At 38.2% G+C, this 60,948-nt stretch overlaps 3 protein-coding genes across 3 annotated transcripts; 2 read left to right on the forward strand and 1 right to left on the reverse strand.

Annotated features, from left to right (window-relative positions):
• Nucleotides 1–6,193: 6,193 nt before the first annotated feature.
• Nucleotides 6,194–31,260, forward strand: MS3_00003916 (uncharacterized protein). The gene is made up of 7 exons (XM_012943727.2): nt 6,194–6,356; nt 6,396–14,619; nt 20,321–21,294; nt 22,212–22,236; nt 24,756–24,889; nt 25,902–26,035; nt 27,279–31,260. Exons 2-7 carry the CDS (start codon nt 14,547–14,549, stop codon nt 30,976–30,978), a joined length of 5,040 nt encoding a protein of 1,679 aa, XP_012799181.2. The 5' UTR covers nt 6,194–6,356; nt 6,396–14,546; the 3' UTR covers nt 30,979–31,260.
• A 10-nt stretch (nt 31,261–31,270) lies between these two features.
• Nucleotides 31,271–44,578, reverse strand: FITM2 (fat storage-inducing transmembrane protein 2). The gene is made up of 4 exons (XM_051211792.1): nt 44,408–44,578; nt 34,935–37,206; nt 33,172–33,590; nt 31,271–31,355 (listed from the first exon to the last, which is right to left on the reverse strand). Exon 2 carries the CDS (start codon nt 37,203–37,205, stop codon nt 36,204–36,206), a length of 1,002 nt encoding a protein of 333 aa, XP_051071891.1. The 5' UTR covers nt 37,206; nt 44,408–44,578; the 3' UTR covers nt 31,271–31,355; nt 33,172–33,590; nt 34,935–36,203.
• A 3,513-nt stretch (nt 44,579–48,091) lies between these two features.
• Nucleotides 48,092–51,611, forward strand: MS3_00001206 (uncharacterized protein). The gene has a single exon (XM_051208689.1). The coding sequence runs from the start codon at nt 50,685–50,687 to the stop codon at nt 51,558–51,560; it is 876 nt and encodes a 291-aa protein (XP_051071892.1). The 5' UTR covers nt 48,092–50,684; the 3' UTR covers nt 51,561–51,611.
• The last annotated feature ends 9,337 nt before the right edge of the window (nt 51,612–60,948 follow it).

Consider the following 60,948-nt stretch of genomic DNA (forward strand, 5'->3'; position numbering starts at 1 on the left):
ATGTCAAGACAGTTCTACTGTATGGGGCAGAAACCTGGAGAACTACGAAAGCCATCATCCAGAAAATACAAGTGTTTATTAACAATTGTCTACGCAAAATACTTCAGATCCATTGGCCGGACACTATTAGCAACAACGTACTGTGGGAGAGAACAAACCAGATCCCAGTGGAGGAAGAAATCAGGAAGAAGCGCTGGAAGTGGATAGGACACACATTGAGGAAAGCACCCAACTGCGTCACAAGACAAGCCCTCACATGGAATCCTCAAGGCCAAAGGAGAAGAGGAAGACCAAAGAACACATTACGCCGAGAAATGGAGATAGACATGAGAAAAATGAACAAGAATTGGATGGAACTAGAAAAGAAGGCCCAGGACAGAGTGAGTTGGAGAATGCTGGTCAGCGGCCTATGCTCCATTGGGAGTAACAGGCGTAAGTAAGTAAGTAAGTAAGTAAGTACCTTTAAGTCTGTGGAGAACTATCCCTTACCACCCAGAGTGGTTTGATGATCGTTTCGCTCCGAAATTTTACAATTTGGAAACACTTAAGAACGAGGTTTCTTTCACAATTTTGGCGGCGCTCGTTTATTTCCACTTCTGCAGCTCATCTCTTAATACGATCAACCAGGCTGAGATCCTCGAGGACGTGTATTCAAGATCCAATCAGTTTACGTGAGTTACCTAGAATCAGGTTCCTTTCTTCAAAAGTGGCAAATGCAACCTTCAAGAGGCCGCTTCTCTGAGTACATTCATAATCCACCTTTTGTCCTATTCTATAAATCTTACAGATGCTAACTCCTGAAACTGTTTCTGGGAGTAGCTTGCTTATTAAGGACTTCATATGACTGAGGTCGTGCTCAAATCTAGCCTTTGGTTACCTATTAGCAGATTCTCTTAACTTATGAAAAAGTACTGACCTCTCAGCGAGGTCCGTCTTAACACGCTGTTGATTTCTTGTTCCTGAAATCGTCTCTTCCTTGCAATCCGGTTCCGAGGTCACATTCTGTTTTTTACTCTTCTTTTCCTGGGGGTGACTGTGAGCCACTCATTTTCCTTATTTTGTCTCTTGATCACATTCTCTACACTGCACAGACTTGGCTCCCCCATAGTTTGTAATACATTGATATGTCAATCCGGAACTGAAACCGTAGATTCACATGGCCCAGTACTGTCTATTGATAGTTTATTATTTTCAGTGTGTTTTCCTCTTTTTCCCCGTGATAAGGTTTACACTCATATGCTTATCTGCTTCCCTAATGGGGTCCACCTATATGGTCTTATTTAAATCTAGAGCTGGGCTCATGACAACGCTCTCAAACTCATCGAAAGCGGAATTCTATTTACAAACTGCTGTCTATTTATCCGAGGGAAGTTTTCTAGCCATGTTCAACGGCTCAATCACCTGTAAAACGGACGAAGACTTTGTAGAACATCATTATTTGCAGCACCGTTTACATGCAGACAGTGTGAGTTTGGTACACTCATTGTGATACCACTTCTTGTAGCTATCATATGGCATCCCATCATCGATAAGGAAAAAACATACAGGTCGGCCACAACGATGTTTCGATTGCGCCATAAATTTGTTTCATGTTTATGTACAACCAGATGGGCCTGACAACAATATAAGCATCCGATTTCATTGGTTACAAAAAAGACCTTAACATCTATGGATACAAATAGTACGCAAAGATATACTCAACGATGAAGAATAAATACCAGTGCCTTTATTCCTTTTCTGTCTGTACTCGTAAAGGACAGGTGATAAACTTCTCTAAAGAAAAAACAATACTCTTGGGGATCACTTTAAGTGATATAAGTTTTAACTAAAGCAAAAACAGTAGTCTTGATGAGTAATTTAACGATCAATACCATGAAATATACTCAGAAGTGAAAAACCACTGTCCTTTTTTAATAGTGCGCGTCCATCTGACTGAGTTTCGGATTAATGAAGAGTTACAGATAATAGCGTTTTAAAGCACTGAATATCCATAGCATACTAAAAAATGAATAACACAGGCTTTCTGTCATCACTACACAAAAGTAACGCGCTCTATTCAAAAGGACAGTGGTATTGTTTCTCGTTGAGTTAATTAACTGTTTTGGTCGTAAATTACGCATCAAAACTAATGTTTACACTTTAATTGCATCTACCCCAGTTAAAGTGATATTGTATTGAGTGTTTCGATTTTACTTTTGTGTATTTATTGCATCGAAGCATACTTGGTCGACTTTTACTTGATTTATTTAGTTAAGGTTTGAGAATCCTTTTTACATATCCTATTTTTGTCACCGTTCTAGTTGATTTTCAAGATGGCTAGTTCTGCCCATAAAGGTGGACAACCATATTGCTTATTTCCTGTGGAGGAAAGGATGCAATGTGATGAGTGTAATAAGTGGTTCCATAAGATGTGCACCCGATTAGGCCCCACTGCATATAAAAGGTGCTCAAAGCCCAACTCTCATTGGCTTTGTAGTTTTTGTTGTTCGAGCAAAACATTACTCATCCAGGAAGCCGTTAGCCTCCTGATGTTGGCTAATAAGAAGGTTGATGAGGGCCGTACTGGTAACATTAGTACTGATGGCGAAGATGCGTTAGTGTCGTAAGTGCTGTCACGACGCAGACATCTACCTGTGCAACACGCACTTAAACGTTCTCCCCCGAAACGATCAGTGAGTGACACCTCATTAGACGTCGGTGGCCATATTGCTACAGCTGCGATTAGTGATCCAGATACGACAATTACTTTCCCGAGTTGTTCCAATGTAGACGTTTCGACCGATGGAAAATGGATGACGCGAAAACGCAGAAGAGTAGGAAAGGCAGCTAAAACTGACTGTTTACTTGATAAGTCTTTGGTGGACTCTCAGACCACTCCGCCAAAGTCCCATGGTAAAGCTTCGTATAACATTATTGTGAGTCACTCACTCGACTCCCAGGACTCTGTTACGATAAAAACTAATCGTAAGATACCAGTAGTTAAAATACAGGATCTAACGTCACGGTCGAAAGCTGTGAACACAGTTTCAAAAGAAGCTAAACCCCTCCCTAGTTTAATTATTTGGAATCTAGAGGAGTCGAAAGACAACGACCCTACTAAAAGACATGCACATGACCTGCAGTTAGTGGAGTCTGTGGTAAGAAATGTACTACCTGAAGAGGTTTCAGGGGTACATATTACAAAAGCAATACGACCTGGTAAATGGGTTGGGGGCGAGACCCAACCAAGAAGAATCCTGAAGCTGGTTCTCGAGAGTTTTAAAGAAAGATATATATTATTGAAAAGCGCACTAAAAACTCGTGACTTAAATATCCGTATTCGACCAGATTGGCCGCTTGAGGATCAAATCAAGTGGAAGAATGCTCTTACGGAGTTGGGGACTTGCAAATTAAATGGAGAAAATAACCTTACCATTAAGGGTTTTCGTGTAGTCAGGTCTTGGAAGCCAATGCTTCCGAGGCCTGTATGGGTAGAACGATTGATTGCCAAAACACCTTAAGTGTGTGCTACACGAACGCTCGTAGTCTTAGAAATAAAACGTCCGAGCTAAGTCTGATGGTGGAAGAATTATGTCCCGGTATAATTGTTGTTACAGAAACTTGGTTCACAGTAGATATAGACTGTTCTCCTTTCATTGCAGACTATGTCTGTATTAGAAGTGATAGAGTTTCAAGTCGCAAAGGGGGAGGTATAATATTATGCGTTAGGGATCACTTTCGTATACAATCAACCATATCGGAGGCTCATATCAGTGGCACATGTGAGGTGTATGTTGTAAGATTAAATCTAGAAATGTTTTAGTGACTATAGGCGGAATATACTGTAGTTCGTTTAGTCTTGCTGATGACTTTATCCTAAGACACATCTGTTCTTGGAGTATGGCAGAATGTTGTCTCATCATTGGGGACTTCAACGCACCGCATATCAACTAGATAGAGCTTACAGCTCCAGGTAGTGGTTTCGATAGCGACCTTTTATCTACCGTTATTCAGTGTGCACTTGTACAATGTATCACAAAACCGACACATATTGATTTCAATCATGATCTGTCACTGCTGGACGTCGCCCTCACCCACCACTGTGAGGATGTTTTTGAAATTCAGCACCTTCCCCCACTAGTGAACAGTGATCACGTTGTAATCCACTTTAAGTTTAGGACACATGGTATACAATTCGTATCTGCTCCACACCGTCCCAATATCTGGCGAGCCAATATTCCGGAAATCAGAAACTGTGCTATATTGACTGATTGGTCGGTCGACGCGGATGGATTGATCGAAGATGAATGGAATAAGTTTAAGGCTACATTCGAGTCCGTAACGTCGCCGTTTATCCCATGGTCAGCACGTAAGCTATCACATTGCCCTCCATGGATTAACAAGGAAACCTGGAAGCTGTTAAATCGTAGGAAACATTTCTGGGACTTATTCTTGTCGACAGGTCATGCACCATTTAAGCGTGAGTACCAAAAATTCTGTAATATCTGTAAGAAAACCATAGCCAAATCCCGTACCACTTACGAACGACAGTTATTATATGATAGACGTACTTGTCCGAAGCGATTGTTTTCGTATGTTAAACGGCGAATGAAACGCAGTGATGGTATTCCCACGTTACTGTTACACGAAAATTCAGAATTACCAGCTGAATCAGATCGAGCGAAAGCTGAGACTTTTTCGAACTATATTAGCGAAGTCTTCTCTACGTTTATTGTAACAAATACTTGTCCCACTCACACCGAGATACCAACCATTGAATCTGTACAGGTAACTGAGAAAATTGTTCTTCCATTGATAACTAACCTCAAACCTGGTAAGATACCGGGCCCTGACGGGCTACATCCACGGTTGCTGTCATTTCTTGCGGACATTATTTCAAAACCGCTCGCGACGCTCTTCAACATGTCCCTTTCACTCGCTCAACTCCCTAGAGATTGGAAGGATGCTATAGTCAGTCCTATATTTAAGGACATTCAGAGACAGAGACCGGCCTGTCAGTCTAACTAGCATAGTCGTTAAGTTACTTGAAAAGATAACTCAAGTTAGGTTGCTAAGCCACATAGATTTACACAATCTGTTAGCTCCTGGGCAACACGGATTTCGTAACAAGAGTTCATGCTTGACTAACTTGCTTATCGCGAGGGAGGATTGGAGAGCAGCCCTAGATAACGGTCTGTCTGTCGATGTGATATTCATAGATTTTAGCAAAGCATTCGACAAGGTTTCACACGTAGGTCTTATGCAGAAGCTCACGAGCTTCCGAATAATAGATACTGAACATGAGTGGATAGGAAATTTCTTATGTGACCTCAGACAGAGAGTGAGGGTCAATGGAACGCTATCCGATTGGAAGCCGGTCAAAAGTGGTGTGCCCCAAGGCACCATCTTAGGCCCTCTGCTCTTCCTTCTCTACGCTAATGAGTTGCCGCTGTTGCTTAGGTCGCGACATTATTGCTTGCGGATGGCGTAAAAATCTGCAGAACAATAAAAAAAGCGACTGATCATCTGGATCTTCAAGCTGACTTAGACGATTTAGTTAGATGGGCTCGAGAGTGGGGCTTAGAAATCAATGCTAGGAAGAGTGTGGTAATGCACATCGGGCACGGTAATAGTTACCGTTACACTATTGGGGGTAAACCTCTTCCATGCGTTCAAGAACATAGAGACTTAGGAGTAGTATTAAGTCATGATTTAAAAACAACTACGCATTGCAAAGCAGCCGCTGTCAAAGGTTTTCGTGCGTTATGGTCACTTCGCCGAGCGTTCAAATCTTTTGGCGAGGAAACGTTTCGAATTTTATATCCCACCTATGTAAGACCACACTTAGAGTACTGTATCCAAGCAGCTAGCCCGTGTCTGGTAAAGGATACTAACACCCTTGAGCGTGTCCAGCGTTTGGGAACGAAATTAGTGAAGGGTCTTTCTAGACTCCCTTACGATAAGCGTTTAAAACGCCTAAATCTTTTCCCCCTGTCGTATCGCAGGACACGAGGTGACCTTATACTGGCATTTCGTATCTTTAATTATGATTTGGGTGTTAATATGTCCTATCTTTTTGCTCCCTCCAACACTAATAATCTCCGAGTTCATAGCAAGAAGGTTCATAAACCACGATCTAATAAACGTAAAGTGAGGTCCCGTTTTTCTCATCGAGTAGTCAATCATTGGAACGCCTTAACCGAATAAGTGGTATCAGCCCCATCAGTGAACACTTTCAAGAAGAAGCTGGACCTTCACTGGAAAGCAATGTGTCAGGATTAATACAGGTTCACCAATCTACTATCCTTATTACTGAAGACTGAAATCACAGCGCGTCAATTGGTTGGTGCGTTATGATGTTGATAAGTGGCTGTTAAGTAGGGTGAATAACAGACTTATTCATAATTAACTCTGAGAATGTTTAACTTTTAGGTACAGGAGCAGTTTTTTAATCATGCATTTACGTGTTGCGTCATAATCACATTGGAGGAGTGATCACAGCAATTGTGTACGCATTCTCGATAGTATCGAAAAAATGGCTCAAAATCGTTTGCAATGGCGCAGGTGCATACATTCTTTGTGTTCTCCAAAATTCTAATCTCCTGATTCCTCCTTGTCTCTTTTTCTTTTCCCAAATTCATTTCACTGGATCATACTCTTTAAATAACATCTTCAAAACTTAATCTTCCCGATCACTGCTTATACTCTTACCCTTACCTCTACCACTACGGGATTTGAATTGACAACTGCATCTCGGTGCTAATGTGGTGCGACAACTAGACTGGTGTACGTACGTACGTACGCTTATCGTAAGGGAGTCTAGAAAGACCCTTCACTAATTTCGTTCCCAAACGCTGGACACGCTCAAGGGTGTTAGTATCCTTTACCAGACACGGGCTAACTGCTTGGATACAGTACTCTAAGTGTGGTCTTACATAGGTGGGATATGTGTATTGTACCGACATCTTTAGTAGACTAGTAATGCTGTCGGTAAGATACTGAATTGTTGTGAGAATCGATAGTAGAAAGCAGTAAAATTACAGTAGGGTAGTTGTTTTCTATGGTTAATCACACTTCTCATACTATATTATTCATTATGGAATAAGGTTAAATTTACACATTAAAAGTTTGAATAGAGTTGTATGTTGGGGTTGTTATTTCGTGGGATGCTTATCACGAACTATGGTGCTTTATCGTCCCTCTTTTTTCTAACCTAAAAACCTTGCCGCTAAGATTCAGGGTTTGAAGTAAAGAAATGGTAAGCCTCATAAGCACATTCAAATATGCAGAGAATAACATCAATTACTCTGTTACTCAGGCTGCATCAGGAGCAGATATTTCTTTTCATTCATTCACGTTTGTTGCATAGTTTACATTTTCGTCAATTTCAAACATTTTGCTGGCCAAATATTGGCAATTTTTATCTGATTGGTAAAATCATACAAGTTCTTGACTTTGAGCAGTAATGTATGGGGCTCTATCGTAATTTTGATCGTTTCAATCAACACCGTCGGTGTTGTGCTCTACTGTATGGTGTATTTTTGTGATCGTATGATTTTCTTGAGCACATGTACTCCTCATAAACTTGAGTGTCATGATGAATTGTCCCGGCACATTATCTCAAGCCAATAAAGGGAACGAGGATATCCAGAACTTTCAATAATAATGTTAAAGTTCAAAAAGCATTTATCTTTTTACGAAATAAGGAATGTGCAGACACCCGACCATTATCTCCTTTCGCTGGTTCCAACAGTTAGTTAAATGCTATGAATGGAACGTCTCTCCCACCGTATACATCAAATTAGCTGTGGCTAACATTGTATGATATGTTATAAATTATTGTAAGTTAAATCAGTACCACATTTTCACACTTGAGGCATCTTTGGTGCAACACCTGTGACGGCATGCTTTCTCTGACTAATGGCAGAACCTCAAGTGATGTATTAGGTATCGTTCCAAATCCGTATTATCGAGACCTTTCTTTGTTGATTTTTGGGTATGTGCATATGGTTTAATAATGTTCAGTCTTATTTTCTTGATAGTTGTACACATTCATGATAGATATTTACATTCTCATTACTTATGCTAGACTATTAAGAGTAAGTACGTTTGCAAAGTACTCCCTGTACATACTGCTGAATTGAACTCATTTCGATCAAGAATTTCACGTTTTCAATCCAGATAAAATCAATGTATTGAATGACAGTCTGAGATAAACTGGGAAGAACCAAAGGGGTACTTTTAAGTTCTAGTATAGTCAACTTTTAATGGTGAGTCGTTAATAAAACACTCTCCACAACCATTTGAAAATAAATAGTACTAAATTGAGGCAGTTGTCATCAGATCTTACTAGCACTTACGTGGAATTCTCGGTAGATAAAGCAACGTTAGATGATAGGCAGGTATCACTGGGAGGTAACTATCCTAAATTTAAGATAATTTGTTCCTCCATATAACGGCGCATGTCCTGTTAGCTTCAGTGGGTTACGTGAGAACAACCATTTCCATTTGATTTTTAAAGGGTTCAGTCTAATTGGTATTCTGTCTTATTGTTGCTGCTGTTACCTGTACTTTTTTGCTTTGGCCATTTCATATCTCATATATGTTTGTTGACTGGATTGTTTTGCTCTACGGTCTCCTACTCAGACTGCCTTTATCAAGACCAGAAGTCCTATTTTGAATTTTTCCTAAAAGTAAATGCTACCACGAAATATGGTTTATTTCCAAGTGTATTGTTTTGTCCTTCATGAGCCAATACTTATCTATACAATTTAAACGTGATACAGTTAGTTTGAAAGTAGTATTTCTTACGACTATGCTGCTATTGTATGCTAGAGTCAGTTTTCGGTGTACATAATAAAGATTTGGCTGGGTAACAACTTTAGTTGGCAATTTACTTCTGAGCACGCAGCGTTCCTACCAGGAGTTCTTCATCCGATTTCGAATCCGTCGCACATATTCGTATAAACCACAGTATGTCGAGGTAACGGTTGATTCCTACCAGTAAACTTTGGTAGTGACAACAAGAAAACCAAATTGATTTGAAAGTTGTCTCGTATACAATACTTTGAAGAGTCCTGATATGAACATTCATTTCAATGCCGCGGCAGTACCAAGCGATCAGTCAGCCAGCTACCATCCAGCGATAAACCAACGGAAAGCCAGTGAATTAAGAACTGCAGTTAGTAACTCTTACAGATCTCTTGTAAAATTGCCATCAAAAGAAGTGTACGTCTTGTCATTATCGTTACCTTGGCCTCAAACTATTATTATGATTATTTCATTTCGTATTTAAAAACGTCATACTCTCTCCTTACTTACGTCCCATATCCTCATGATTTTATCCGTAATTGTTTCTGGTGTTTAACTATTTTAACCAAGATATTTTGATCATCTTACTTCAATCCGTTGCTAAATTATTAATTTTACAATGCTTTCTATTTGGACAATCATTTATTGTTATTATTCATATTACATAATCTTCCTATGAAATCATCATGTTTATTCCTTCGTGTTTTTAGTCAATCAGAACGTTCACGTTCCATCTATTCGTACTGAAATCTGCTTTGTTGTTTCAACTTGAAATTATTCTTGCCACAACGGTCATTGATTAGGAACTATCCCTTTTTATTTAACTTTATCAAATACTTCATTAAACTGGTTCATTTGAATTACTATAATATATACAACCTAATATTTTATACAGCTACTAAGATTTCTTCGAATAATCGTTAATCATGAAGTTGGATAACATTCGACACACATATAGTCGGATAATATTGTCCTCATAAATAAATAGTATATTTGTAATATTAATTTTAATTTGGTTATTTATTCTCAGAAGAAGTGACTTGCATTAAGTCACGAAACGACAGAAAATCTAATTTTTCTACTCATTGGGATATTACAAATATACTATTTATTTATAACAATCTACCCAATGCTCAATGTATTCGAAATTATCAAGTCGAACCTTGGTAATGATACTTATAATATTGTTCTCAGTTGGATCATTATCTGGCTTCACTCTAATATACATGGATATTTATATGAAAATGCTAAACTAGTCAAGGTAATTCTCGGGTCAACGATCACAATGAAGTATATTGCATAACTAGGCATAATAGGTAATAAGTATAAATTGGTAGTAAGAAAACGGCTGTACCAGTAGGGATAAGAATAGTAAAAATTCTAGCCAATATTTTAAGACACATAGGACAAATTTAGATAAATAAACTAATGATCACGAAACACCACTCAGACCATGTAATGTTAGGTGTGTAAATAAAGACGTAGTGAATAATGTGAACGAAAGAGAATGAACAAATAGAGGTAATTAGCCAGTTTCCTAATAGCGTCTGCTACATGTAGGAAACGGGATCTTACCCCAATGGGGAGTGATGGTGTACTATAGATCGCACGGAGCGATTGGGTCTTTACTATCACTTGATCACTGTCAACAAGGTGTGACAAGATAAAGCTGTGGCTCTTTCCAAACCATTCTGGGAGATGTCCACATATTCGTTAGCTAAGTTGATTGGTAGTAAGCCCTATATGGACAAATCGAACTATCGACTTGTATATTTTACTTATCAAAAGTAGTTATGCAAATTATTTCATTATGATCATTGACTCAAGAATTGTCTGGGCTGGCTTAATATTTTCATATAAATACGTATATTAGAGTTAAACCCGATTATGATCTCACCGGAAACGTTGTCATTCGTTCACATGCGTTGTTATAATTTTCACTGGAAATATCTAAGCCTACATACAGTCCTCCGAAGATTTATCTAAAAGGTATTGTATCTAGGATTGTTTAGATTGATTTATCTCTGTAGCATGTAACCTATGTAATAAAATCTAAATTCACGTACCGAAGTCACTTTAAAGCATCTGACGAATGGCTCTTAGCATCGAAGTAAGAACCGTAATATCAAGTCACGGAAAAGTATCCAACTCCAGTTGAGCTCATTGATCACTTTGCATAATAACTATTTCACTCTTTCCCGTTGCTCTGAAAACCTATATTTCTCAGTAATGTCAAGAAAAAATAATGAGATGAGTAATGCATGACTTCATTGATTATTTTGTATACACAAATTATTACGAATTCTTATCTATGTACGCGTATGTGTTTGTGAGTGTCTTCACATTTACCTGATGACCTATCATTCAAGCTAGATCCTGCATTTTTGGTTCAGGTTTTTTTTCATACATATGTGTGATAATTCATATATACACTTTCGACTTTCATTTGGTTCTTACAAGTACTTATTCATTTCAATATCGTTTGTTCTGTCTGGGGAACAAGCCTGTTTGAAATAAATCGTACTTAATAACACTTTGTATCGTGACTCATTTACCGTCTCACTGGAGGTAACGTAATCGCAAAGTTATTTAAGTCAATTAACAGTACTAATTTAATACAGATAAGACGGCAGTAAAAAACCATCAGCTAAAAAAACCTAAACGTACATGTACTTTAGTTACTATTTAACTAACATTCGTATGTGTATGTTGTCAACAGTCTTAGGGGTTAGACGAAACACACAACTGTTTAATTCTATGCTTCCACTCAATTTAGTTTTATCGATGTAATAAACTACAAATTTTATTTTGAAGATAAAATATATTGACTGATTTGGAAATCACTTATTATCGAAGTGGTGAAGTTCGAACCGATATGCGCTAAGCCTGAATATAATTTTACGTTAAACGGAAAAATATCTTTGTGAAGACAATCAAATATATGTGGATGTTTCTTTCGATGATGATAAATGGTTTGTAAACAAACAAGCAAATTAATTGTGAATACAGTTTTCAAGGACCAGAATTCTGAGCAATTTCTGATCGCAATGAACAAATATCACTACCACCAAAAATGCGAAATAGCAGAAGCATATCGAATATATTGATCATACTATGCTTTCCATCATTAAAAGTAGAATATTAGACGCGAAATTATGGTCTCTAGTCTTTGCCTTACAAAATGTATATCACAGAGTATGGTTTTAGAATTCAAGCGCAACTAAATCCTGTGCGGAATTAAATATGAGATCTTACTGAAAATAACATGACTAGTATTTTCGAGCAACAAACTTCAATCTCATAAGACAGGTTACAGATTACCCATAAGAAAACAGGATGAAGCATTGAGGACAAAGACCTGGTCATTGTTTTGTGTTCATAATTAGGAAAATAATAACTATGTACTGTAGAGTAAACGAAACTGACGGTTGTATTTCTGACAGAACACAACGAGACAACGATTTCTAAGTAGGGTTTTTCTTATTTACACTTCGAAAATGTATAATAATACCCCAGTAAAACAACTAATGACTCCTCATTGAGATGTAAAAGAAATATATGTCAGTTTGTCTGATAGATGAAGGTAACATAGTGTAAAGAACTGTTCACTAAGAATCCACATAGGAAGGACAACGTAAATGCTACTTTTTTGGTAATATCGAAATCCAAAGCTACTACAAAGAATTGCTACTGCTACTTTTTAACAGCGGTTTGTTACACAAATGAGACTGACGACTTCAGACATACTGCTTTGTCCCATGATATTCTGTGACTAGTTTACTTTCTTCACATTAATAATCTGCAAGGAGATTTAAGTTTATGGGACGAATACCGTACTGCCTAAACAAATGTACTAGACGGATATCCAGACAATTGTTACCTTCACTTCATAATATTGATTTAAAGCCCTCCAAGAACAATTGACGAAGTGCTTTGAACACTTCGTTGTTTTTATCAATTGAATTTAAAGTGAATGTAGTTTAGTGCCGAACTCTCAGTTACGCCATCAAAGGATAACTCAAGATATATAATAATGAACGTATAAACAAGTGTTAACTCTTTGTGCATAGATATATAAGAATTCCATTTTAGTGTTTCTCATTAAACAAATAGAAATGTGATTCATTGCCTTCATATTAATAATAGACGTTTTCTATAAATTGGGCATTATTAACACGAAGCCAAAACTAGAAGTCCTCTAAGTTTATTTTTGTCATATTAGACATACAGATTTTTAATTTTCCTGTCATCTGCTAGACGTTGACGCGTACAGACAAATATCAAGAACTTGCAAGTTATTAAGCGAGTGACTTTGCTCTACATTGGTTGTCAGAACGAAGAAATTAATGAGACGCTGCTCGCATTTGCGATCCACATGTAATTTAGTGTGATATGGGCTAGTGTAGAGAAACGTCCACATTGTGTGGATCATGCACCAACTAGCAGCACTGACTGTATACAAAAACGTTTGGTTGCATGGTCTATGATTAAATATCAGTGGTTGTTTATCTGTTGACGATGCGCAAGCCAGATATTCAAAATGTTTGCGCAATAGGATATCTAACAAAGATATCGTTCAAATATGACAGGAATGATGAGAAAATTTAGTAACGCATGGTTTATGCCCTAAGGTATGCTGCTATCACGCACTTCATAAGATCCATATAGATAGAGGGCCATTGAAAATAAAGACGCACTAGAAATTTAACCATTAATGTGGATTTTCGGCATTATAGAAATCCACAATAAACAAGAAACTGTCCTTAATAAATTTTGTCATCCAACAGTATTGATTGAACAGTGTCTAGCAATTTATTTGAGTATAGGTTGCTGTGAATGTAACTATGCTAAACTTATTGGTTTTTAGGAGTTCTGAATCATTAAAAACATGAAAGTTTTTAAGAAGACGGGATGATTCACGAGAAACTAGTATACAAACGATTAAGCTGTTGTAAATTTTGCACTTCACTTATGATAAATATTATAGTTCTCATTAAAAACACAGCGCAATAATAATAGTTATCATTTCAATTTAAGCCCTATATGATACTGCCATATATAAAAATGACATTAAGATATATAAATAATAGGAGGTTGAGTACGTCCACTCCCTATTTGACTATTTCTTTCTAAGTGAAAAATATATCGAGCAACATTTCTCATATATAAGAGTATAGGAATAATTCTACGCTAACATTCAAATCGGTTCATGAAAACAAATCAGAATCGAGATAACACTGAATACTAAGAAACATATTTGATGTCATCTGGTTAATAATAAGGTACTTTTTGATACGTTAGATTTGATTTTAGATGACTGGGATAAAATTGACGAGTATATCTTAAGCAGCAAAGCAATTCTAAGTGCAATTTACAGAATGGAACAATATGAGTAACTTAATTAAGGCAATAACACCTACAACACATGGTCAAAAATATTTAGATCTATAACGTGTGATAAGCTACACAAATTCAGGGATCTTATCGGCTTGTGCGTACAAGTTATGAAAGGGACAGTTAGCGAGTTGATTATTCCCACAACAAACATAAGTACAGCTGAGATATTCTAAAGACTGTGTAAAACAACGCACAATTCGCCACACCCGCCAAATAAATCATGATGTCTAACTAGACTAAACAACTTTTAGGGAAAAACCCTACAGGACAATAACATTATTTACTAATAGCTATGGCATGAGGAGGCTACCATACTTGATTTTTGGTTGGCATATTATTGCCTCACATTCAATTTGAAAATGTCATCATCCGAACCAGGTCGCCCACGCAATCTTTTCGATACATTGCGAACATTAGTCAAATCTGAGAAAGGTTTGTTGTTGATACTTTTACTATATAGTCGCTCATCACACATTTTTGGTTTTGTGAAGGCGCTAGCAGAGCCACCATCGCATTTCGTTTTCATTGTCTTAAGTGTACACGATATTTGATAGATTGCTGTTATGCTTATCACATTACCTAAAAGGTGGCGCACATTTTGTTTATTTTTCGCTTACGTTAGCATTAAAGCACATTTGTGGTGCACACTTCAATTATTGTGTTGTTTTAGTGTGGATACCTTGATTTCTCAGATCTGAAAATACCAACCTGATACTTTGTATCAACAAACGAGTACATGACATTATCTTCCGAAACGCTTTATCTTAACTGCTCCTGAAAAAGTTTTGCAAACTTCCATAAAGCTATTCTATCTAGACATCTGTACAGCACTCTTATCGTGTAATATTTGGCACGACCTTATCACATTAATCGTTGTGTTTCTTAGTAGACTTATATCTGTTCATAAAAATTAGGGATTCTGCATTTCGAATGGGGAAAATATCGTTTCCTGATAGAATTAGGTATATCCCTACAGCCCTAGTTGCTCTTCATGTGTAAATGTGCAGATGTAGCGTAATTCTAATAAGTGATTGACATATATAGGCTTGAATACTTAGCTTCTTCCAGGTATGTTACGCACAAATGTAGAACCGCGTTTCTAACTATCGAATAAGAATACTAAACTTTCCTATGCATACAAAAATGTTGTTCCCAAAAAGAAGTGTTTAACCAATATTCTTATAATTAGCTACACTCCAAGTTTTCACTGAGGCTAGCTACAGCTTATCGACGTTCACCTATTGCCGTACAAATTGTTGAATGATTTATCATAAATATTTGGTTTGTAAAGGTTATCAGTTATGACGTGGTTCGTATGCATTCACTGCTTTGTCTCTCTAGATCTTCGTCCTCGGTCGCCTTCATACATACCTTTTTATTGTTTTCTGGAACTGTTCCCACTGTTAGTTCTTTCTTATCATTGCTATTAAAATTATTTCGATCGATATATTATACATCTTGTTAGATTAATTTCGTTGTGCTAATATCGTTCGAAACATTGGGCTAACTCAACTTTCCTCATCTCTATGTTGATCGTATGACGGACTCTATGGTAAAGTCGACTTTTATCCTTCCTAATTCATGAGTTTTGTTTGAAGTCTGATTGGTTGTTGAAGTTCTTCAGCGTATATAATCTTACCGAAGATAAGTTTATTAATTAACTAAAACGAGCTGCAGCTTAGCTATGCTATGCAGTATAAAAACCTGAGTAGCTCACCGAACACCTGTATGTAGTATATGGAGTTTAATATTTTTCCCACAAAAATTTACTTGTGAACTTTTTACCTTGTATTCACTATCATATTTACTACATGTACGTGAAAATCTTTTTCCTAGTTAACAATTTCCGAAAGACAGTATCCGATAAATCTATGTGATTCATGTAGATGAATTTTATAACTCTGCAGCACGAAGACTGTTGTTGTATGACTGCACGTGTGTGATATGCTGTGATATCTGCTGTCTAAGCAATCTTCATAATTATTTTGAAACTTAAAAGCATCCATCTGTTAGCTTCTGTAAAAGAATGACATACCTGATTGCATGCAACATTTCTTTTAAATGATCTTGAATCCATTAACCCCGGTTCATAACAGAATATTTAATAACATTCTATAGAGCGACATTACCACATTCAGAAACTTATTAACTATAATGATGTTGATTCTTCGAGTTAAATGGTGTATAGTCGTCACACTCCCCGATAAAATGAGACGGATGATCATCACCATTAACTTCGTTGCTTAATAAATTCCTACCCATTGGTAATCCTAATAAATTTACTGGGAAAATCTACTTTGGTATGGTTGTTGCCATGAAATCTGTTCAAAACAAGGTATTAACGTCTTTGAATTCATGAGGGTGATTAACGTTGGTAGTATATTTTACAAGTCTATTACCATTTCTGTACAGAAGCTAACAGATGGATGCTTTTAAGTTTCAACATAGTTGAATAGTGTTTGGAGCTAGAATAGTCAGAATGATAACAAAGCTTGCTTAGACAACAGATTTCGTAGCATATCCCAGTTGACACAGCCAATAAACATCTAATAGTCGTATCCGACTTCTCATTTAAGATCATCTGTACCTCGAGTATTCAATCTTATCCAGACTTATTTAATTATATATCATACTGACGATAGTCCTAACTAATTAGTTTTTTTGCTTAATACCAGATGAAATTCCAGGTTTTTTCAATGTCTATAAATTTGATTTGATGCCCACTATTTATCCATGTATGCATAACGTCCCCACATACACAGTCAACTCGCCTAGCAATTTTTTTTGAGTTAAAAATATTGTTGTTACAATCCACTGTATAGGTTTCAACACCGTTACTCAATCTTATCACAAATAAGTAGATGCCCAATATTTAGTAATAGTGCACTCATATTAACAGGGTGCATGCAAGTGTTGAACTTTTGCCAGGTTGCTCTACCAGTGTATCAGATGAGTTGTGCGTTTGCCTATCATTAAGCTAGTATAGCTACTCAGCACTTTGCTTTGTAAAGCATCTTATTTAAACACATATAACATGTAAATGCTTAGTCTAACCATCAATAGGAGTGGTTAGGGCGTGTAGTACACATGTACAGTAATTTGACTCCGATGCACTAGAACGGGCTAGAATATAATGAAACTGAAAGATGGCATAGCATCCTTCCATAAGCACATATATTCATTCAAAATGAATCTCAATTCATTTATTTTTGACATCTGTTGTTAATTTTAGTAACTTCATCCTTCTGTTAATTTCTTCACTGTGTGTTAAATTGTGAAAGTTGGAGTCTATATGTATGCCTCATAGAAGTCCGTTTGATGACCACTGTCAGTATTTGGTAGGGGGATGTCGAGTGACATGTCAAAATCAGTTGCAGGGGCGCAAATAAATCTATTTTTTAATTCCCTTTTAAATCTCCAGTTCTAGTATTTCTTCATACACTTCTCCCTATTCATTCTTTTCGAATCAAGTTCTAAATGTTCCATCATTCACGGTATCGTTGATACTACCATTATTCCTAATTCTTTGTTCATTATATTAGTCTCATCTTATGTACCGCTACGGCTACTCGGGCTAACACTAATTTGTATCAGTCTCCAAGTTAATTTCTCGAAAAGTCATAATTGCTTATTTGTTGTGTTGAATGATTTTCTTTCTCTGAGGCCCACATCCACATGGTTCATCTTAGACTTAAGTAAAAACATTTCACTACTGGGTCAGTCAGTCAGTCAGCTACAACGTAGGACCAGGCACATATGTGCATCGGTCCAGGTTGCCATACCGCATCAGCACAACAAGATGAACACCGGATTCACAGCAGTGGTTAGGTCAAAGGTGGTAATATATAAGAGAAAGATTGCATATAGAGATATAGTACAAGAAGAAAGAATTGGTTCGTAGAAAGAAAGATATGAAGTGATTTTAATCTCTTAGTTTAAGGGAAGACAGGGAGTGTATACACCGACGCCATTGTGAACGATTCTGAGCCATGTCAACAAGAGTCTCCAACCATTGGTTACGATAGTCACGCGGACCCCGACCAAGTAGTCTGCATCTACCAACATGGCTCAGACTAGAAGTTAGTGTCTTCAAGCACTGATGCCACGTTTTGGTTTGGCCGCCCCTAACTTTCTTCCAACCATCCCGAACACCGGTCAGCATTGCACGTCGTGGTAATCGGTGTTCAGGCATACGCAGTACGTAGCCCAACCATCTCAGTCGATGAAGATTCACAACCTCATCAACTGATTTACCATCATTCCCTAATACCCTGCGTCTAACCTCACTATTACTTACCCGGTGATCCCAGCAGATGCCAGCAATATTTCTAAGGCATCTGTGGTCAAATACTAATAGCTTACGAGTGTCTTCTACTCTTAATGGCCATGTTTCGCTGCCGTAAAGTAAAACAGAACGGACTGCCGCGCAGTATACCCGTCCTTTTATTGATAGACGGATATCTCGCCTTCGCCAAAGGTGACGCAAGTTGGCAAAAGCCAATCGAGCTTTTCGAATCCGTGCTGAGATTTCGTCCGATACCAACCCATTAGGGCTGATCAGACTTCCAAGATAAGTGAAGTTGCCAACGCGTTCGACTACTTCACTCCCTATCCTTAGTTCAGGTGTTGACGCAGACCAGTCCTGAAGCAACAACTTGCATTTAGAGGGAGAGAAGCGCATTCCAAACATTCTGGCATTGTTGCTTAGTGCTACCAAAAGACTCTGCATTTTGTCAGCATCTTCACCAAACAGGACTATGTCATCTGCGTATTCTAAGTCGATAAGTGGACCTCCTGGATGGAGATCAATACCCGAGAATTCAGTCGACGAGAAAGTTATTTCCATCAGTAGATCTATGATGAAGTTAAACAAAAATGGGGAAAGTGGACAGCCTTGACGGACACCACTTGAGGTTGCAAAAGTAGATGAAAGTTCGCCATAAGCTCTGACTCGACTAGTAGTGTTCGAGTAAAGAGCCTTCACAAGGTTTATGTACTTCTGAGGTACGCCTTTCAATGACAGACACTGCCATACAACCTCTCGGTCTACAGAGTCAAATTCTGCTTTTAGGTCAAGAAAGACCACCATTGCCGGACGCCAATAAGCATGCCTGTGTTCTAGAACCTGATGAATGGTGAATATGTGGTCGATGCAGCCACGACCAGGTCTGAAGCCAGCTTGATTCTTTCGTGTTTGCAGTTCACGAGTCCTAGTTAAGTGTCCGATAATTATCGAGGCTAGTATTTTAGATACGATATTAGTTAAACTAATCCCTCTGTGGTTGTCACAGGATGATTTTGACCCTTTCTTATATATTGGGACGATAAGTGATTGTGACCAGTTAGATGGGATAACGTCTAACTCCCAGATCTTATTTAAAATATTAGTCAACCTAATCGCTAAAATTGGACCACCATCCTTAAAGACCTCTGGAGCCAGTCCATCTGGACCAGCTGCCCTTCCTCGTTTCAGATTGACTATAGCCTTTTGAACTTCAGCAAGATTTGGGGGACCTACTTCAATGTTCCATTCACACTGTCTGGGAATGGAGAGTAGTTGTAGAGTAGCTGAACGCCAGCTGAACTGTTCTCTGAAATGTTCCGCCCATCGTTCTAAACGTCTGGACTGAGAGCAGATGAGGGTGTCGTCTTTTTCCGAAATAGTCTGACTTACACTTGATTTATTAATTCCAGTTTCTTTTATTAGTCTGTAGAGCTGTCTTGTGTTCCCTATAGTCGCCGCCTTTTCCATCTCTTTTGCTTTCATTGCCCACCACCGCTCAATACTGGGAAGAATATTTGATATTAATTCGACAAAACTGTTCGGATTCCTATTGTTTCACTTCTGAATAGTTGATAGAACCGGTGAACACAAGCTTAAAAGATTCATTCTACTTATTTTTCAGGTTTGTTTTTTATAGTCAGTTACCTGATTTAACATCACAGACTGATATCATTTGCGGTTATTCATTAAAGAAGGACTGCGTAGTTGATTTTAAATATCAGTATGGCAGGAACGCTAAACCTCGGTTCCACAATATTCCTTTACAATTTTGATTACTTATACAATATTAAACCATTTATTGGTCTGTAGGGTTTTCATAAAATATGTATTGCTACTTATCGCTTTTAGATGATACAATTTCGCGTACACGAAATGCGTCTTATGGTAATGACAGTAATATTTCATTATTAATCAAGCCTGAGGCTAATGATACATCGACATCTCATATACACTTTAATGATCAAACTGTTAACACCAACAATAAAACTGTTGGTTCTATGCTGATTCATGATGGTGATCATGCTGATAACTTGTTGAATCAGAGAACAGGTATTTGCAAAGCCACTTCATCAATCAGGAATGATATTCAGATTTCACCAAATCCTGCTCCAGGTTTTTCACAGAGTGTATGTATATCAAATGTAATTGGTGCTAGTGCTGATTTTATAAATTCTAAGTATAAATCGCCGACCACGTCTTGCACTTCCTCAACTCAGAATAGCTGTTCTAGTGATACCTCTGTTTCACAAATGGGGGATTTCCATGCACTATCTGTTTCGTCTAGGCGTATGACCGTTATTCAAGAAACACCTCACGGTACTCATCACTATCCTTCGATTCCTCTGAGTTTATCAACTAATGGTCTTAGCGAGTCATATAACGATGATCCCGTTTTACGAGAGTATATTCATAAAAAATGTACACTACTAAGATACCCCATTCAGTTGGCCTTGGCAATGTCGAAGTTGTGTTCACCATCAAAATTATGTACAGTATCTGGCAAACAAACAAATCCCCCAGAGTTTAATAAGAGTTCACCTCGTCACCTTTCCGATCACGGTTACATGGAGATTGATGCTAGCCATTTTACTCTAAATCCATCTGCAATACTTGCTAAAAATAATACTGTAATGATTAGTAATATGAACCGGCCCCGAACAAAAGCTCAATTACGTCATCTAAATGTTAACAAATCAAGTCACTCATCAGATAAGACAACACAAGATTTCGCTTCACAATCTAAAAATAAAATCACACAATCAGAGGAATGCCAAAGGCTTACACCAATTACGAATGAATCAGATGTAATTGAAATTCTTTCCGTAAGTTGATGTTTGTATTTTATCCATTAGTTTTGACATAACAGTAGACTTTTACAACATAACAAATATCAGTTATGAAATCAAAGATCGTTGAAATTCGTGCTATCATATCGCGTTTTAGTGTCCTAGAGCATCAGTTGGTTTCAAGTTATTTTCCTTTTCTAATACTATGTAGAAGCTTTTATTCTGAAACAGCATCGAATATGGGGATTAGCTACTGCCTAGCCTCAGTTAAACTATTTATGACTGATTTACAAAGACTTATTCAAAAACTGTTTCTTATTGCTCTAAACAATATTTTATATTGCCTTATGAATCATCTGCTTTTTACCCCATGCTTGATGATTTAACTAACCTAAATTTAAATCCGTATTTCACTCAGCAGATAGAAGTTTAACTGTTTCAGCGGTCCTAAGTCACGAAAAATTGTTTTGTGGATGTTATCGTTCAACTTTACAACTAATGAGATTATTCGAAATCCAGAAATACTGTACATCGTAATGTCTATCGATCAACAGGCGAATATAGCAGCTGTTTTTAAAACATTTTCGATGTTGATCTATTCTAAAGCGTAAATGCACCTTTTAGAAATCCCAGTTAAGCACTGTAAATTTGTTCTCTATCAGTCTATTCTGTGCTCTTATTTCACGAACCTGTGAAATTAGGATCTCTTTCCCGAAGATCTCAATTTTATGCTGTGCCAGAGTCGAAACACCACTTATCAACTAGATCCTAATTATCACCCGTCCCTCTGATACTTTGCTGAGTTCAATTAAGGTAAATAATATTAAGTCTAATTCTAAATATGTATCACTAAGAGAAACGATGTATGCGATTTTATTGGTTTTTATACATTGTAACCACCATGTTGTATAGTTGTTAAACCTTACTGTTTATCTTGTCCTTTTTATTTTTAGGATGAAGAGGAAAAATGTGGTCCATGTAGGTAATGAATATTTATATGTATATTTTATCATTAATATGAAACCAACTATGTAAGTGGCTATAGTATTATCCATGCTTTTGGAAGATATATTGGTGCACTTGTAAATGAAAGAGTTTCGCTTATATTCCAAGGATTTCACAACTCGACTTTCACTGCAGTTCCATTCTGCAGACCCGACAATCAGTGTAGCTCCGATTTAATATTCTAAGTACCATTTTTAAATGCTAGGTTTCTGATGTAAATCTCACTCAATTTATTTCTAGTAGTCTCTTGACCTCTACATGGCATAAATATGCATTATTTTAACTTTGATCACACATCAATCATCAGTACAGAGCGGAAAGACATCAAAATTTCGACGATTGAAATAAAGGTACTAACAGCAGTGGGAAACTTCAAGAAGAAAAACGGAGGACCTAAGTAAGTCTAGCGGTTAAGATTCCTGGCTCTCAGCCAGGCGGCCCGGTGTTCGACTCCCGGCGCGTCACAATTTTGCCCCCAAATGCCCTGATACGGCCTAGAGTGGGGAGAGTCATCCCTCTCTCTCTAAATGCTCTCACGTGGTCACGTGCATACAACCACTACCTCGTGGCGGGAGTGTTGTTTACGAAATTGAGAGGACGAAAAGAGAATGTCCAGCGTTTTAACTGGGTCGGTGGACACGGAGGGTTCACCTAGAGGAGTTGGAAAACCCTGATTGCAAATCAGTGGTGCACATGGGCTCCAGTATCGTGAGGGAACAAATGGCGTATGAACCAACCGTTGGTCACCGGCTACCATGGGATTGCATCTCCTTATGTTGCTCTACTGCCTTGTGGATTAGACCTTTAGGTCGACGGCTCCGGGTGTGGCCACTAAGGAAACCACCTGCTTCGGTTTGGGCAAACGGGCAGTATCCAGCCCTCACACAAATCGAATGATTTGTGTGGCGAATATCTATTTGGTGCATCCTTATACCAATGTTTATGTCTTTAAATAAATAATAAGTAAATATAGCAAATAAGATGGATAAAATATTACAGTATTCAATTTTTATAGAAAGATAATAATCAGACTCATCTATACTACTATAATCGGTTTTCGGATGATAACATTTAGGGTCTTTGGCAGTTGATTACAATTATCTCATATATAGATCTTATTGTGAAATAAGCTGACATATGTCTACAATCAACAGTAGGTAATTGTATCTTCTCAATAGTTCTCTCTGTAGTTAATATTATTTCTTGTATTTCAATATGCATAAAAATACTTTCATTATATGTGCATACGTATTTTGAAAAGTGGGATAATATTGTTAATTTATGTACGAATACTTTTATATATTTTAATGAACTATGTATTTCTCCTTATATCTGGTACTATTGTGTTTAAAAGTCAGCACGTAAATGGGTGTATGTTGTGAATGCATCTGAACGACTTGTTTTGGGGACATCTTTTTGATTAGTCAATAAATCTCTACGTGCCTCAATCTTTTGTGTTCTTGCTTGTGGCATAGAAATTACAATGGTTCTGGTTTCCGAATACGTGCAGTAGGATTGCGGATTCAACAAAGGCGACATGGACCTAACATTTAACCTATTTAATAATACCTGATTACTTATAAATCTAGAATTTTCCAGCAGATATAAAATATAGCAAGTAAATCGACCGCAAATTCTTGTTATGAATCGTTATCAGAAAGGCAATTGATATAACGAGATCTGTATCTCGTTATTTAGTGTTCCGTAAGCAGTGACTAATAGATGTATTCAGTGTTTCATGTATCAACTCGCTTGTAAACTGTCAAAATAGATGCCACCTTTACTTCATTTATTCATTACTGCAATTTTAATTTGGTGCCTAGTCAGTGTATTCTGTGATTGGTTAGCTTGTGAAGACAGACGCAATCTGATACACTGTATAAGTGAATAAATTATGTTGTAGGAACCACTTCTGCTTACTTCATACTTTCTGTCTTAATATACTCTTGTTGTTACGTAGTTCTAGTTACTTAAATGGTCAAATGGGTATGACCGATAGCACACGACTTGGTCGAAGCCCTAGTCTTATAAAAACAAAAAAGTATTTCAATTTTGATTAATAAATCAAAAAAATCTTTGTAAAACTAGTGAAGTATGATATAATGTTGATCTCATTCATTAAGGACTACTTAATAATAAATTAAAACATCCAATAGTATCGAATACTAAAACTAAGGCACGCGAAGAAATTTGTGAATCTCAGTTAAATCCATAAAATACAAGGTAATAATATGTTTCAAAATAAATAGTGAATGTTTGTAATGTTCAAATGAATTGTAGATAAATTGGGTAGGAGTAAACGTTCAGTACCTGCTTCACTTTGGATTAATGATATAAACATACTCAATAAAGTTAGTGGTTATTGTAAGAATGTGTTCGAAATGATTACCAGCCACAAGCGTATTACACCACATGTAACATCAAACTTTTCTATTTCTCCCTAATGGCTAAAACTTGACCACCAATCTCAATGATTTCCCTCTCTCTTACAGCCACACCACATTACAAAAATCCTTGTGTTCTTAAAAGTCGCCAACTTCGTCACCGATCTCATCAGTTTTCTAAGAATCTCCGGAAAACAACCAGACTGTCTACATTATACAGGACCCAAGTTACCCCTAACTATGTAAGTGATCTGTTTCTTTGCATTTGATATATCCAACATCTTTATGTTTTATCGAAAGCTAACTATATTTCTACAAAACAATTTTATACGATAATCAAATAGAAAACATGCCTAAGTAGTTGATTTGATGTATTTTGAAATACAACTTTATGAACAAGTTTAGAACCTCGTTTATAGTTATAGAACAATTGATTTACAGTCCTATTATGCAATGTCCTATCACTGGTTAAGTAAAAATGAAGTGTATACTATATATATCTATGAGGCAAATTATCACACTTCAAATTAACATCATAATAGCCTAAAATTTTTGCCAAATCAATGCACTCATACATAGTGGATAAAAGCAGAATTATTGTTACTGTGTGTTATACACGGATGAAAGGACCGTCCAGTACTTCCAGGTTTTCAGTCGTTCATGATTTCAATGAAATTCAATAATCTCCATAACCCCATACTGTAAATTTTATTATCTGTTTCTCATCTTTTTAATCAGTGTGTAATAATAAATAGTTTTTTTGTTGTATCCCAATGAGTGAAAAATTGTATTTCCGATGTCTCATGACTGTATGTAAGCCACTTCCTCGGAGTAAATAAATAACCGAAGAAGTGGCTCATATTAAGTCACGAAACATTAGAAATGCAATTCTCCACTTGCTGGGATATAACAATAAAATGTATTTATTATTAACTTTCTACCTAATGCTCGGTGTATTTGAAACTACAAAGTCCAACCTTGGGATTAATACTTACAGTATGTAAGTCCTTCAACTACTTTTTTTCCTCAAAATATCCTCAAAGTCAATACCGCTGACAGTACATGTATTAATCTTTAAATGTAAAGACGAAATCCATACATTTCTCTTTCGTCTTATCATAAACACACTTTGTGGATAAAATGGTCAAATGTTCTTCAAACTTTTGTCCATCAAAATATGTAAATAGTTTTCCTTTTCTTCTTATTCCTTAAACAGTATTTCTTTTTTCCTTCCCTACTTATATTATTCACTAGAAATGGAAATTGCGGTCAACAGAAGATTCTGTTGGAATTCGATTAGTTTCTTCACTTGATTTCGATAGAGATCCAGAAGCGAAACTATCACAGACTCCACATTGGGTTTATACTTATGCATCAAGATATGAAAAGTGAGCTTTCTCTACTCATTCTTCTTTTCTAGTTTATGATAATTCACAGGAATTTCTTTGTCCGTTTGTTTTTCGTGATCTATCACATTTGTTATTATTTCAAATGAAAATCTCACTTCATATAATAATTACATTACTGTGTCATATATTGGTATTAGTCGTTTAGATAAATATGTCAGCATTTTATGCTGTTATTTAAACAGTGCTGCTGTAGTGAACAAGAACACCAGTGGGGACAATCAAATGTATTTGACTCAAAATTACAGGACTTGTTAATAAAATCTAACAATCACATAGTAAATACGTAATTTGAAAATGTCCATCAGTTCTCTCATAATGACTCAGACTTCATTGTTCTTGCATTTTCATACAAGTCGCATTCTGTTTCCATTCTTTACTGTTCGATCCCTTTGTCTTTCTGCTGCCAGACCTTCTGTTCACGAGTAACGTCATATACTACTTATGTCAGTATAAGTAGCACACACCACACTGCCACCAATCTTAATTTCATCAGTTATATATTTTGTCATGTATATTTATCATTGTTTGGGAAGAAGGTCCTGTTTACTCAGATGCTAACCATTAATTAATGTAATAACTGTCAGATGACAACATGGAAAAAGTTACTTCAATACTAAATCTCACTTGTAGTACTGTATCAGTAGCTGTGTAAACAGAAATATCGTACCAGGTACTATCTAGCGTCTAGCTATGTATCACAATATTGCAAGAGTTCAGCAATTACTTGAATAAGTTGGTGGTTGTATTTGGGATATAAAATTACCCTAAGTGCTATGCTAGTAATTTGCATTTCCTTGTTAGTCACACCACTTGAAAGTCCCCCCAAAGGGCAACTACTTGCAACCAGTTATACATAACCTTCTTGTGAATAATATCGGTTTCGTTAGCTGCGTGCTTTCCAAAATTTTCTACCGTTGTTTAAAATCCATGGTCGACATTTTCGCATGTTCATATCTAGTTAACATTAATAAAATGACTTCAATCAAATAGATTTTATTGGTCAAGGAAAATGAATCAAAAATCTAGTTTTTATAAACCATTTAAAATTGAAGTTGCTAACACCGAACCCTCTTGCTTTAAGTGAGCAGCGAACATTTTCATACAACATGCGTTTTTTTTTAATAAGTTTTATGGAAATTAATCTGAAAGCCTCCTTTATCTAAAAGTAGATATTTCGATAATTTCTAATAGTAACTTTTTACTTTTAAATTTTCTATTTTAGAAGTGAAATGAAATCTCATTTGTTACTTGGAGATGTCTTACGAATTTTATATTTATTACTAGTAAATCGTAGAAATCAATTAGTTTTAAGAAATGTTTTAAAACACTGTCGACATTATTGTCGTAGAATACCTTCAGGTGATATTCATATTTATACATCAACTGGTTTATCACCGTTAAGATCGATTTCTTTACCACACTATTCATGCACCATTTCAAAATCTACTCCACTATTTATTGTACACTGGTATTCTGATAATATTTTAAAAGAAATATTAACTGTTACGTATAGTTGTTTGCCATTACATGAAACTTGGTACGATTGTTGTCCAAAAATGTTACTGCATACATTATCATATTTAATTTTTAAACCAGATGCAAAAAAGCGTATTTTAAGCTTTGCAAAAACCTTCTCTATTAAACCTGGACAAATGCCAAGTGCGTTTTCATTGTTACCAATAATGCGAACAAACGAGAACGATTCTACGAAATGTTCATCACTTGATAACCTACATGGTGGCCATCATGATTTGGAATTGTATACAAAGTTATCTGATTGTCTTCCAAAATCACTTACAACTATATTGAAAACGAATTTCGGTTTGCCCGTTTATCATATTGCAGGATTTGGACTGCTTATTAATTCTTTTCATAACACTTGCATTCATGTTTTCACTGATACCAAGCCAAGTGTGCATTATAATTTGAATGTCCCGTTGAATGAACAGTTATCCGTTAATTTGTTCATTATCATGCAACATTTACATCAAGCTGTATCTGTTTGTTTGTGCAGACTACGTGATTCTTATGCATCGCTTATGTCAGCTGGTGCCTGTCTAAGAGCAAGATATGAACTTTCAAAAACCCACTGTAACGATACTCAGCAACTGTCTTATTTACGTATTGCTCGAGGTCGCGCACGTCTTTTCGAATCAGAAGCCGTTGCTCGAGATAATATTGGTCGCATATTTAATGAAGAGGTTAACCCTCATATTCTTAATCTAATAAACCTATTGGAACGTATATACCATAGTTTACGTCACTTAACTGGAAATACTTTCTTATTTGGTCCATTTTGCAATCAGAATATTATGTCTTGCAATGACGGAAACTTGACTTTACTAAACTCCAAACAATGGGTTGTCGAGTCGCTCAAATATGTGAAAAAATTAGTTCATTTGTCAAATGTAATACCAAAGTTTAACTTTTCTCTCTTTATTGAAACATCTTTTCATCTATTAGAATATCTAACTATTGATGTAACTAGACATCTTCATTTAGTTATGGAAAAAGTGTTATCTTTCAAGAATCAACTATCGCAGACCTATACATCCATTACTAATTCTTGGATTCCAGCTTACAAAGGTTTATCCACTGAAGTTAATTCACGTGCTGATATTGACTTGAAGTATTTCTTTTCGTCACTGCAAAGCCAGTATGATGTAATTGAGGTTTGGGCTCGACGTCAGCATGAAACAGAATTAAGATCTATTGGTAACGAAATGATAAACCTTCTCAAGATACTTGCTAAATGCTGGAATTGTCAGTGGCTATATAGAAATTTGAAGTTACCATGTCCTGTTTTAAGTATTCCATATGGTTCCAAAAATAATTCATCTCATTTATTTCTGAAAGAACCTGGCATAATTTCGTTATCGTCTTGGCCACCAGTTCATCCCAGTTTTATTCTTACTCAACATATAGTCCAAACAAACTCACAGGAACACACCAATCAGAACGTTAGTTCTCTCAGCAATGATACACAGGAGTTTGTCTACTCAAAACTGACATTTTCGCAAGATACTTCGACTAGAATATCCAGTTCTAACCTAAAAACAGAATTACCTTCCATCGTTAATAATAAAAGCCATAAGGCTGGTGCATGTCATTTTTCACCGAGCAATAATTTTGTTTGTGAAACGCTGTCTAGTGAGCAGGTTAGTGTTACTTCAGATTTAAGTGTTAAATCTCCTGTACCGCAAACTGTCAGTTATCATTTTCCTAGCTGTCCACCTGATATAAATATTTTCACCCCTTCTGACCAATTTCTTCCAGTTGATAGCACGACAAATACATCCACGTTTGCATCATCAGATCTTCGCAGTCATCGAACTACTGGAAAATTATCAACTACTAAAAATTTACTTACTCAGCCGACTTTAAAAAACAACTCGAATTTGCTGAACTCAGATATTAGAGAAACTAACTACCATGATTCATCTTTTGTTAGTGTAAATAATCCTTTAGTTACTGACGTCAGTAACAGTAGGCTGGAGTTTGATTTAACAGACACCAATAAAAAATCGTCTAAAGAAGCAACACTGGTGGAATCATGTGTTCAAAATTTGTGTGAACCTTGCCAGAATCACCCTACATCCATTTTGAGTGACAATGAATCAAAAAAAGATGCCTATTCAGTTGATACACAATATTGTAATGCTCATAGTGAGACTAATGTTAATCAAGATTATCAGATTACAGATGATATTTCACCACCTGTCGAGTGCTTACTCACAGTCTCTCAAGATAATGACCCATTATTTCAGAACAATCTACGAATATCATATACACCAACTTTCAAGAACTTGATAGCATGCGATACCAATCAAATCGAGGACGGCTATTCAGATCAGTCTTCAGTTGGAGTAAATCATCCGATCATATCTCCAAATGTTGCAAATACAGTCATTTCAAACTCATCAACCTTATCGAACTCACTACAAAAGACTTGTAATGGACATGCTAAAATACCCCCACATACATCTCCATCCATTTGTGATAAAGATATCATCACTGAAAATAGAGTTTTTCCTACTATTTCTCCCAAGAATGCTGATATTGAGAACTCAAAGTCCAAATTTTCTCAGCCCCCACGAGATGTTCACGATCGGAATGGTTCGCTAGATGAAAGTGTTCCCATCTCAGGTTCGAAGTCTGATCTACCCATTTCCTCAAGCTCATACGACCCAGTCTCCACAAATTCCAAAACTTGTGATCATCACGCAATGAATCCCTTTTCGGGAGATGCTTTTGCTAAATCACAAAGATGTTCATGTCCTCCTCTAGAAGAAAATAAGGCTAGTAATAATATCAGTTTCGTTAATAATAAAACGAGTGAGCTAGTAGGATCTACTGACATGTGTAAAAAGCAGTCGAAAGAAAAATCTGTTAAAAAAGTGTGTATTTACCTACCGGATAATGCTATTACTAATTCTCCTACTAAAGATATTGTGTCTCATTGTAATAGTGAAGAAAATCATGAAGTATCCGACGAACCAGATAATTGTATAATATCCCTTGACAGACGACGAGCTGGGAAGCTTAAACGAAGGTTAAAAAAAATTAACCACTCGACATTCGAAATACAAACATCCACTACTTCCTCCGATACCTCAGACACTTCTCAAATCATTCTTGTAAATAACAGCGAAAGAGCTTCCAAAGATATACAAGCAATGAATAATATATGTTACAAGCCGATCACTAACAGTATTTCGTTTGAGGGAACTCTGCTCAATTCATATAATTTAACTAACATCGATGAAACCCACTCAGTAAATAACATCAAACCTGTTACTCCTTGGCCAAAAGAGAAATCTTTGCATCCGCAAGCTCCTGGTCCAGTCACAGCCGCTATATTAGGCCAGTCTGTTCCCGTATTATCTTCTGATATTTCAATTGATCTAACTGTTGATGATTAAAATAGGCTTAGTTTTAACATTAAATAGCATCTAAACTAAGTTCCGATCAGAACATCCACTACTTACAAAAATTTGTGTATAATCTTGTACATATTTATTGCTCTCCAATTCTATACCAAGATTCATTTTGTGCATTTCACTGAATTTTACTCTGCGTCAACTATTTTTATAGCTTCATTTTATGATACATTTATTTAATTTTACAGGGTTTTAATTATGTAACGAATTCCTTGTAGCATAATTTTTTGTCAATTTTACCAATAAAATAGTTCATTTTCTTGAGTGTGTTGCCTCATCCCTGGGTTTTCATGCTCTGAAACCGACCGCAAATAACTTAAGACATGAATATGTACCGGCTCGTTACCACATTGGATTATCTGAGAAATTCAACAAAGAGGAGTCAGAATGAAAATAGCAGTGGACAAACTAAACTAGATGAGTATTTGAAATATATGAATTAATTCATTAATATAAACTACGTAATAATGCTAAACTCAAGAGTAAGAAGAATGAGAACTGTAACTAATTTATTGCTTTATCATCCAGACTTTGAACAGTTATCTGTTAAGCCTGAATGAGGAGGTGTAGATCTCCCCACACATATCCTAGTTCAAAAGTTAGTGACTCTGTGGACTGATACCATATCTGACCGCCGCTAATCCCTTCGTTCCTTCTGTACTGACGACCATTACATGTTGCGTAAGGCACACGTACCGTGGCTTTTCGTCGCACTTACTGTTATTGCTTCTGTGCTCATTTTGTTGATTTTTTTATCCAGCTTTCCTAGTGCTATGGCAACTTGGGTCCTAACAGTAATTAACCACCAGAAAACATTAGTCAAGATGGAACCAAAAATACAGACCTCCATTTTACTGACCTTGTACTCTAATATATACGTGGCAAGATTTCAGTCCCTGAGTATTGTTCCCTAGTGTCTTTAACATACGTCCTAAAGAAGGAAGCGAACAAATATTCACTATTATAAACAGATTATACGGTTTCGCAAAACTCCTGAGTTAGATAACAAACATAGCCGATCCTCGGTGTCAGTACTCCAGTTATTGATGATACTTTATGGAATTGGAGTTAAATGACTTGCGAGTTTTGAACATATTTCCAAATTTATTTTGGTTGCAAATTTTTCCGTGGTACCGTATTATTCTTATTGATTTGCGAAATCTTGCCCTCTAAGAATTCTGGCTAAGACGACTGCGGCTTTTTTCCTTCCAACTGGATTTTGAAGATATAACCATAGATATAAAAAAAGATAGTAATTGTTTTAAGTACTATCGAAATATGTCCTCAGTATATTGATTTGTATATTTTTTCTAATATATAGAGACAAAGTATGCTGAGAAACAAACTATCTATTATTGTAATCAAGTTTGGAATTCGATGTAGACTAGTGATAGGATAATTATTAGAGTTTATTGTCATTACGCGGGTGTAATCACCGCACAAATTATCATCTCATATCCATTTCAAAATAGTCCTAACCGGCTATGCCACTTTTAAAATTAACATTATGGGACGACAGGTTTAAGGTGTGGAGGGATCTCCATTGTGTGGTTTAGTGCGAATTATAAATTTGAACGTTGTTTCTATGTTGTTCTAAGATTCTTGATACCGCACCCTATACGAATGCTATTAGTCCAGTCCAATTCATATTTATCCCCAAAACCTATAATTGCTAAACTTTCAGAATCAATATCGTCTGCAACTAACAATCTGCGGAGATGTTTGTGCCGTATAACACCATGATTGCTTGCTTGTGAGATATATAGCAAAGTGATATGAAATTGTTTGATAAGTATTTCACACACATCTTGTTTAAAATTATATCCCAGTTACTGGGCAAATCCTCTTACTATTCTGACGGACGACATTCCGTAGTTTGACGGTGGTATAGTTTTAGAAATATTTACTGCATGCGTTGGGTATTGACTTGATGGACAGAGGTTCAATAAATCATCTTTCAGCTATTGGTTTATCGCAACGGAATTTTCCTCAAAACCATAATATTAGTTTTTCACAAAACCACTCATCTCAATAAGATTGAATGTCGTGAAATTGGTTAAATCTGACACGATATGGTAGTTATCATGCTAAAGCATGCAGTCAGATCAAACACTTGACTGGTATAAATACGGAATAAGCCACTACTTGTTAATTGGGAGCTAAGTTCACACTCACCGAAAGCATTTTATTTTCTTCATTGAAGACCCCATGAGAGCTTTCTACTTATTATCTTATAGTGAGCTTCCAGATTTCTGTAGTACAGATTGTGTTAAACAAACAGTGACATCGATATATAAGTGTGCATCGGAAGCATAACGAACATAATTAACCAGAGCTTTGGAAGAAATCGGTAGTTGATAATCAACAATGTTCTAATGTAAAATATCGTTTAGTAGTCTCCGATATCAGGAAAACCTCATAATTACCAGACAGCGCCTGATTTTTTTTTAATTAAACGTTAGTTGTTGTTACTACTTTTATCTTGTATTTAGGTTAAAATCAGGACAAACAGCAGATAGCTTTGGAATTTGCATTATACGACTATACGTTACCTGGAATTTCGTTTTGTAAAATCACTCCCCATTTTAGGCTCACTAGTTTTTGAGGGTAATAAAAAAAAAGAAGCATTAAAAAGTCTTTCGTCTCAATGATAAAACAAACTTAAAAAGTAGGATAATTAGGGAGAACACGGTCTAGAAACTGTACACCAGTTAAATATTTTTAGACATGAGGCCTAGTGAGAGGTCCTGAGTCTGTTTCGTGCTAGACAACAATCATCACTGAGGCACATTTGCAACCTTGATGTATCTGATTATCCTCAGGGTATTGAAATCTATCACAGTAATTTACACTGCTGCTGAGTTACTCGGGTCACAATTGGAATCCCGTATGTTTGTTGGGAGCAAACTCAGTGTAGACTCGCCTATCTATTTAGCAAATAACATCTAATTCTTCAACTTGTATGCACTGAATCGAATTTGCGTTAAAGTAGTGTATTTAAAAGTCACGTAAAAAATGTAGGTCAAAGTGCAATGTATTGACTGGTGAGTAGCTAATAGCTAATATAACACTTGCCTAACAGACTATCAACCGATTCAGGTTTTGCAAATAATCACTCTCTCTACCTTAAATGATAGAGGAAATTCTTACCAATTCATGAATGATAAAAGTTTTCTTGCTAGACTATTTAGCTGTTCTGATGTTACTGCTAATAATACAATTATATCTTATCTCAGTGAGATTGATCTAATTAATTAACTCCATATAACTCACTAGCCAAGGAAGAGTTTATGTACTCGGTTTCTAAAAATACTGTCAAAGGCTTAGTTTTGTTATGGAGATGTCTAAACTAGAGGTGTGGTGGGGTCGGACTTGTTGCCTATTGGTTAAAAGCCAAGCCACCACTTAACTTACGAACTAGTATACACCTTGTAACACTAAGTTAATCAAGATAAATACTATGTTATACAGATGCGTTTACAGTCAACCTGTTAACCTGTGCAAATCATGATCCGCAACTACCTATCAAAGATATGTGAGCGACTGAATCGATAGCTGAATAATATCGAACTCTCAGCCGAAGTCCGAGGTATTGATTTCGATCCCATAACTTAAGACTTTCCATTTCCGCTAGATATAATGTATATATGATACAATAATACCGTAGCATGAAGACAGGCTTTGCAGTATTACTTTGAAGAATTAAAATCTACACTGAACGCCACTAGGTCAAATTTAGCAATACTTATACAAATTTAAACACATGTGAAAATATAAAACACTAGCAGGAAGTGTTAGTGACCATGATAATCTAAAATAGAATATCATAGGCATTTTTAAGTTCATAAAATTAGAGCACAGACATGTTAGGATATAGTTGTCCTACAAAGTAATACATGTATACAAGGAGAAAGACTTGTTATACTTCATGTGCTTACCATATTAAGGAGTTTTCACATGAAAACTATTGATGACAGTTCGGTCCGATTATCTGACAGGGAAATAAGTAAACTAGTACACATTTTTGTACCGCCAGGTATTACACCATGTAAAACGTTGTGACATCATTGAACTGCCTAACGGAAAGTGAGTTGAGGATATCCCGAACTAATGACCCAATAGTTACACAACTGAACTGAAGATTCCAATAGCTAGTGTCTGTTTATTTCTGGAAACTTAACATATAGGTTGAATTAAACTTCTTGGATTAAGACTTTACGGTTAGTTTCTGGCTCGTTTCAAATTGCACTGAGAAATTCTGTGGATGCATGTTGATATTGAAGGCTAGTCAATCAAGGTGCATATCTAACCTAGTTTCATGTCCAGGTACTTCATCGTGAACATATCTAATGAACACCTATCAATTTATTGGTAATTGTTCCAACAATTTTTCCTAATGAATAACCCGTTGCATGCCAAAACAACCACATGTTTGAAAAATGATATTATGAAAAAAAACCAAAAGCATTTAAACAAAGTTTTTACGTCTTACTATACAGTCAAGTAGGAAAAATATACTCCTACACTATAATTCCAAGCTTATTGATGTACTAAGTCAAAAAAATCAATATGTTTAGTATATGTTTTGGGTCCTGCTGGTGGAAAATGTTGTCAGAACGTAAGTTTGAAACTCTACATAACCTAATCATTGGTGGTTGGTAGAAGAATTGGTTTACATGTTGAGATTTTCGGCTCATTTACTTCTATATATGCATGCCAACTTTCGATGAAATCTCGAGGTGAATATGACGATTAGATAGATATTTATTAATTTACACAACGTTTAACTTCATGATATTCACAATTCCACCAAAAATCAATATAAAACAAACATGTGCACTTTTTTCGTAGGTCTTCTATTTCTAGCTACATAAACATGTCCGAGCAGCTGGCATGAAGCTTCTCATTACGGTAAACGCGATCGCTTCTCACCAAACCTCGGGACTGGTACGTAATGGCAATAAAACGGTATTTTGTATGGTTACAAGCCAGGATTTTGTTTTCTGATATTTGAAAGTAACGGCAGTACAATATGAGTGGTTATAAAAGCTCAAAATCAGTGATTTCATCAGTCAACATGACAACATACTGAAAAAAAATATTTAGAAGAACGTAAAAGTGATGAGTACCGAAACGTTAAACTAAAGTATTTGCGAAAATTGTGATATTCTATACGAACAGTTACTATTCATATTTTGTTGGAGGAGCTAATTAAGTACAAATTTAATTGGACCATCTCCGGGTAGTCCAGGAGCAAACCCACCCCAATATCCAGTCGGGCAACTGCGAAAAATGACTCGGTAAAATAGGAACCAACAAGCGACACCGAGTGCGGTACCCAAAAGCTTTGATGGCATAGTATGAAAATAGATTACTGTTGAAAGAAACATAATATCCCAAAGCATAGACAAACAGGCTGTAAACGAAAATATTAGACGAATCACAGATGTTAATCTTCGATAAGCTGAGCGCATTATGTTCAGTTCTTGTTCAGAAACATGACGAATTCCACTTGTATTAGTAGACTGGTTCGGTTCGTTGCTCTTATGTAGCTGTAGAATTTCAGAGAGTTTGTTCCAATGTTGCATACAGCCGAGTTCTTCTATGATCCATAAGTTGGACATGATTAACAGGAAGCAGTGACCCGATATATCAAATCCTAGCCAAACACCTCCAGCTCGATGACATGAAATTCGTTGATTAGGACGGAGTCCATTAGGCAAGGTAACCGATGCTGGATGACAGTGACCAGACCAATCATGAATTAAGTTGATAAGTCCAGTAACAGTATACCAACAGCCAGAGCCAACGACCAAGCGTAAAATATGCCCACGCATGAGCTTAATATTACCAGCCGTATATACAAAGGAAGAAACGATTATAAAGGCTGCAAGGCAACCACATGTCCAAGCCCACCCTACTTTCACGAAATACCTGTTGAACGGATTTTGCTTATTAGAAAAGTAAGTTGGAGGAGCTCTCACAAAGTCGAAGACAAGAGATACGCCGGCAGCTAGGCAAAGATATACTCCAGCTTTAACGGCCGGATTAATAAACATCGGTCGTCGAAGAGTCGAAAACAACAAGAGATCTAAAAAATGCCACGGAGAAGTTGGTCCAGGCACTGACCTTTTAGGAGCTCCTGGCTCACTGGGTGGTAGTGGAGAAGAATGACTGGTGCTGAACTTTTTCATTGCTGCTGGCTTCATTCTAGAAAAGAAACATAAAACTGAAATCCTGCACATGGAAATTAATTTACAGATCAATCACAATATGAATTTCATTGTAACTACAACTAAGATTTAAGACGCCTTACTAAATGATGATCAGAAACAACCAATCCGGAATAAAAACATCTTCATGAGTTTATATGTAACAGTAACCCAACGACATGATAGTATGAGCATCATATACCACATGATATCTTCAGAAGTCTGGTTTGAGGAAGTGAAAAACGAATATGGATAAGGTTGAGCAAAGAGATCTTTCGATGGTTTCATTTTCAAAGCTATATATATATATATATATATATATATATATATATATATATATATATATATATATATATATAATATACAAAAACGATAAGTCGAATACAGCAATACAGATAAATGCGCAAAAATGTCACTCGTATTTGGGGATTTGATCAAAACATGAATCGAGAATGGTATAAAAGGAAGACAAGGGATATTACTTATGTGGCTGAATTGTGCAATATCGCGTGATAAGTTTTGGAAACAATTAAGAACAGCAATAAAAGGGTAAATCTGTATCGTTTAGGAGTTTAACAGTATGGTAGAGAGACAGTAGTTTGTAAAGATTTTAAAATCAAGTTTAGAGACAAAATAAGAACCCACGATCCCACACGCGGGAAGCGAACCCAGGACATAAAGGTCCCGCGTGGATGCTCAACCTCCAGATCACTGAGCCAGCATCTAACAGTATCAATGCCTAGCTTCAGCTAATCCATGATACTGCGTGACCATCTTCCATTGTATTTGGTGGGTAACCGCCTCACATTCGACACGGTCCAACTCCACTGGTCAAGGCTTCTTACTACAACTCCAAAATTTACCTCTTGAGCGCGAATGCCCTGTTACGGCCGAGGGCGGGGAGAGCCCACTCTCCTTTATATGGCCACTGTCAGAGAAGTCCTATTCATTCCCTTCTCGAGGAGGGGGTGCCATTTAAGAAATAGAGAGGACGGAAAGCGAATGCCTGGAGCTTTAACCGGGTTGATGTACATGGAGTGTTGGAAAACCCTGATTCCAAACCAATGGTGAACATGGACTCCAGGGTCCTGAGGTAAAAATGGCGTACGAACCTATTGTTGGTCACCGGCTACCATGGGACTGCATCTCCTAAAGTTGTTCCACTGCCTTGTGGATTAGACTTCTACGTCAAAGGCTCAAGGAGTGGTCCCAGAAGGCCCTGGGTTCGATCCCTGCGTGCTGGATAATGGATGCGCATTGCTGAGGACTTCCGTACTAGAACGAAATGGCTGTCTAGTGCTTCCAGGTTTTCAACCATGGTCTAACAGAGATCTGTTCATGATTTCAATGGAACTCAACAATTTCCACGATCACATACTGAAAAGTCAGAATCAATGAAAGTAACTGAAATCAACGAAGGTTAATTCTATAGTAAGATAAAAATCGAATAAAATAACTAATCTTCACTGGAACTGATAGAAAAAGAAGCTAAAATTTGCCAAAACTGAACGAGCATTTTGACAGCTTGCTTGCCCTTTCGACCTATGTACATCCCATGGATAAAAGATAGTTGCCAATTATGAAATCGGCTGTTCGTTTGGACCTTTTACAGATATAAGCTTACGTAGAACAACTGTTCTCCATGGTTGGAGACCCCAAACCAAATTAATGCGGACCCATTGGTTTTTTATTTCACTATGAATGATGGGGTATTCTTGTTTTAAATTAGACTTTCACTATTTTCAATGACCATGTGTTTTCGAATTTTTGAACTAAATGAAAATTATTTGGGCCAACATATTTATTTATTTGAACACATAAATATTGGTACGAGAGCGCAACAAATATATATGCGCCACACAAAAATAGGGAATTCGAAGAAAAAAGAACAATAACAAACAGATTAGTGTAAGGTAGTGTAATAATAGTAATAATAATAACAATAATAATAGTAATAAAGGGGAAACGGAAAGGTACAATCAGAAGAAATATTTCAGTCGAGGAGAACACAACCATTTTTTACGAAGAAGTTAAAAGAAGGTTAGAGCAGGATCGCTACTGGCTTCTATTTTAAGCCATATCTGATAACGTCTCTAGCCACTGTGTCGCACCATCTCTAGGACCCCAAACAGAGAGTCGTGAAGGTCCAACAGAAGCCAGCCCTTTACAGCTTTCCTTCATACCACGACACTATGTCATACACTGACCACCTCTCCACCTTCTCCAGCCAGTACCAGAGTCGGCAAATAATGCACGACGTGGAATTCTCTGAGACGACATTCGTAGAACATGTCCAAGCCACCGAAGTCGGTGTTTCAAGGTGGTGACACCAATTGAATTATCATCTCTGTGCCCGAACACGACGACGAACCTCTGCATTACTAACATGGTGTCGCCACTGGATGTCAGCAATCTTTCGGAGACAGCAATGGTTGAACACAGAGAGTCGTCTAACGTCCTCAACTCGAAGAGGCCAGGTTTCACAAGCATAGAGCAAAACTGCTCTCACCGACGCGTTGTAGATCCGACCTTTTACAGCCAGACTAACATCACGAAGGCGCCAAAGGTGGCCCAGATTGGTATAAGCCGCTCTGGCTTTCACTATACGTGCATTGATCTCATCACTCACACCCCACCAGCACTTATGCAGCTACCTAGATACACGAACTTCTCGAATACTTTTAACTGCTCACCATCCAGGGTGAGTACAGGATTGGAATCCTGCCAGTCTTGTAGAAGTACTTTGCACTTCGAAGGTGCAAAGCACATACCGTACCTACGGACACTGATTGCCAACTGATTAAGTGTGGATTGCATGGCTTGGGCATTATCGCACAGTAAGACAATATCATCCTCATACTCAAGGTCGAGAAGTCTTTCTCCAGGCAATAGATCCACACCACCATTACTTACATTCATCAGAGCTGTTCCCAGAATGTCATCGATGGCAAAGTTGAAGAGGAATGGTGAGATTGGGCAACCCTGTCTAACCACACTGCTTGAGTGGAACAATGAAGAGAGGTGGTTGTATGCCCTCACTCTGCCTGAGGTGTTTGTATATAGGGCTTTTAGGATGCTAATAAACTTCTCAGATACACCCTTCTTCAATAGTTACCAGATGCAGCTGCTGCTTCCAGCTCATTAGCACGCTCCGACCACCAGGCTTCTCGGTCCTTACGCAAGCTTTGCCTGATTTCATTTGTAAGGAACCAGAAGAAACCCAGTGCTTATAAGCGGGACGTTTCGCGAACCCACAACTGACTGCACCCGCCGTTTTCATGGCGTCATGCAATTGCAGCCAATGTTCATCTTTACTTTTTGGTGGAATGGCAGCCAGCCTAGAAGCTAGCTCGGTTCGATAGTTCATTGCAACAGAAGTTGCAACCAACTTGCTGAAATCAATCCTTTGGTGGCGGTCATCACGTTGGCCACTGAAAAGTAAGGTAAGATTGGCGTAGACCAAGGCGTGATCGGAGTCTAGATAGTTAGTCCGAAAGTAGCGGCAGTCTTGTACACAACCACGCCTGCGGTAGCTGATCGCGATGTGATCAATCTGAGTTCAGGCTTGAGATGCAGAGGGAGGACGCCGGGTGGCACATCGGCGATGACTGTGCTGAAAGTTAGTGCTAGCCAGAAACAGGTTGTGGTCTGTGCATAGTTGCAGTAGACGGTCCCCGTTATCTATCCTGCGACCAACAAGTCCCCATCGGCCACCCAAACGACTCTCTTCTGTGCCTAGACGCCCGACCTGAGCATTCAAGTCTCCGGCTAGTACTACAACATCTGTCGAACGCACTTTCTGGAGAAGAACAGTTGACTGGTGGTAAAATTCATCCTTGATTGCATCCGGGCTGTAATCTGTCGTTGCATACTCGGAGGTGACGAAAAGACATCGTTTCTCAAGCCGATTTCTTCTCACCTTGATGGAACTTTCTAATCTAACAGCCAACATATAACATTCCATGATACAATTGCGAATGAGCAATCAGGGTTCAAGACACTGGACCTCTGGATGGACTGAGATTGAAGACAATACAACAAACTAGCAAAACAAGGTCTTTCTATAGCAAAAGAACATGTTTATATACAAAAATAACACCACAAAATGAATGGTCGGACGATTCAGATTTCGTAGGCCACTTGCATTCCAATGAATTCAGGATTTGACAAACAGGTTTAATTTTTACTTTGCTATGACAATTATATTTTCTTCATTGCTTCAGTTTATCAGTCCCTTTTGAGGAGAATTTTTAATTTACTCCCAACCTCATGTTTACTGTTTTCACTTTTGCACTGTTCATCGTTTTGATATTTTACTTCTACATAAGGATTGATTATGAGAGCTAAGACAGATATACATGTGCTCTACGTTACAATTGGTTCGTATCTCTCTCGGTCAGTCATCTACAACGTAGGACCAGACACATACATGCATCAGCCCAAGTTGCCACACCTCTTTAGCACAACAAAATAAGCATCAAATTCATAGAAGTAGTCACTTCAATTGTAGTAATATATGAAAGAAAGATCGTGTATAATGACATAGTACAGAAAGAAAGAAACAGTTCATAGAACGAAGGATATAAAGCGATTTTAATCTTATGGTTTAAAGAAAGACAAAGAGTGTATGCATCGACGCCATTGTGATAGATTCTGGACCATATCACCCAGAGTCTCCAACCATTGGTTACGACAGTCATGTGGACTCCAACCAAGCAGTATGCATCTACCAACATGGCTAAGACGAAAAGTTAGCGACTTCAATGACTGATGCCACTTTTTCGTTTGGCTCCCCATAACTTTCTCCAATCTTCCTTCAACACTAGTCAGCATTGCGCTTCGTGGTAATCGATGTTGAGCCATATATAACTCGCCTGGATTATTTTCGGGACTTAGATTATTCTAAAGATTTGACTTATATAACGTCGTTTGGCCGCCACTAACTTTTTCCAATCTGCCTTCAACACTAGTCAGCTTTGCGCGTCGTGGTAGTCGGTAGTTGGACATGTGCAATACGTCACCCAACCATCTCAGTCGATGTAGATTCACAACCTCACCAACTAAATTACCATCATTCCCTAGTATCTTCCGTCTAACCTCACTATTACTTATCCAGTGATCCCAGCAGATGCTGGCAATATTTCTAGGACATCTGTGATCAAATACTAGTAACTTATGAGTATCTTCTACTCTTAATGGCCACGTTCCGCAGCCGTGAAGTTCAGGTGTTGACGCAGGTCAGTTCTGAAGCAACGATTTGCAATTAGAAAGGGGGGAAGGGCATCCCTAACATTCTGGCATTGTTGCTCAGTGCTATCAAAAGACTGCATTTTAGAGTCTTCACCAAACAGGATCATATCATCTGCATATTCTAAGTCGATAAGTGGACCTCCTGGTAGGAGATCAATGCCCGAGAATTCAGTCGACGAGAGCGTTATTTCCATCAGTAAGTTTATAATGAAGTTAAACAAAAGTGGACAGCCTTGTCGGACACCACTTGAGGTTGCAAAATCAGATGACAGTTCGTCATAAGCTCTGACTCGACTAGTAGTGTTCGAGTAAAGAGCCTTCACAAGATTTACGTACTTCTGAGGTACGCCTTTCGATGACAGACACTGCCATACAACCTCTCGGTCTACAGAGTCAAATTCTGCTTTTAGGTCAAGAAAGACCACCATTGCCGGACGCCAATAAGCATGCCTGTGTTCTAGAACCTGATGAATGGTGAATATGTGGTCGATGCAGCCAACCTGATTCTCTCGTGTTTGCAGTTCACAAGTCTTTGTTAGGCACCCGATAAATATTGAAGCTAGTATTTTAGATGCTATGTTAGTCAAAATAGTGCCTCTATGGCTACCACAGGATGATTTTGACACCCTATATATCGGAACAATCAGTGATCGCGACCAATCAGATGGGATCACGTCTAACTCACAGATTTTATGAAATATTAGTTAACCTAATCGCCAAAACTAGACCAAAATCCTTAAAGACAACTGGAGCCAATCCATCTGGACCAGCTGCCCCTCCTCGTTTCAGATTAGCTATACCTTTTTGAACTTCAGTTATAGTCGGCGGACCTACTTCCATGTTCCATTCACGCTGTCTGGGAATGGTAGGTAGTTGTAGAGTAGCTGAAGGCCAGCTGAACTGCTCCTTAAAATGTTCCGCTCATCGTTCTAAACATCTAGACTGAGAGAACATAAGAGTGCCATTTTTCTGTGATTGTCTCACTTACACTTAGCCCCTTAATTCCGGTTTATTTTATTAGTCTGATAAGCTGTCTGGTGTTACCTACAGCCGTTGTCTTTTCCATCTCTTTTGCGTTCGTTACCCACCACTGCTCACGACTGTTCCGTAGACTTTTGGTTAACCTAGATCTGATTTGCTTTCGCTCTTCATCGTGTTCAGAGCCTGATGGGATGAGTTTACGAGAATCCATCAGTGCAATAGCCTTAGAAGAAATCCAATGGTTTTTGGTACCCCTTTGGTTAAAATCACTAACAGATGTCACTGCTGTTTCCACAGCTGTTTGTATAGCTTTCCAAGCAACATCTTGGTCAGCCTCGTTTTCAGAACTACCTAAGTGTGACCTCAGTTGTTCCTGGAACCTACTTTTGGTTTTCTCGTTACTCAACTCAGTTCTAATTAGTCTTTTTAAAGTGGCTTTTTTGCGTCCAGTTAGGCGCAAGCAGATGCGTGCCCGTATTAGGGCATGGTCGGAGTCCAAGTAGGTACTCCGTAATGAGCGACAATCTTGTACCGACCCTCTCCAACGATGACTGGTGGCAATATGGTCTATTTGAGTCCATCGTTGGTTTAGTGTAGGGGGTCGCCATGTTAGACGATGTCTTTCCTTATGCTTAAAATTTGTGCTTGCTAAAAATAAACGATTGGCTGAGCACAGTTGCAGCGGACGATCGCCATTATCTGTTTGCTGAGTTGATATACCAAAATACCCACCTAAATGTCTTTCTGTTTGGTTTAAGCTACCTATGATGACGATGAGAAAGATTACATAATAAGTGAAAAGTACAAACTAGTACACCTGTCATCACACTATTTAGAAGCGTACTAAAATTTAATGATATCCGTTCTAAAATATACATCTGAGGCATTTCAAGAATTTTCACTGATATAAATAACCGCACACCTATATTCTTGATCAAATAAACATGAATTAAATCGACAGTACTTACTAGGTAATATTGTGAGTACTTACGGAAAATTTATATGTAACGCACTACTTGAATGGTGTGCATATGTTCTACTGAAGTGGATAGTAGAAAAGCAGTTTGAATAAGTTTTCCCAACATTTTGTAGTAGGTATTTTATTCAGATTGTTGGAACTGGTTAATTAGTAAATGTTGAATGACATGTAATATTCAGCAGTAGAGTAGTATTGAATACAGTCATGTTTAATTCAGATTCAAATGGTTCAAATAGTTGTGGAAGGAATAGAAGAAGCTTTCGCACAACTAGCCTTTGTGTCTAGTAGTAGTGGATCGCCAATACCTCCAGGCAAGAACCTAGGTATATTAATGATAACAGAGTGAAAAGAAATTGGTAAATAATAGTAAGATATTATCCTTAGTCCTTAAGAATAGGTCAAGTTTCTCCTCAAAGAACTCCTGAGAAGTCGCTTGGACTAGCTCAGACGGCAACGAATTCCAGAATTTGACAACTTTTAATGAGTAGAAATGGTGTCTGCAGTCCGTTTTGCTGTGTTGTGTCTCTAGTTTCTGGGTATTACCCTTATGTTTGCGTTGGAGCTGAGCTTAAGTCGGTGTCTAAGGGGGTGTTTAGGAGTGTTAAGGATACTGTAATCCATTAGAAGGTCACCTCTAAAGCTCCTACAATCTAATGGGTAAATTTTTAGTGATTGGAGGCGCTCTTCATAAGGCTTGAATTTGAGCCCATGAACTGATTTCGTGGCTCGCCGTTAGATACGCTCCAGGGTGTCTTTATCCTTTCGGAGTGGGTCGAAGGAAATGATATGTTTGCGTATTTCAAATGGGGTCGAACAAAACTGTTGAAGATTATGTGGAAAGTTCTACCGTCAAGCTGAACAAAAATACGCTTCAATGTTACCGTGCATGGTTTGTTCTAAAGGCATTTTTGCCACAGTTAGCATGAGACTTCAAGTCGTAGGTTACCAGCACACCCAAATCTTTGTCAACTTGGGATACTTCTAGAGGGGGTTGCCTAAGTCGTAACTGTAGTCTGCAACATGTCTCAGATTGTTTACTTTACACTTTGATGTGTTAAATGTGAGTCCGTTTATATCTGCCCAACTTTGAGGTCGAATCAGACCCTCCTTAAGTGCTAGTACATCCGTTTGTTTGCACATCTCTCTCTCTTCGCATCATCAGCAAAAAGAAATAAGTCAAAAGATACCTGTTGTGAAGATCGTTTATATAAATCAAGAAACGAACAGGTCCTAGTACTGAACCCTATAGGACCCCACTAGGACATTCCGTAGCCTGAAAGAAAGTGGTGTTAACCGCGACCTTAAAATGTCAAATTTTTAGATATGAAGTGAGCCAGTCGATTGGAGCTGGTTTGATACCCAATCGTTTGGGCTTATTGATAAGATATATATGGTTGACCCTATCATAAGCTTATGAAAAGTCAAGATAGTAAGGAGAGAAGGCCCACAGCTTATGTTATTCCTTTTCTAGAATGCATCTGTGACTGTCCAGTCTTCTCTTGACAGAGTCGTTTGAAGGTGTGGACACCACTGCTTGGCGTAGCAGGATCCAAGAAATAATAATAATAATAATTTATTCTCAAATAACAGTTTGTTACATGAGGCATGCCAGTTTACAGGCAAAATCAATTTTTTACAAATGATACAATACACACTGTAGTAAATTACTCAGCTGCGTTGATAATTTAAAAGATATGAATGTAGATGGTTTTAGTCAGTATCACTGTTGGCGCGCTTCTTGAGAGTTGCGTTGCAAATGTGCAACTGGTGGTCAAGGCTATCTTCATTGAAGGCTGCAATTAAACGCAACTCAATTTCGTAAATGTGCCCTTCAGCTTGACAAACAATCAGAATAAAACGGGAATCATCATGTCCGCCATCTTTGTAAGCGATGGATGTCGGCTTTCTTTGTTTTGTGCTTTTTTCAGCTATTTCTTTTGTGTAGCTATGTAATTTAATGTTTCAGTGTGCTAAAATGCCGCAGTTAGTGTAATGTTCTACATGTAGGTGTGAAATTTATTTCGAATCAGCGATGTTTTCTGGGTTTTTGCTGCTTCTACTCAAGTCAATGTATTTCTTCAGGCAATCTGGCTATTCTTGTTATAAAATGTCGGCCGGCTTTCTTCGTTGTTTTTTCCGCTGTTTCTTTTGTGTAGCCACATAATTTATTGTTTCAGTGTGCTAAAATGCAGAATTTAATGTAATACTCTAAACGTTGGAGCAAAATTTTTCCTGATTTTCCTTTGTTTTCTGGGTTTTCCTGCTACTACTGAAGTCAGTGTATTTCTTCAGCTAAGCTAGCTAGTACTAACATAAGATCTTATGTTTTAAAATGATAATCGGTTATGTTTTTCTTGTTTTCCAGATATCCAAAGCCGAAGTTCGTTTTTATTTACCTAAAATAATTATTGCTGTCGCCTGTGACTAACTGGTCGCTTGTTCGTTCCTAACTGTCCTTTATGATGTTATCAGCAAAATGAAAGGAAACAATCTGCAGTTTTTAATTTTCTTCAATATCATGGACAACACTATCCCACCAACGAGTCATACTAATACTGAGTGCCCAGCAGTAGGGGATATCAGTATTGATTTCGAAAGGACCCAGACTTCCGATAACCATAGACGAAGTCACAGATGCTACCAATCTACTGCAGAGGGTTTGTTATAAAAAATATGCCATATAGCAGTAATAGACGAGTTGTACTCATTACGTAGTACGTTAAAGCAAGCTTAACATTGAAAAGCCGGAAATCTGCCACCAGTGTGTAGTGTATGTTCGGTGTTTTGGCTATAAAAGGAAGCCGAAGAGTCATAATCACGGAGTAAAAAGGTAACTAACTGTTGTTAAGCTGACTTTTTTATTGATCATATTTCGCCACTCTCAAATTTGTGTTTTTTTACGGTATGATGTCAACCGGTACCTAATATGTTCACCCTTATGATGAAAAGTACCTGCAAATTTTCACCTTCATACTTGTGGACAACTGTCTTCCAGTTTGAGTGCTTCATACGCCCCGAGAAACTGTATTTCTACAACATTCGTAGTCCCAGTATAACTTTCACGCAGTAAGTTCAAATTAGACTCTAGTCTTTCTAAATAAGCCTGTTAAGCTAATATCCGTATTCTCTATTTCAGTTAATCGGTGAAGACATGTACCACGTTCATATGCTGTATACTTCCATTTTACTCTAATTCTAAATGTTATATCTTCTAAAAAGTAAAATTGCTATATGCAGCAAATACAGACTTATTTGTTTTGATGGAGATAACGGGATTCATGGGATTTTTAGCAGGACCGTAGTAATATTCTCACTCAGAAGCTAAGAGAGTGCGTAGACCAGCGTAAGGTACCATACGGGGTGCATTTGAGTTACTAGTGTTCCATTAGTGTGGGTAGAGGCATTGCTTGCTTATCATATGGCATTTGAATAAAAAGCTATGAGACTAGCTGCAAGTACGATTAGGATGTGTAACGCGTGTCCATCCGTCAGCTGCCGTGAAAACTCGTGGTGGTTAGAATTAATTATGAGAGGACCCGAGTCTGTATGTTTCCCAAGAAAATGACGAAGATATTTACTAAGTCACTTAGATTTACTACACAAGAACTAGGTGCTGAGAGGCTCGTGTATCGCATGTTTCTTGCAAAGATTAGGTAGATAAAACAAAGTAGCATTAGATTTAAAAATTTATTCAGGAACTTTCATTAAAAATCGAATATCAAACAAAGGTTTAAACCAAGTTCCCGTCTAAAAGTTGCATTGGAAATGTTAAACTGCAGTCTTAATTGTTTTTTCCCAAACGAAAGGGTAAAATAAGTAACTCAAAAAATACTGGAAGTGGTTGTGAGAATAGGGGGGACGTTCAGCATCCCTTTTATAATCTGCTGTTAGTTCGGTCTCCCGTAAAAAGTTTCCTAGGGCCAAAGTTCTAGTGGCGAAACAGATTTTAGGATCTGTGAAGGCTCACTCCTGTTGCATTCTAAATGATAAAATAGTAATGAATTTAGTCAGGAATGTGGACAAGATAAATAACCAAATTACATGCTTTTTAGCAAAGAATTTATGCAGTTGTGATTTACCTTGGGTTCATGAATATTAGATCAGGTCAGCCACTACTACTTGTGCAAAGCATAACATTGACTTAGTACCGTATCGCAATGGTTTTATTATTTTGCTCCCATTTAGGTATTCCCATGCATCTGCGTCTAGTTTAACAGGAAGACATACAAGCAGAGTTAGTGTCTGATAAACTAAAAGTTCCAGTTGTCAAAAAATCCTTAACATTTGTCCACAACCAGCTGCACAGAACACTCATCTTCTAAGACTATATACTGCTGTTTTGCGGGCAACTAAAAGCTCAGACGCTTATCTGTCATGCTACCGATGTTATTGCTGCGGAAATTGTTTAATGACAATGATCTTGAAATATGGTCAGTGATAGATCTACAGTCTAGAAATAAAAAGCAAACATACTTAAAGCTATCAAATGTACTGTTGCTATACAGCAACAGTACCAAAGGCATTTTTTTCATATTTTTAATCAGACTGACTCGAATCAGTATACTCATTAGAAACAGGCAGCTCTACTTACTAAACTGATTTGTTTCGTAACGGGCTTCAAGCAATATACTTAAGTATAACATAGTTCTTTCGACTAAACTGAATTATATGACAACCAAGAATACTAAACTAAGCAACCCAAGCTGCCAGCTTTGGGGAAATTTTTGGGAAATCCCTAAAGTGAAAAACCTTCCCCAATGTTTGGGGAAATCCCCAAAATGTTCGTAGCGCATTTTTGCACACTAACATTTCATCTACATAATATAAATAAGCCTCACAGTAGTAAATTCGAATAACAAATTTACATTTTAATTCAATAGACTTTTGGATGGGGGATAGTCTATCGAATTTCAGGTCTTGTTTTAATACATCAACAAACAGACAGTAGACAAAAAGTTGTCGGTTTTAAATCACTTTTTCAAAATTTGGAAGCTATGCAGGTGAGTTGTTAGCAGTGCAGGTCGGAAAATTTGGTTGCTGTCTATGTTCAGTCTTACTTAAGTCAATTATTTCTTTCAGAATAAGAATAGACAGCTCGATAAGATTACGAAAAGGCGGGCAGCAGACACGAAATACCCTAGGTTATTTGGCTGTTCCCGTTCAACCTATTACAGAAGGTTGAGGAAATTAAAAGCACAGTTTATAAAGAAGTGTCGGTTACCGAGCTGTGACGAAGAGACAGACAATCCAGTTGTCGTTACAGAATCGCGTACTACCGTAGCTACAGAGCAGTGGGCTAATATTGTCACAGATACAGCTACTGCTTCATGTAGTTACGTCCAGTGTTCAGACAACACAATCAGTGGTAGTATCTGTTTGATTATTAAAAATTTATAGGTTGTGTGATGTCAGAAATGTCTCCAGCCGTTCATCTTTCGATGAAAGAACAGTTAGACAGAATGGTCATTGAAATGATGAAAGGTGGTTATATAAGCATAAAGAAGGTTGACCAAATATTGGACATTTTTCGTGCGCGGTATCCAGAACTTCCAACGTCCGTCCGGGGTGTTCTACGTCGATGCAACGACGTGGAGCCTAAGATCCTAGATTCTGGAACGTATTACCACTTGGGATTGAAATCAAGTCCTTTGAGAATTTCAGAACATTGGCTACGGCGAATCCGTTTCAACGAACTTCAGTTGCAGTTAGACTACGACGGTCTAAGTTTGTTCAAAAGCTCTAACCAACAGCTGTGGCCGATCCTAGGTCGCATAGTAGCTCCACTAGTTAGTAGTGTTTTCGTAGTTGGGATCTACGGTGGTGAAGTAAAACCATCTGATTTCAACGACATGTCAGCAACACATAACAGAGTTACAGGAGTTGCTGACAGTAGGTTTTAATGTAGATAAGTATCAGCTACATTTAACAGTTAAATTAGTTGCTGTTATTTGTGACGCTCCAGCTCGCAGCAACGTGAAGTACATTGTGGGACACAATGGTATCGCTGGCTGTGACAAATGTCAGGTTTTAGGGACGCGAATGGGTGGTCGAATGACTTTCTCCAATGGTGAACACGACTTAAGAAATGATGTCACTTTTCGTAGTAGGTCCCAATCTATCCATCATCGTGGTACAAGTTCATTTGAAAATCTGCCAGTGGATATGATTAAATGTTTCCCCTGTGAACCTATGCATATGATATACTTAGGTGTTACTAAAAACTTATTTCATTATGGAAGGACCTAGCTATTAAGCAACTTAATAGAATGGATCAATCTATTATCGCATCAATAAATGATGCACTATATTTTTGTAGACAGCACACTACATGCGACTTTCAACGGAAATGTCGTTCACTGTATGAAGTTTCTGTATGGAAAGCAACTGAATGTCGGTTGTTCTTATTATACTTAGGACCTGTAGTTCTTCATAATAGGTTACCACTATCAATGTACAGAAACTTCCAGTCACTCTCTTTGTCTATGTATTTATTATCGCACCCTAAGTTTCATAGCACATTCGCTAACAGTGTTCGGGTTTACATTAATAACTTTTTATTAGGTTGCGAAAGGTGTTACGGTACCGAACACTTAATCTACAATGTGCATAGTTTAAAGCACATTGCAGACGACGTTATGGAACATGGTACTTTAGAATCGTTCGCAGCATTTCCTTTTGATTCTTACATGAGAAAAATTAGGCGTTCAGTACACTGTGGATTTGCTGCGGCTAAACAAGCCGCACAGCGATATGCCGAAGAAGTTTACTTTCAAAGTATACTGAATCAGGATATGGCTGACCATGTCACTGAGCCTGAGGTAACTGATGATTCTTCCAAGCAAATGGTCAGTTACAGGAACTCAAAGCTATCTACTGCAAGGCCGGACAATGTAGTTATTGCCAAAGGTAGACCAGGGTTCGTAACAGAAATACGTGATGGAGGCCTTATTAGGTTCCGGCCATTTCATAATCCTTCCGATTTATATACCAACCCTTTTCCCTCCAGTAATATTGGTATGTTTAAGTGTTCTACCTTAAGCCACGAATGCACGTGGATAACACTAACAGGCATACTTTGTAAGTGCATGTGTTTGCGCACACAACATTATGAGGTCATTATCCCTCTTTTGCATACATTCTAGTAGCAGATGTGACATCATTTCTCAAGGACTGTTGCAAATATAGCACTTTAGCCAGTAAGAGTCTGTTGGTTAGTGATTTTGCGTCCTCCATCAGGAAGTGTTAGTGAATTTTCATCAATGCAATAAATTTACAATTTTCACGCCTGCGCATTCATTTACAGCATCAAAGTGGAAAGTACATCTTAGTTGACGATAAGGGGAACAAGCAAGTGGTCTGCATTCCTAACAAATGGCTCCTGAACAACGACCATTACGTTTATCGGGATGATGTTAGTGAGCAGGACATTATTGAGGGTGTCGATTTTGGTAGTCGATTCTGCGTCAGAAAATGCATCGTTGTGGTAAGCTGTAATCAATTTAAATTTATTGCTTTTAGACAACAACAGTGTTGCCCAGCAAATCAAAGTGTGTTTAACAACAGCATTGGGCTACAATAATAATAACCTTAGTAGAAACGATGAAACAGCCCTGTGAAGCTGAAAAGTCAAAAAGGTAAATTGTTCAACGTATTATATCATTTGTGTTAGAACTGTCAAACGAAAGCACAAGGATTATCTATGCACCTCTGAAGAACTCGAGGTTGCTGAGGTTGAGGCTGGATTTGCCCCGGTGGACTTTCCAGTTGTCAACATTCTGACAGGAAACTTTTCTCCCATTGCGAGGTTTGTACCTACTTATCAATTGTCATATAGTAGTTCATCAAAAGCTGACCTTTCATCACCACCAATTCCACGTACGTCGACGGAAGGTGATAAACCGTAAGTTGCATTTACTTTATTCCTGATAACAAAAGTTTGAGCGATGATACACATCACATGTTCAGAAATATCCTAAAAGCGGTCACTGAACTATCTAGCAAGATGGATAGACAGATCGCTGTATGTGGACGCTTAGCCATGGGTGTAAGTGAAAGGCGTATGGAAGATAAGGATAGTGATGCAATCACTTTCCCATTACGAACGCATGACGAGTTGCGTTCTTCAGAGGCAGCTTTAGAGAACCAAAAATTTCGGGTGTTTGAAGAAATTTTATATGGGAAGATTAAACCATCTACTATGTGATGATCTTCGGAAATCAGCAAAAGCCTGTCTGAAATACCTCCTTTCAGACAGGTTCACATACAGCGATCAGTCTATCCATCTTGCTAGATAGTTCAGTGACCGCTTTTAGGATATTTCTGAACATGTGATGTGTATCATCGCTCAAACTTTTGTTATCAGGAATAAAGTAAATGCAACTTACGGTTTATCACCTTCCGTCGACGTACGTGGAATTGGTGGTGATGAAAGGTCAGCTTTTGATGAACTACTATATGACAATTGATAAGTAGGTACAAACCTCGCAATGGGAGAAAAGTTTCCTGTCAGAATGTTGACAACTGGAAAGTCCACCGGGGCAAATCCAGCCTCAACCTCAGCAACCTCGAGTTCTTCAGAGGTGCATAGATAATCCTTGTGCTTTCGTTTGACAGTTCTAACACAAATGATATAATACGTTGAACAATTTACCTTTTTGACTTTTCAGCTTCACAGGGCTGTTTCATCGTTTCTACTAAGGTTATTATTATTGTAGCCCAATGCTGTTGTTAAACACACTTTGATTTGCTGGGCAACACTGTTGTTGTCTAAAAGCAATAAATTTAAATTGATTACAGCTTACCACAACGATGCATTTTCTGACGCAGAATCGACTACCAAAATCGACACCCTCAATAATGTCCTGCTCACTAACATCATCCCGATAAACGTAATGGTCGTTGTTCAGGAGCCATTTGTTAGGAATGCAGACCACTTGCTTGTTCCCCTTATCGTCAACTAAGATGTACTTTCCACTTTGATGCTGTAAATGAATGCGCAGGCGTGAAAAATTGTAAATTTATTGCATTGATGAAAATTCACTAACACTTCCTGATGGAGGACGCAAAATCACTAACCAACAGACTCTTACTGGCTAAAGTGCTATATTTGCAACAGTCCTTGAGAAATGATGTCACATCTGCTACTAGAATGTATGCAAAAGAGGGATAATGACCTCATAATGTTGTGTGCGCAAACACATGCACTTACAAAGTATGCCTGTTAGTGTTATCCACGTGCATTCGTGGCTTAAGGTAGAACACTTAAACATACCAATATTACTGGAGGGAAAAGGGTTGGTATATAAATCGGAAGGATTATGAAATGGCCGGAACCTAATAAGGCCTCCATCACGTATTTCTGTTACGAACCCTGGTCTACCTTTGGCAATAACTACATTGTCCGGCCTTGCAGTAGATAGCTTTGAGTTCCTGTAACTGACCATTTGCTTGGAAGAATCATCAGTTACCTCAGGCTCAGTGACATGGTCAGCCATATCCTGATTCAGTATACTTTGAAAGTAAACTTCTTCGGCATATCGCTGTGCGGCTTGTTTAGCCGCAGCAAATCCACAGTGTACTGAACGCCTAATTTTTCTCATGTAAGAATCAAAAGGAAATGCTGCGAACGATTCTAAAGTACCATGTTTCATAACGTCGTCTGCAATGTGCTTTAAACTATGCACATTGTAGATTAAGTGTTCGGTACCGTAACACCTTTCGCAACCTAATAAAAAGTTATTAATGTAAACCCGAACACTGTTAGCGAATGTGCTATGAAACTTAGGGTGCGATAATAAATACATAGACAAAGAGAGTGACTGGAAGTTTCTGTACATTGATAGTGGTAACCTATTATGAAGAACTACAGGTCCTAAGTATAATAAGAACAACCGACATTCAGTTGCTTTCCATACAGAAACTTCATACAGTGAACGACATTTCCGTTGAAAGTCGCATGTAGTGTGCTGTCTACAAAATATAGTGCATCATTTATTGATGCGATAATAGATTGATCCATTCTATTAAGTTGCTTAATAGCTAGGTCCTTCCATAATGAAATAAGTTTTTTAGTAACACCTAAGTATATCATATGCATAGGTTCACAGGGGAAACATTTAATCATATCCACTGGCAGATTTTCAAATGAACTTGTACCACGATGATGGATAGATTGGGACCTACTACGAAAAGTGACATCATTTCTTAAGTCGTGTTCACCATTGGAGAAAGTCATTCGACCACCCATTCGCGTCCCTAAAACCTGACATTTGTCACAGCCAGCGATACCATTGTGTCCCACAATGTACTTCACGTTGCTGCGAGCTGGAGCGTCACAAATAACAGCAACTAATTTAACTGTTAAATGTAGCTGATACTTATCTACATTAAAACCTACTGTCAGCAACTCCTGTAACTCTGTTATGTGTTGCTGACATGTCGTTGAAATCAGATGGTTTTACTTCACCACCGTAGATCCCAACTACGAAAACACTACTAACTAGTGGAGCTACTATGCGACCTAGGATCGGCCACAGCTGTTGGTTAGAGCTTTTGAACAAACTTAGACCGTCGTAGTCTAACTGCAACTGAAGTTCGTTGAAACGGATTCGCCGTAGCCAATGTTCTGAAATTCTCAAAGGACTTGATTTCAATCCCAAGTGGTAATACGTTCCAGAATCTAGGATCTTAGGCTCCACGTCGTTGCATCGACGTAGAACACCCCGGACGGACGTTGGAAGTTCTGGATACCGCGCACGAAAAATGTCCAATATTTGGTCAACCTTCTTTATGCTTATATAACCACCTTTCATCATTTCAATGACCATTCTGTCTAACTGTTCTTTCATCGAAAGATGAACGGCTGGAGACATTTCTGACATCACACAACCTATAAATTTTTAATAATCAAACAGATACTACCACTGATTGTGTTGTCTGAACACTGGACGTAACTACATGAAGCAGTAGCTGTATCTGTGACAATATTAGCCCACTGCTCTGTAGCTACGGTAGTACGCGATTCTGTAACGACAACTGGATTGTCTGTCTCTTCGTCACAGCTCGGTAACCGACACTTCTTTATAAACTGTGCTTTTAATTTCCTCAACCTTCTGTAATAGGTTGAACGGGAACAGCCAAACAACCTAGGGTATTTCAGATTCAGATTTGTGTAGTAAGGAAGGAAGGCCTAAGGCCTGTGTTATTCCTTTTCTAGTATGCTTCTGTGAGTGTCCAGTCTACTCTTGAAAGAGTCAATTGAAGGTGCGGATACCACTGCTTCAGGCAGCAGGTTCCAAGTATTGATGACTCGGTGTGAAAACCTGTATGCCACGGGTATTTTGTTCGTTCTTGGCTTTTCTACTCGCCTGCTATGTCCTCTGAGGTGTCCCGATCTAGTGGGAAGGAAGAGAGAGAATAAGTTAGGTCTGAAATCATTTCTTAGTATTCTGTACATCAATGTTAGATCTCCCCTTAGTCTGCGATAGGACAGAGTAAAGAGGTTCAGTTTTTCAAGCCGCTCTTTATATGATAAACCCTGGAGTTCCGGAATTGCACGCGTAGCTGCCCTCTGTACCTTTTCTAGTATGTCTGAGTCACCTTTTAAACAGGGGCTTGCAGCCTGAACACAGTTCTCTAACTTAGTTCTCACTAAGGATGTGTATACTATGGTGAACATGGTAGTATCAAGCTTAGTGAATGTCCTTTTTAAAGCCCAGAGGGTTCGAAACCCCGTAACTGCGACCTCCCGGCAATGGGCCGTCGTCTTAAGATCATTGCTCACTGTCACCCCTAGGTCCTTATGAGACCGGACTACGGGTAATGACACATCCCCTATGTTGTACGTATTAACCTTTGAATCCCCCAAGTGCATGTAGACACACTTTTCCGAGTTGATAGGCATTAGCCACTCTTTAGACCAGTTTATCATATTATTTAAGTCCGCCTGAAGAGTAAATGCGTCTTTGTCTCCAGTTATAACTCGCCAAATTTTTACATCGTCAGCGTATAATAACATTGGAGACTGTACTATACTTGTAAGATCATTAACGTACATTATAAAAAGTAAAGGACCTAGGACGGAACCTTGGGGTACTCCACTAAGTACTGGTCTCCAGATGGAGCACTTGGAATTTATTCTTACTTTTTGCCTACGACCTACTAGGAAATCCTTAATCCATTTTAAAAGAGGTCCGGCAATACCAAGGTTTGCCAACTTCAATAGCAGTCTATTAGTTGGCACCTTGTCAAAAGCCTTACTGAAGTCTATGTAGACAACATCCACTGAGTTTCCATTGTCTAGCGCATTAATCCAGAGCTCCCTAGCTATAAGGAGGTTCGTTGTACAGGATAGACCCTTTCTAAAACCATGTTGTGCCATGTTCAGCAAGTTATTGGTTTCCATAAACGCTGTTATGGTCCGTTTGATTATCCTTTCCAGTATTTTAATTACAACACTAGTGAGGCTTACGGGTCTGTAATTTGATGGAACTTGTCGTAGACCAGTTTTATGTATGGGAGTGACGATTGCGTCCTTCCAGTCCATAGGTAACACACCTTGGTCAAGTGACATTTTGAATATCACAGTCAGTGGGGCTGCGTAATATTCGGCAATATGTCTCAAGATTTTAGGGTGTAGTTCATCTGGTCCTGTTGACTTCTCCATGTTTAGGGTGCTAAGAGCCTTAAGCACATCGTTTTGGTCGAAGTCCACGGCGAGCAGCTGGTTTGTTGACTCTGTAATTGGGTCTGGTTCTTTCTCTAGAGGAGGTTCCTGAGTGAAAACTGCCCCAAAGTAGTCAGCCATAACCTCAGCTTTTTTCTAATCTTCCTCTATCATTTCAGATTCACTTCCTACTTTAATTGGGTTGGGAATCCAGTGATGAATCCTTGTTCTGTAGTTTATGTACGAGAATATCCTCTTGGGCTGCTTGAGTGCAGATTCTGCCAGCTGCATTTCATATTTTCTTTGCGCTTCCCGAATTTTAGTTATACACTCGTTTCTTATCGATCTGTAGTGTTCCATCGTACCTGCTGTGCCAAGGCGGATGGCAACATCCCAGCATTTCTTCTTTTGTCTTAGTAAGCGTCGAATATCCCGCCCTAACCAGGGATGTCCGTGCTTCTTTTTCTTTGGGACAGTCCAGGGTATATATGGTTGAGTTACCCGATTGTATAACTGCCTGAATAGAGTCCATGCCTCTTGTACTGATGCCTTTTAGTCAATTTCCCAGTTCTCAGCCGATGCTGCGTAGTTAATTGCCTGCATATCTGCCTTCCATATGTTAGGACGGGCCGGCGCAATTGTTTGAGAAGCAATTTCAGCCATAAATTTGAATAAGATGACTGCATGGTCACTTCTCCCAAGTGGTGGGAGAAAAGCCGTTTGACCAACGTCATCACCGTGTGTGAAGACTAAATCTAAAAGAGAGGAAGAGTTTCTTAAGTCGTATCTTGTGGGATCTCTAATGTGTTGGAATAATGCTAGTTCAATCGAGGTTTCTAACAGTTTGGAGTCGAACGACGATATAGATGACTCTACTTCTAAGTGAACCCAGTTTATATATGGTGCATTAAAGTCGCCTACTACAAGGCTTTTACCGTTGTTACACCAGGACTTAAGTTTACTGAGGAGAAAATCATCTGCTACGCATTCTGGACTGCGATAAACTACAACCACTTCAATATCTTGCCTTCGGCATTTCAACTTACATCTCACCAGTTCACATGTCCCTGAAACATGTGCTACTGTCTCAGCTAATCTTATGGTTAGGGTACTTTTCGTGTACACAATAACCCAGCCTCCCCTTCGGTTTAATCTATCAGCCCTACTGGTTATGAAACCGGCCAATTGGATTTCACTATCTAATACTTCTGACGTTAACCAAGTTTCCGAGACAGCGATAACGTCCGGTTTTTCTTTATCCACCACTGACTTCAGCTCCGCCATTTTATTTAGTAGACTGCGAGCATTTATGTAGCACACTTTTAAGTCTGCGGAGAGCTTTCCCTTGCCACCCAGAGTGGCTTGGGGATCGTTTTGCTCTGAACTTTTACAATATGAAAACCCTTAAGAACGAGGTTTCTTTCACCGTTTCGGCGACGCTCGTTTATTTCCGCTTCTGCAGCTCTTCTCTTAATACGATCAGCTAGGCTGAGGTCCTCACGGACATATATTCCGGATCCAATCAGTTTACGTGAATTACTTAGAACCAGGTTCCTTTCTTCCACCGTGTTGAATGTAACCTTTAGGAGGCGGTTTTTCTGAGGACTTTCGGAATCCACCTTTTTTCCTATTCTATAAAGCTTACAAATACTGACTCCTGAAACTGTATCTGGGAGTAGTTTACTTAATGATGTCTTAATATGATTGAGATCATGTTCAAATCTTGCCTTTGGTTCAGTGTCTGAAGATTCTCTTATCTTATGAAAAATGACTGATCTCTCAGAGAGATCTGTCTTTTCACGCGGTGAGGATTTTTCTTCTGATAAAGTCCCTTCCAATGTCTTGCTGACCAGCTGCGTTTTGCCTACAGCCTTTTTCTTCTTATTTTTTTTCTTCTTACCGAAGTCCATTTGTCACCACTCAGAACAGCCACACCTGGACTATGTGGGACGGTGACAGTTTTATCCGGATCTTCTATTTCGACTAGAGGTGTATGACTGCCGATGTCAGTATCAAGCGACACTTCATTTCTCGTTAATGTCAACGGAGATTTCACGCTCCCGTCAACCGCAGTCAGGTGTTTAATGGGTCCAGTAGCAGCACTTACTACACTGACACATTCTTCATCGTCAGTGCTCCTGTTATCAGTGCTTCCGTCATCGTTTTTCTTGCAGGCCAAAGCCAATGGGCCCATAGCCTCCTGTATTAGTACCTTTTTATCCGTACAGCAGAACACACAAAGCCAATGCGAGTTAGGCTTCGAGCATCTTCTGTTCCCCGTCTCCCAGATGGGATCCAACAGGAAACACCTAGGAGCCGCAATCGCAAGGCTCGATCGGTTTCAAATGGTAAACATAACACGACCCCTCAGGTCGTCGACAACCCCCCAAAACCCAACACTAGGTTTGACGCAACTGCTATTGCTTCTACCAGCAGCGTTGACGAATGGGTAAAGGTTGTAAGAAAGAAAAGTATTGATATAAAAGGGAAACCTGCCCCCGTAAAAGTGGTTGAAAAATCGAAAACTGATCATAGCGACAGGTCAGCTATTTTTCATAGAATTAAGGAGAGCGATAGCTCTGAACCTAAAGCTCGTTTTGAGCATGACATTGTACTGATTAGGCAGCTGCTTAATCAACTCATGCCTCAAAATATGACTGGGGTCACCTTGCTAAAGGTGTATAGACTAGGGAGTCTAACGGACTCGAAACCAAATCATTCCAGACTGCTTAAAGTAGTATTCGGCTCTTCAAACGAACGTGACCTAATTTTACAAAATGGACACAAATTAAAGGGTTCAGGAGTCTTTATCCGAAAGGACCTACCGTTGGCAGACCGTGTTAAAAGACGGGAAGCCGAGAAAGAACTACAACATAGGTTAGACGCTGGCGAAAAGGACCTGAAAATTGTAAATTTTCGGGTTGTAAGACTTCGACAGAGAATGATGCCGAAGCCGCTCTGGGTGAAGCACGAAGGCACTTAAACAGGCTTCGGATCTGTTACACCAATGCACGAAGCTTACTTAATAAGCGATCGGAACTAGGTGTGCAGATTGACTCTATAAAGCCAGATATAATCGCAGTAACAGAAACCTGGCTGACACAGGCTATAGATAGTATAGAACTTGATTTCGAGGGCTTTACGTTAGTAAGGGCCGACAGAACACAAAAGCGCAAAGGAGGGGGAGTAGCTCTATTCATTAGGAATGCTATCCCATTTACCATTATCGATAGTGTATCCCATGAGAGTGGGACGTGTGAATTAGTTAGTCTTCGCTTAAAATGCAAGGGACAAGAGCTGCTGATTGGTTTGGTCTATCGCAGTCCAAGCTGTGAGGCAAATGAGATCCTGTTAAGCAGTCTCAATACTTGGTCCCAAAGTGGTCGATGTCTAATCCTAGGGGACTTTAATGCACCTATGGTAGACTGGGAAAATCTGCGAACTGAATCGTCAGAAAATTCCTTCGAGCAGGAACTAGTTGATGCGGTTATCACATGTGCCCTAGTGCAACATGTGAAAGAAGCGACTAGGTACGACCCGGACACTGAATCATCCTTATTAGATCTTATACTGACTCACTATGAGGATGATGTTGCGAACCTCCACCATATGCCACCCTTAGGTAAAAGTGACCACGCAGTTTTAACTTTCGACTTCCATATAACTGCCAGTCATGAGGACGCGTCAGTCCAGTCCAGACCCAACGTCTGGAAAGCAAACATACCAGACATCATGCACTCAGCATCGTTAATAGATTGGACAATAGACCCAGAGTCCTCCATTGAAACGGCCTGGGACGCATTTCGAAAATCATACTTAAAAGTTACCACACCTCACATCCCTTGGACTATACCAAAGGGGCCGAA

Source organism: Schistosoma haematobium, chromosome ZW (genome assembly GCF_000699445.3).
Source record: "Schistosoma haematobium chromosome ZW, whole genome shotgun sequence".
NCBI classification, from domain to species: Eukaryota; Metazoa; Platyhelminthes; class Trematoda; order Strigeidida; family Schistosomatidae; genus Schistosoma; species Schistosoma haematobium.

Coding starts and splice junctions, on each gene's coding strand:
- MS3_00001206 (XM_051208689.1), top strand. CDS start 50,685: ATGGATCAATCTATTATCGCATCAATAAATGATGCACTATATTTTTGT.
- FITM2 (XM_051211792.1), bottom strand. CDS start 37,205: ATGAAGCCAGCAGCAATGAAAAAGTTCAGCACCAGTCATTCTTCTCCA.
- MS3_00003916 (XM_012943727.2), top strand. CDS start 14,547: ATGTCATCATCCGAACCAGGTCGCCCACGCAATCTTTTCGATACATTG. Junction 14,620..20,320: donor ATTAGTCAAATCTGAGAAAG/GTTTGTTGTTGA, acceptor TATCGCTTTTAG/ATGATACAATTTCGCGTACA. Junction 22,237..24,755: donor AGAGGAAAAATGTGGTCCAT/GTAGGTAATGAA, acceptor TCTCTCTTACAG/CCACACCACATTACAAAAAT.